This window comes from Pelmatolapia mariae, linkage group LG6, assembly GCF_036321145.2.
Source record: "Pelmatolapia mariae isolate MD_Pm_ZW linkage group LG6, Pm_UMD_F_2, whole genome shotgun sequence".
Taxonomy (NCBI): domain Eukaryota; kingdom Metazoa; phylum Chordata; class Actinopteri; order Cichliformes; family Cichlidae; genus Pelmatolapia; species Pelmatolapia mariae.
In genome coordinates, this window is record NC_086232.1 from 10,711,558 (window position 1) to 10,783,646 (window position 72,089).

General features: G+C 39.4%; 2 long non-coding RNA genes across 5 annotated transcripts; one reads left to right on the plus strand and one right to left on the minus strand.

The window, feature by feature from the left end:
- The first annotated feature begins 3,150 nt into the window (after positions 1–3,150).
- On the plus strand, positions 3,151–7,950 carry LOC134628454 (uncharacterized). 2 transcript variants are annotated; one of them, XR_010093984.1, is made up of 7 exons: positions 3,151–3,522; positions 5,371–5,564; positions 5,663–6,136; positions 6,844–7,005; positions 7,258–7,382; positions 7,487–7,588; positions 7,732–7,950. It is a non-coding gene; the product is annotated as an uncharacterized LOC134628454 (long non-coding RNA). The 2 variants fall into 2 exon arrangements; XR_010093985.1 differs by having other exon boundaries at positions 5,376–5,564.
- Positions 7,951–10,183: 2,233 nt separating this feature from the next.
- Positions 10,184–14,796, minus strand: LOC134628455 (uncharacterized). Of its 3 annotated transcripts, none has more exons than XR_010093988.1 (5): positions 14,486–14,796; positions 13,258–13,369; positions 12,347–12,501; positions 11,856–11,911; positions 10,184–10,895 (listed from the first exon to the last, which is right to left on the minus strand). It is a non-coding gene; the product is annotated as an uncharacterized LOC134628455 (long non-coding RNA). The 3 variants fall into 3 exon arrangements; XR_010093986.1 differs by having other exon boundaries at positions 11,856–11,914; positions 14,486–14,794; XR_010093987.1 differs by having other exon boundaries at positions 11,856–11,914; positions 13,265–13,369; positions 14,486–14,793.
- Positions 14,797–72,089: the final 57,293 nt, after the last annotated feature.

Consider the following 72,089-nt stretch of genomic DNA (forward strand, 5'->3'; position numbering starts at 1 on the left):
GTTTTAGCCCTGGGCAGTGGCGTGTCTAGAAAATTTTTGTTGGGGGGGCCAGGTAGGGGCACAGATTTGGAGAAGGGTGGCAGATGTAATTGGCAGATAATGTTAAAAAAAATTCTACCAACAGTTAACCATCATTCAATAACCCTGTAAACCTAATAACTGAATTTGCTTTTGACTCTTATTAGAAGGTTTTAACCACTACGGTGCAGCAATATTTGCATAGTATTTTTACTGACATATAGTGCACGTATGTTTTGGGCAAAAACATTTTTAAATATTAAAATACGAACATTTTTAACATACAATTGGCAAATTAGCCAATGCAAAACTTTATCTGCCTATTAAAAAAAGAAGATAATCTTCTCACAAACTGGTGTTTGATTTTGAAACAGGAAAAAAGTGGGGAAACAAATGAAAAGACTAACATTTGAATGAAACCTGAAAGCAAGTAAATACTTTCTATGCTGCCTTATGGTAAACTTTGGTAATATTGATGTATAAAGAACAACACTGGCTGATGATGAAATACAGTCAGCTGGCATGGTGACACTGCCAGTATTAACCTGCAGGGCTGGACTGGGACAAAAAATCGGCCCGGGCATTTTGACTAGAGACCAGCCCACCAGGTATTAAAGCCATAAAGCCTTTGAATGAAAACAAACGCTGTTGTGACAGTGATGTACACTGTCATGTTGGTATATGTATGATTTCTATCAATTTTACATCAGATAAAAACTTTGTTTGCAAGATTCAGATAATTATTTAATAAAAGCTAGATATTTTAAATGAGAATAAGAAAGAAAAGTATTTCTTTGTGCCCCCCTTTCCCTGTTAATGCTCTACCTGGCCCCCTGGCATAACTTTGCTAGATCTGCCCCTGCACAGTTACTGGCTGTCAGCTACATAGAAAAGGATCCTGATGTTATTTGTCTCTTAGAAACAGTTCATAACTTCCCTTCAACTCATCCATGTCACCTAAAAGGTAAACCTGTTTCTCCATCACCTGTTCAGCTCTGATGATTCAGTAAGGACATCTCCTGGTTTCATCTTCATGTTTCCCTCTCACCAGATAACCAAACCGATATCATGACCAGCAGCTTTTACAGCTGTGGCTCCAGCAAACATCAGCTGATACTAGAAATTAATATTAAATAAATTCTAACAACAGCTGATCAAGCTTAAACGTGCTGCTGTTGTTTAGCGCGACATCTGCTGGTTTCCTCTTTCTGGCGCAAAGTGGATGATAAACAAACAAGAGAAAAGCCGATCAGCTGATCATTGATTGATCAGTTTCATGATTGAAGTAGCAACAGGAGAGGGAGGAGAGACGATGAGAGAAGAAGAGGCAGCTGTGCAGCAAAGACACAGAATAACCCCAGCTTTGTGTCTTTTTTTCATTCTAGCTTAAGTCCGGGACAAACTGCGTCTCTTCTCAGCTCAATACAAAACCTGTAATATTTTCTCTGAATGAGGGACCATTCCATTTTTAAGGAGCGGTTGGCAACTCTACTAACTAAACTTATGAATAAAATAAAGTTCACTATCAGTAACATCATAGCACCCACCCAGCTGTATAGAAACTCTGTCATGCTAGCTAGCACCAGTACGAGTTATTGTAACTGACTGTAAAAAGTCAGCACAACGAAAATAAACTACACCTAAACTTAGTTTATATCTGACCCGGATAGACTGCAGGTCATAACTTCTTACCTGAAGTTCAGTTCACCTGACACTCGGACCGGCGGCCGCCTCGGGTCTCTCCTTCTCCTGCCTCCCCTTCCCTCATCCACCTGCTAGCCGCTGTAGAAGCTCCGCCATGCTCGATGGCCAGTCCAGCTATGTTAAACTGTTAATCTTTCGCCGAAAAACTGTTTTCTGCGGTGCCTCTTTCTTGCTTGGCTCTCCTACCTTTGCTAACATGATGCTCACAGCGCAGAAGCCGATGCTGCATTCACTTACACTCGGATATCTGAGCTTCACTGTGAAAACATAATCGTACATTTGATATTTCATTGGATTTTATTGTTTTGGCTTCGGGGTGGCACCTGGGGTGGCCAGTCTGGTTGGGGGGGTGGCCTGTGCCCCCCCAGGCCACCCCGCTGGACACGCCACAGGCCCTGGGTGCCACGGATCTCAGCAAAAAAGTGCCAATAAAAGTTGCAGGTTTATCCAGGTATCAGTTTGACACGGGTTGTCCTCTGTGACGTCACAGTTGGAACCCTAACGTCTCTGCGTAACCATGGTTACAGGGGGACGCTTTGGAGCTCTCATGCTCAGCAGCAAAAGATTTCAGCTTAATATATAAACACTCCAACTCTAAAACCAAGTAAAAGAAATATACTGTATATGTGTATCGTGTACTGCGTAAGCATTCATTTTCTGGAAGAGGCTGTAAAACAGACAGAGTTAAAAGATGACAGATAGCCGCCATACTAGGTAAGTTGTTGATGATATGTCGAGCTGTCAATGAGCACTGCTGTTGAGCTCTTATATACTGTTAGTCTCGTTTCGCTGGTGTTAGTGACACTGTTTTGAACTGGATGTAACATTGTTGAACTCTGATGCTTAATGAATAAACTCTCGATTTGACGATGTGAGAATGTAATTGTAACGCTGTGTTAATTTAGTCGTTTGATACTCTGTAATATCTAGTATATCTATTGGGTGTTTTGTTATAACATGCCCTGCAAAAATTTTAAGTTTTACGCTGTCACTGATTTACGACTGTTTCACGACAGTCACCTGGGGGGTAAACTCTGACGGGTGTCAGAGCAAGCTTATTATATGAGCCAGCTGTGATATCTGTACACGCAGTAGCCTTAAAATACTCATTATTCATTATTTGTCTTACTGGTGCCATTGAGGAATCAGCAGCTGCTACATGTTGTAACATGGTAGACTAATGTGCCTGTATTAATTCTGCTCCATATTATTGTGTGAAGTTGCACTGGGGAGTGGTTATGTGTGTGTCCAACACGTTCTCACTCCCAACTCGTCAAATGTGTGACGCATGGTCAGGCTCCCTCTGCTTCACTTGACGTGCAGGGTCCTCCTATTGAACACTATGCTGCTCCCTAATCGTTGTTTATTGACGACAAGAGATTTCCGCGGAAGAGCCTGTTGTTCGTATATTTATACATTTCCGAAATCACACTGTAGTGACGTGTACTGAACACAATATATTATATAATGTAAGCAACTACCTGAGAAACAGCAGATACAGCAGATAAATTAATTATAGGCTATTACTTTTGTATCGTTTATTGCATTTATGGAGGGAGAGGTGTATGCTGGGTAATGGCACAGCTAGCGACTGGGTGACTTTATTCACCCGCTTCGGCTGTTACCAGTCCATACAATGGGCGTTATTAGCAGAAATCAGTCCCATCGATATGGGCCATCCACCTGCTAGATTGTTCAGAAGGTTGTTATCATCCATCCAGATGGAGGATCACTAACAGGAGCGTGGAAGACTCCAGAATCCACTCTGGCTGGAATCCGGTGGATACAGCAGTGTTACAGGTAAGACCATTTAAACGGGCAGCATTTATAGAATGACTATTAAAAGTCAGCGAGTGTCAATATGTTAATGTGGTTATGTTAGTAATACACCGAGTGCTAATATAACAGCTTTAAGATGCATTTGTAGATATTATTACGTGTTTTACCGTCTTTATGGTGCTAGCTTAAAGTTACGGTGTAAACGTTAGCTTATATTGTAGTAAAGCTGTTACTGTTTAAACGATGTTAGGACAGAAATATTAGCTTCTGTCATTACTGATGAAGTTACTAGTTAATAAAGTTTCCAGTAAAGTGATTAATCGCAGCCACAGATTGACAGTAAATATCCAGATTAGCTTCAATGCATCTCTAATGAATATGTGCAAGTTTCAGTGCTTAGTTTAAACTGTATGATACTTATACTGACCCAGGGTCAGTGTAAAATGCAACCCTAGCTGTGTGAACAAAGCCTGGCTCTTTTAATCCTGCATGACAAACCTCAGGATGCAGGTTCTTATTACTCTTTCCTGCTGGCACACCTGTCACACCTGAGAGTCAGCTAGAAACTTACAGTGACGTGGAAAATCATGCAAAGACTGCCAGACTCTGTAATACTATAAATGATCAGTGACTCAGGTTAACACTAAACTTTAAACAGTACCTCTGTGTCTCTGTGTGTGCTGAACATCTAGGATTGAGTCAGGCTGCATCAGCTGAATCTGTTATTTGTAAATATCAATATTTTTTATTCAGGTGTGGGGATAATATGTAAGACTGCAGTGAAGCGATGTACCAGATTAATCCCTGGCCAAAGGTATCGTACTTAAATCAGACTACTGACCTAGCCACATCAGCCTTTTGTGAGGTCTGTTTAAAGTAGACTAAAAATGAACTGCAGGTTCCTGAGAGGTGGACTGTGAGCACAGAAACACATGTTCATACATACAGCTGCAGCAAACTTACATTAATTTTAAATAGATTTGTTACTCTGATGTCTGTCTCTCTGTTAGTCCTCTGACAGACTGGTACCTGTCCAGGTGTGCTCTACCTGTGACTACTGGGACAGGCTCTGGCTCCTGTAATAGAAATTTTCTATTATTCTCATTTAAAGTATTTAAGTGCTTATGCATATGCTTAGTTGTGATACTGTTATAGACTGTTCAGTGAAAGTTTCTAAAACTAGATGAACTTACTTCAGCATCAGCAGTTTGAGAAAACAACTACAGGTGCTGATAACGCCAAGGGCACAAAACAGCTTAACCATTGATCCGTTAGGTTTCATAGTGAGGCGCGTGAAGTGTGGTAGGATCAGTTTGTAACTTCCTCCCTCTTCCTTGGAATGCATAAAGGAGTAGGAGCACGACTTCTGTGGCAGAGCTGACATGACTGTGAACTGTGATGTTTGATGTGTGTTGGCTCTCCTGCGCGCAGTAATAAATAGCTTGATCACAGCTCTTTCTGTGTTGCAGACTTTATTTACAAACTTCCACGATACCCCCCACCCTCCCACTGTGAGCATGAATTGAATATTCAGAAGAAAATGAATGGATAGACTGACATTTGTTTAAATACTTCTAGAAATCTGAGCTGTTGGTGTGGTAATAATATTAGAGCTGGCAATCTTTCTTACTGAATCTCTACTGTGAGTCATGTTACCTGAGATTAACTCTATGTTTACCTGACAGCCTGGACAAATGCGCTGTGTGAAGGATGTAAATCAAATCAGATCTTAACTGCTTACATTTAAGGAGCCTGGTCATATTTAATTGTAATATGAACCAATGATTTTTTGATTGCTGATTCTAAGAGAGTGTTTGTGGAAATCCTGTTTGGCTTTTTGTCATTTTAATTCTCTTTTCCATTTTCCAGAACAGTTCTCCACAGTCGCTGTCCACATGGGTCAGTGGGACCAAGCAGCACTCTGCTAATGTGAGACTCTGACCAGCAACATCCAGCAAGACCCAGGCAGCGTTTTCTATCTCCCAGCTGGAGTTTTTTGTTTGTCTGTGACTGGAGAGTCAGATTTTTGTTGAAGCTGGAGGAACAGCCTCACACTCGCAGAGGTAAGTCAGTTTGCACAGATCCCTCCCACCCTGGCTTTTATGTGCTAGATTTCTTATCTGAAACAGTAATATTTCACTGACTGCTGCTTATACCACAGGTTAATACACGCTACTGATCCCTGATGGGAGAATCATCACCTCTGCCAACAAAGAAGCCTGGTGGATGTTTGTTTACAGACTGATGATGGGACATCATGCTCCACATCTTCAAAGTTTGTCTCTTGATTATTATTCATACACAGTAATGTGAAGTATGCTTATATCTAGTATAACTGGACCAACCTGGTGCTCTTCATTTATGGAGGCTGTTGAGTCTGAATGTTGGATGTTGTGTATCTCGTGTTCTCTGGGCTTTGTTGTCCTCAGTCTTTTTGCAGGATCAGAAAACAAAACCAGGATGACCGTAAATGTTTCTTCTCCAATTGGATGATGATAAGACTGTGACACTGAATGCCACCTTTAGTCTTGTGATGAAGCAAAGCTCAGGAAGAAGTATGATTAAATGGTACCCACATGTGTGCTGCTGAGAAGGATGTACAGGGGCACCTGCAGCCAAATCCAAGCCTCCTCAGGTTAGTTGTAGTTGCAGAATGCTATAGGACTGAGACAGCTGAGGCATCAAATGTTTGATTAAACGGATGAAAAAGAGAAGTTTCTTCCCTATAATTATCACTTTTTAAAATCTTTAGCAACTTCAAGTCTGTCAGCGTGCTGAGGTCACAGAAACAAGAAAAGAAGCTTCAGACTTCAGAGTGTTGTTTACAGTTTTCTGTCATCATGATCTCCCCTGAAGTTTATCACTATTACCCAAGCATTAAGTCCACAGTACTGTAATGACAATTCTGACTTTGGTCACGGTTGCATAATATTTTAATAATATACAATTATTTTTTGTAATTCATATTTTTTCTGTTAATCAAAAATTTACTTTGTGAAATTTGTATTTGAGAATGAAGAATGTGACAATATATTTTTGTTCAATATTTAATTTCTTTCAGTTGCAATTGTTAAATGAAAAAAAATATATATATATTCTAATTTAGCAAACTAATTTATCAAAAATATATATACATATATCTGTATTAGTTTTAATACATTAATTTGACATCTGTATTGAAAATGCCATATCGTATTCATACAGAATCAGTTTGGTATCATTGTTTGTCTGATTGCTGAAACTAAGAGCTACTTTGATCTGTTTAGATCTAAAGTATCCAAAGTTGAGCTCTAATGTTTCTTCACCCTTGTGTGTGATATGTGATTTACTACATGCTGGCAGAGCAGAGCGGCCGTTTGTGCTCACAGATGGTGACGGTGTGGAGAGAAGGTGGTGTTTCCTCAGAAGAACTAGCAGAGTCACAAAGAGCACCAGTCCATCTCACCACCTTGACTTGCTGACTGATGCTCGTCTGCACTGCACAGAGGAAATCAACTGACCGAGGTTTGTCCAGTGACGTGTTATGAAATGTATATTTGTTTTATGCTTACAGATATGTTTTTCTTGACAGAGGCTCTGCAGAGGTTAGACAAAGCAGAGAAAATATGTGCTTTACATTTTACTGTGATTTACTGGGATATTTGTTGCCTGATGTTCAGCAGGAATGGAGAAATGGAATCAAAGGGAGATGTTTTTGCTGTTTTTGTAATGTTGTGAGTAAATCTTCAGTATTATTTATTTACTTGGTTATTTTAGGAGTGTTTCTGGGTGAGGGAGAGAGGAGTCATCATCCAGGTAAAGTGACGTGGATCAGTGGATACACTTGTCTCCCCTTTAAAGGAGATACTCTTAGAGAGAGATGATCCGAGTCATCCTTAAATGTTAGTGCTTTCAAATACACAAACATTTTTAAAGGACAAAAACGAACATCCAACTTTGACTGTAATACAATTAAATCTTTGCATGTGTGTTTTCAAACTCTCAGATGGGCAGGATATCAGTCTTGGACTGTCCAACCTGCCGGAGCAGCACTGAATGATCACCAGACATGAGCATGTTCCTGCAACATTCAGCAGCTTTGCTTTTGGTAAGTAGAGTTACCTAACTACAGCAACTCTATACATATGCCATCCATTTCTAACGGCCTGGTTACTTCCTCTCAGTTTTTTTTAGAAACCATGTGGTCACCTGACCTAACACTGTTTCTTCTTCTTCCCCTTAATGTTGAAGTGTCAAATGTCAAACAGCTGGAGAAGAAACTAAACCAGTGTACTGGGATGTTTCAACAACACATGCCAGATGCTGTTCCTTCATGGTGACATCACCAGAGACGGCCCCGCCCACCTCAGGACCTCGCCATTGATCATGATGATTATAATGATGACAGCGAGCAGAACTAAGACTGTAAAAATCCACGACCAGAATGTTTAGATGCTTTGTAATTATTAATGAATACTGAGAGCCTCTTTCTGTGTTTTGTCTGTTTTGTTTTTTGTTTTTTTTACCTCATTTGTTACTAACAAAGTTCACCAAACTCACACAGTTTACATTCTGCATGTTTCCATCTTTGCAGCCACACTCTACCTACATTTAGAAAATAATCCTTAGAAATCGTCGTTTTTCTCTTTTGTAATTGATGATAATTCAGTGAATATACTGCGCTGCTTCCTGTTATTGCCTTTTATTGCGTTATTTTTTACTGCTGTTTGAATTCTCTGTGTGTTTGACCCTGTAGACGGTTTGATGGACTGCTTGTCTTCCTGTTTGTAACTGCCGCCTGTTTTTGACTAAAGATTTGGATTTCTGACTTTAACACAGCCTCTGCGTGTCCTCCCTTTGTGTCCTCTTCCTCTGTGAATGTGTTGCATGTGTCACAGATTCATTTTATTAACAGCTTTCCCACAGTGAATTGCATCAGCATTCATTCACAGCACATTTCAGAAGGATTCAGATTGATATAGTGATCTTATAGTCAGAATTATCCTGACACTGTGCCACTGTAAATTATCTTTCATCAGGTCAATTTTAAAGTTCAGTATTTCAAAGCAGGAGTTATGAAGAACCATACTGGCATTAGGACTGTAACAATATGTACTTACAAAGTCAAAGTTTTTTAATTATGCTAGAATATTGGAAGACAATCAACTTTTAGTGTTTTCTGCATATTAATTATACTGAAATAGAGATGGTGACCCTAACTGTACAGAAGTATACTAAACAACTGACAATCTAACAAACATTATTGGCCTGAGCCGTCATGCACAGTGAGTCTGATCCTGTGCTGTGAGAGTATGACAAGCATGTTTCTGGTCAGTTTGGAAGAGATAATATCACAATGTTGATCTTTTTTTCAATATTCCTTCTCTTTTACAACATAAACTGTGATCAAAGCTACTTATGTTCACAGCATGTAATAATAGTGACAGTCCAGGGCATTGTGGTCTGTTGAGCTAGGGTTAGGGTTAGCAATTCAGACATATGTAATCAATCTCTTGCTGGATATAACAAACACCTAGGAATTCATATTATAATTTGATTTTCATGAAATATTCATATTCAGTATCAGTCATTTTATATTATAACCACGTATCCACCCAGGCTCATGGTGGGGCAGGGCTCTGTCCTGGGATGCTTGAGTGAAAGGTAATGTACACCCTGACCAGGTATCCAGTCTGTCACAGTTGTTTTCAATATTTGGTTCAAAAATATGAGTGAAAACAAAAATCCAACCAGGATTCTTGCATATGATGGATGAAGTCTGTCTTTGACTGTATTGTCCAGCTGATCCATCAAACCCCCAGCAGGTGAACCTTATCATGACATAACACAGTAACAATGTAAAAAATTAAACAGCAACAGCCTAATGTAAAGTGCATTCTAAACTCCTCTTCAATAAATTATTTGGATGTGCAGTGAGTCATTCAGGACTGTAAAACGTGAACTACAGAACCCAGAGTCTTCATCATTAAATCTCTGGTTGCTTCATTTTTCTATCCTATATCAGATACTTTAAAGGTTTTAGTAAAGTTGCATTCTCATGGTGAGGCAAAGCGCTTTATGTGTGTGTGCGTGTGTGTCATGAACGGCTGTAAAAGCCCTTTAATTAAAAAACAAAACGGGGTTTGAGTTCGAGTTACGGCAGACTGGCGCTACTTCTAAATGGAACGCAGCCTTCCTACGGCGGACAGCTAATAACAGGAATCGGACGCGCGGTCCACCCTAGTCCACAGCAACCACCATAGCAACAGCCTAGCATGCCTTTAAAAACATATTCTTTCTTCATAACTATCAAAAACATGAAATGATTTGCAAAGCGTGAAAGTGTTACAGCTGCAGAGAGCTATGGCGGTATCTTTGGAAGCTGTTTGCATAGCTAATAATATACGATGTAACCATGGAGACAGTCAGTCACGTGAGCTAGCGTGTTTACTACAGTGAATAAGGTGATTGCGTGCACAGCGTCCACACGCTGCAGAGGGTAAACACATTATTTCAATATTGTTTTATATTTATATATATATTTGCCTTGTGTTGACCATCACCTCAGGTTCACCATTACAGTTTCAGCATACAAATGTACACTGTCTAAATGTGAACACATTCAAAAAAATCATGTCTCAGAAATAAGCACAGCTGTTCATGTTTGTCATTATAGTTTTATTTGTAAGAAAATTGTGAACTTCAAATTGTGTATCAAGTCAAAGAACATTTGACACGTCTGAGTCATTCCTTTGCCCTATGAGAGCTGGAATAAATATATATCCTGACAATTACAGTTGAAACAGTAGAGACAGGTAGAAATGGGATCAGATTAATCTTTGCTTAGTCAGACACGTCCTGTGTTGGCCTTAACCCAAATTTCCCTCGGGGTCAACCTTCAGGATCAATAAAGTTTTATTGAATTGAATTGAATCATATTAAAAAACAAACAATAGCACGATCCGTGTGATTTTGCATCCATTTCCAAATTGTAGTCAAGCAGCCCAGTCTCATAAATAGGTAACAGAAATGTCTCTAATGTAGACGTGTACAGTGTAGTGTAAGCATTAAAAGACCATAAAGGAAACACTACTATTTATGTGAAACTAATTGTAATAAAAAATGAGCAGGTGCTTTACAGATTTAAAAGAAAGAATCTGAAAACAACACTTTTTTTGGTCTAAGTGGTCAAAGTAGAAAACAGAACTGATGTTCAAGAACAAACCGTAGGTGCACTGATATTACACATCTCGATTGTTGTGGTGAACAGACATGTTGCTTTTAAAACCACATGCAGTGTGTGACCGTGGCTGTCCACTGAGACCATGAACGCCACTTCGCTGAAGTTTTCTTCTTCTTCTTCTTCTTCTTGCCATTAAAATGGAAGCAGAAAGAGCACGAGCTGCTTTGATCTACTGAAAGGAAAAAGCAGAACATATGAGCTGAAACCATTAAGATAGAAACAATCGTTCAATGCAGTGTCTCACGTAGCTTAGCCTGTTACAACTGTTGATACAAGCTCAGTACAGTTAACACAGTGTCAGGGAACTCCAGTGTGGGAACTAGTGGCTTTAGGTTTGTAGTCATTTAAATTTCATCCATTCATTCATTTAATTCAGGAGGAAGAAATGTCAGGTTGGTGCAGGCTGGTTACATGCATTTGGTCCCATGCTGTCTTTAACTAAATGACTTGGTTCATTTTATGGCTGGGCTGTATGTGGGGTTATATCATGTTATTTGGGCAGGAGTACCTGTCCTCTGTTAGGCTTAGAAAGTTTCTCCATAAGCAGAGCTTCTAACTCTTATAGCTTCTAGCACATCTGTATCTGTGCAGGCTGACAGGTTTTTGGTGGCTCTTTTTACCCCACACTGGTTGTGAGTGTGTAAATAGCCCCACTAGTTCTTTTGGGTTGCAGTTAACTTGGGAGGAAGGGGTGGGTCTGCCAGGAGTAGATGAATAAAAATGATCTGGGATACATAAATTTCATAATGCATGCATATATCTCTATCAATTAAACCTGGCCTGAGGGCTGCCATTTTTACATTCAGTTCTTTCTCTTAGAAATGTTGGATCTAAATAATGAATGTGTTACAGTTAAACTGACACTGGTCAGTGTAAATGGCTCATTGGGACATAGAAACCTTTAAATTAATTCCCATCACCTGATATCAAGTGTCAAACAATATCAAAGCTGTAAAAGCTGTTTACAGTCAGAATTTATAAAACTATGATTGTAAATAAATTCAAACAAGTGAGATTTTCTCTTTGCGCTGAATATCAACACTGTGACTTCTTAGACTGTAATCTTTACTTCAGCACAACCAGTTGTAGAAGTCGTCACTCCAAATGTCTTTTGATAACAAGAAAAAAATACCTTGTCAGTAGACGGCCTGAAGTTCTTCTCCAAACATCTTCTGCCATCGGCTTTGTCTGCTGGTTTGAAGACAATAAACCACAAAAAAGATGATTTAGTCACTTTGTCTGCATCATGCAGCTCGAATGTGTTGTGCAACGATGTTAAATAGCCGTCGTTATCCCTCTGCTGTCTCAGTAGGATTGTACTGTACAGCATCTCATTGATATGTGAGGAATGCTTATGTAACACGATAACAGACGTCTGGTCTTACATCATTAAAATATAACGGGCAGGAGATATTTAGATATTTTTAGATTTATATTACATTTTATAGCTGACAGATATTACTAAATAGATAAAATTTACTAAATGGTTGAAAACATGAAAAATATGTCCATAATCACAAATGACCATGAGAGCCAGTAGAATTAATTCAACTACACACTCAAAAGACGTCCTTAAATGCTCTTTAAGTGGCAGAACAAATGAACAAACAGTTAATAGCTTACTTGAGATGAAATCTGCTCAGCTACTTTGAAAACAGCTTCTAACTGGTTCCTCCTTTAACAGGATGACTGCTCAGGGGTAAGGCCATCATGCAGTCCAGCAACCTTTATGGTTCTGCTTTGATTCACCAGGAACTATTAGGTAAACCTTTCAGCTCCTAATGTGAAAGACACAGGGATAAACACAAACATTTATTAACATGTTCCACAGTCTTCCAGTTTGATTTTCTCATCCTGTGGACAACAACGTACAGAGATGCAGGTTTATTGTTAACTTTTGTAAGGTTTCTTTACTGAACATATCCAGCTGCAGCTCCACTGTGATCCTGAACTGGATAAGCACTTGAGAAAATGTGTCAATAAATGGACATACATCAGCTTACTATATTTATCCAAACAGACGGGACCAATAATGCTTCACTGAGTTAGAGACTTTAACAGTCTCTTCTATGTAAGAATGTCTCGTGCTGATGGACCTGCAAACTTGACAACAAAGGTTTTTCAGACTACATGTAGCTGTCCTCTATGTCAGCTAACACATTTACATTTATGTCACACTTATTTCTGCTTTCCCATTTTTACCATTAATGCTTACATTTTGATTGGATACCTTGAGTTTGTAAATGATCAGATTACATAATTGGAATACAATTCAATACAATTCATGTATCCAATTCAAGGTCGCGGGATGATGAAGCCTATCCCAGCTGATACAGGACAAAGACAGGCTGCCAGTTATTGCAGGGCAAAGACAATACGTGTAACAGAAAATCCACTTAAATGTTTGATATTTCTAATAATAATCATAATTATGACTATTATTTGAAATATTATTTAAAGGTTTCTCTATAAATACATTTCAATTTTTTTTATAACCCCAAAAATTATAAACCTGAGCTGTTTCAGATTCTGACCTCTGACCTCAATGACCAGGCTGTGTCCTCACTGCAGCTCCCTCTTGGAAGTACGTCTGCTTCTTGTCTTCCCCCAGTGATGACCGCCTGCCCTTAATATCACGTACTGTACCTGAGGAACAAAACAGGACAAACACTTGCCTTCATTTAAGAAGTACATTCATACAGAAGTCATCTATGGAAACACACTAGTTCATCCTTTGGGAGGAATCAGCTCCTGTGAAACATTTCTGTAAATGAACATCGTGGAGAATGAAATGAGTTCTTCAGGTGACTCAGCAGTCCCACACTGACAAATGAAACTTCTGGGGAAGAAGAATCTGGATTTTTTTGATTTCCAATCCAGTTAAACTATTAAGGATTAAGCAACAGTGCTCATCTTTGCTCTTCTGAAATCTGTGTTAAACAACAACAAACATAAATTAGTAACAAAAATACAGCTGAGTAGAGGCTTTACAAACCACCAGCAGCCATAATGCTAAATTTTAATCTTCAAATGTTTCTGAGCCTGCTTTTAACACAGAAAAGTCCCACAGTCAATGCAGCCTGACTCAATCCTAGATGTTCAGCACACACAGAGACACAGAGGGACTGTTTAAAGTTTAGTGTTAACCTGAGTCACTGATCATTTGCAGTATTACAGAGTCTGTCAGTCTTTGCATGATTTTCCACGTCACTGTAAGTTTCTAGCTGACTCTCAGGTGTGACAGGTTTGCCAGCAGGAAAGAGTAATAATAACCTGCATCCTGAGGTTTGTCATGCAGGATTAAAGGAGCCAGGCTTTGTTCACACAGCTAGGATTGTATTTTACACTGACCCTGGGTCAGTATAAGTATCATACAGTTTAAACGAAGCACTGAATCTTGCACATATTTATAACAGATGCATTGAAGCTAATCTGGATATTTACTGTCAATCTGTGGCTGCGATTAATCACTTTACTGGAAACTTTATTAACTAGTAACTTCATCAGTCATCACAGAAGCTAATATTTCTGTCCCAACATCGTTTAACCAGTAACAGCTTTACTACAATATAAGCTAACGTTTATACCGTAACTTTAAGCTAGCACCATAAAGACGGTAAAACACGTAATAATATCTACAAATGCATCTTAAAGCTGTTATATTAGCACTCGGTGTATTACTAACATAACCACATTAACATATTGACACTCGCTGACTTTTAATAGTCATTCTATAAATGCTGTCCGTTTAAATGGTCTTACCTGTAACACTGCTGTATCCACCGGATTCCAGCCAGAGTGGATTCTGGAGTCTTCCACGCTCCTGTTAGTGATCCTCCATCTGGATGGATGATAACAACCTTCTGAACAATCTAGCAGGTGGATGCCCACATCTATGGGACTGCTTTCTGCTAATAACGCCCATTGTATGGACTGGTAACAGGCGAAGCGGGTGAATAAAGTCACCCGGTCGCTAGCTGTGCCATTACCCAGCATACACCTCTCCCTCCATAAATGCAATAAACGATACAAAAGTAATAGCCTATAATTAATTTATCTGCTGTATCTGCTGTTTCTCAGGTAGTTGTTTACATTATATAATATATTGTGTTCAGTACACGTCACTACAATGTGATTTCGGAAATGTATAAATATACGAACAACAGGCTCTTCCGCGGAAATCTCTTGTCGTCAATAAACAACGATTAGGGATCAGTATAGGATTCAATAGGAGGACCCTGCACATCAATTCTCGACGCCAGGGGGGTACCCTGCGCGTCGAGAAGTGAAGCAGAGGGAGCCTGACCATGCGTCACACATTTGACGAGTTGGGAGTGAGAACGTGTTGACTTCTACTGTAAAAAATGTACAAATGTAAAACTAGCTTAACCCTGAGAACCCATGGGGTCAGAGCCAACCCCATTGGTTTTCTAGGGAAACCATGGGGTCAAATTTGACCCCATGGGTTCTCCAGGGTTAAAGTTATTAGTTTTTGCTCATTTACATTAGAGTCCTCAGGACGAATCTGTGGGAGGATAGAGTAAAGAAGTAGCTTGTGCACTGCAGATGAGGAACAACACATTTTCTCATCAATAGCTGACTGAGGTTTACTTCAAGACACAAGACTCATCAATCCATCATCAACCTAGTAAACTTTAATATACAAAATGTATCCACAAATACATTTGTTTAATTTCTTAAAGCTTAGTGCAGCCAGCTAAACTGTGATCAGAGAGTTTTAGATGAGAACTGGAGAATGTTATTTGACATTCTTGTGGGATTACAACCTTTAAATCTGTCGCCTGTCACTTTGGGAGCAGCTAAGGAGATAAAGCAGGACTGCCAAATCTTCTGTTAGATCACACATGAGCAAACAGTGACACAGAGACAGATGACAACTAATGAGATGTGCATTTACTTTTATTTTACTGAAAAAAATCAAGTTAAAGCGAGCTAAAATGTGATTATGATTAGTGTTGTCATTAGAAGAGAGTTTAACTAAGCTGACAAAATTGGATGGATGACTTTGAATACCTGCTGATTTCTGTAGATTCATGACACAGGCTCTGTGAGATATTTTTTCTACACTGAATATAACATGAAGAAATGGGAAGTGATAATTACAATGATCACACTTTAAGTATATTCATCATTAGTCTGGCTTAAGGTACACTAAACTACACCAGGAAGAAACTACTTTCAGCTGCTCCTTTGTCACAGCAGGTAGCTGTACATGTTTGATGTGTCAGAGTTTTACACTGGATAACCGTCCTGATGCAATCCACAAAGGGGATTTGTGTCTCTGGCACAAGTGAATATGTAAACCAGTACATTATGGAAAAACACCAGTACACTCAAGTATCGTGAGAATCAATAAACTAAGGGTATTTATTTTTAGCTAGAATTAGGTTGGGATTAAGGGGATTTATATAGCACCTGTGCATAAAACCATAAAACACATAAAACAGAAAATATGTAAATAAATTAAATTAAACAGAATCTAAAATTAATTACATTTTGTCTACTTGGGATCAAGAACAGGATCCAGCAGCACATTTCTCCAAAAACAAACAAACCAAAAACCTAACAGCAGCAGCTCTGGATCACTTCCTCAGCAGTGTGGGATTCATTCACAGTTTCTTCTAATGACTTTAATCACTGAAAACACTTTTATAGGCCAAACGTGTGTGAGGTCAAGGCAACAAAACACCACAGGACACTGCTTTCAACACCTTTAAGTTTCATGCAGTTGCATTTAAATTTAGTGATGCATTTTTAAAATCACTTTTGAAGAGAATGAAGAGAAGAAAATAAGAAAACACACAAATCTCCTCAAAATGAAACCTTTAACAGGATTCTTCTCCATATTCATTTAGTTCCTGTCCAACCAACGTTCCCTTCAGTAAAACCTCCTTTTAATTTAGCTTTTATGTTTGAGCTCATTGAGTTAAGTGTCTGCATCAGAAAAAAAAGGTAATTTTCTAATATATCTCTCATAGTCCACTATAACACATCCACAGTGGGATTCATTGTTCCTTCAAATAACATGTTTTATCCTCTTCCTCCTGTTTTCTACCATTACTAACTTTGCATATCTCCTGGATATCAGGCCTGTCTTCCTGCTTCTTTCATTTTAGCTCATCTCTTTCCTGGCATCATCTCTCCTCCAGCAGACTGATCAGAAACTGTCTGACTGAAACTTGAAGCTTTCTCTGGACAAACTCTTACTGTTTGTCCCTCTTTGCCACAGCCAGAGCATTTAATAACCTCTAATGTAGTAGAGATTGTCAGACCTATCAATTCTCAAACAAAAAGACATTTTCTCCTCAGTCCTCTTCATGAACCATGAATTACGAATCACAAAACCTCCATCCATGCTGTAGATTTAACAGCGCTGTCCGCACCTCCGCCACCGCTAAACTCACTCGTCCACCACACAAGAGAAACCTGGACAAATCTTAATGACGTGTTTTGCTGCCAAGCAGCAAAATGTGCTTAGATATAAAACACTAAAAAATAAAACAACATCAGCTACAAAACTTCAAATAAATTCAACATTTCCACACAACATGAAGACCAGAGAAGCCACTTACTCAAACGCTTCACACCAGCTTCATGCTCACGCATGCACACAAGACAGGGAACCGTGTGCGCTTCTCTGGGTAATCTATTACAGTGGCTCTCAAGGGGTCTAAGCCATAGATTGGGGATCCGCCAAAACATGTAATGGAACCTGGAACGTAGTGGCATACATACATACATACATACATACATGCATACATGGCATAAAAATATGTGCATTATCCGGGTTTGAGCTAATTAGCACAAAGGAAAAATATTTACGTATTTTATCAAGTAATGCAAAGGCCAAACCAGCTAAAATGAGAAAGTATGACAACAGTTACCTCGAGTTTGGCTTTACAGAGAATGATGGTGGAAGACCAAAATGTGTTGACTCATCAAAGTAGCCACCTTTGGCAGATATAACAGCTGAAGACACCGGTGGCAATAGTGGCAAATATTGTTCAGAAGGTTCTTCCCATATCTGTTGCAGAAGTTCCCATAAGTGTGTGGCACTTGTACGTTCTTTTGCTTTCACTCTTCTGTCCAGTTCATAGCAAACCAGCTCCATGGGGTTTAAGTCTGGAGACTGTGCTGGCCACGCCATGTTTTCAAGCTTAACATCTTGTTCTTTTTTCCTGAGGTAGTCCTAACATAGCTTGGACTTGTGTTTTGGGTCATTATCTAGCTGTAGATGACCCCCTGACCAATTATGCACATACCAGAAGATATTGCATGGCACTGTAGAATGCTGTGGTAGCTGCTTTGGTTCAGGGTGCCTCCATGAAACCATCATTTCACCTACTCGACAGCATACAAAGATCCTGCGTGATGAACCGAAGATTTCAAATTTTGATTCATCAGTCCATAATACCTTCTTCCAGTCTTCAGTAGTCCGTAGTATGGCAGTGTTTCATGGCCCATGAAAGCCTCTTTGTCTTATTCTGACGTCTTAGTGATGGCTTTCTTGCTGCAACTCGTCCTGTCAAACCTGCAGTTTGACAAGTCTTCTCTTCACAGCTGAAACTGAGACTTGCTTACTACAAACACTATTAAGCTGTGCTTGAAGCTGTCATCCTGTGAGCCACAGATCACGAAGCTGTTAACTCTCAGAAACTTGTCCTCTGATTCAGTTGTTGGCTTTGGGTCTGCCAGACCTCTTCCTGTCAGAGTTTGCCCCGGGGTGCCTTTTGATAGTGAAGAGAACTGTACTCACTGACACCTCTCTGCAATTTCTCTTTGGGAAAGACCTACATTTTTAAGTGTTATGATGGTCTGTCTCTCTTCCATTGTTAATTGGCTTTTTCTTACCATTTTTGTAGCAACACACTACCTTCTTCAGTACAATACAGTACAATACTCAACTGATGCCCATGAGCGTATGGTATCAACACTGCTTTTATGCAGACAGAGGAGGTTGTAAGTAATCTAAAAAAGTTAGAACAACTCTAGGAATTAGTAGCACCAGCTTTCAAGGATTGATCAACCTCCATTCCTGCAGAACAGCTTTAAATTGTTAAGTTCATTCTGTGTTCCCTGAAAAAGGCCTTTTTGTATCATTCTGAAATGTACTTTATTTTTCAGTTTTGGGTAACCTTACCTTTTCTTTAACCTCCGGCAGTTCACCACTTACCTTTGTACCATTTCAGAGTAGTCATTGAACTTGAATGAAAAACAACTTTCAGTCAAAAAAAAACAACTTGAATTGCAATAAATATGGGAAAATTGGAGCGTTATAAAACTTTTGAGCAGTAGTATGTATATATATATATACATATATATATATATGGGTTTTTATCTGTTAGCATGTGTAAATATTTTAGAACATTTGGGTGATGACTAAGCAAACTGTAATGTGAACAAACATTTGCTCAAGGCCAACTTCTTCTGTGAGAGTGACTCTTTTTTCTTTGTTCTTCCTTTTTTTTCATTTGAAATCTGTTTGTTCGATATACAAGACAGGACGAAGAGTCAAAACAGCACATTCTCTGTAAATCATCTTCACTAAAAGAAAACAAAGGTTATGATATTGAGATATTGTGTTCCTGAAACTTTCACCTGAAGCATATAAGAGTTTAGACCCTTTTTGGGGTTCTCACCTCTGTGGAGTGATATACAAGAACAACATTTATGATGTACACATAGCTCGTAATAAATTTGCCTCTTGTTGCCAGTTGTTTCTGTAAATGTCTGTTCTTACATTGTCTGGATAAGTAAATAAATTAGCAAATAATGAAAAAATAAATGTTTAGAATAAACAATCAGTTTACACAAAGAAGAAATATGTATGATGTGCGCTGTTCTAATAGTAATATGAAGACTTGTACACTAAAATGTTAATAATACATACATGTTTGCAGTGGTGGTCCTAGCCTGTTTGGCGCCCTGGGCGAACACCCCCTCTGGTCACGTGGGTGGTAGCGGTGACATTTAGAGGGCATTGTCAGTCTGTCTTTCACTGGTTTGATTTTGACAGAGAGGAGGGCTGGGTAGCCCTAGTTTTTGTTGACCGCAGCACAATGAGTTTCCCCTTGTTGCATTAGAGCTGTGATGTTTTAAGAGTTTGAATCGCGAGCCGATCACATTGCTCTGTAAACTTTTCAAGCACTTTAATAAACAAGCAAGCAATTCCACCTCTCGCATTATTACGTAAAGTTGACAGCGCGTCAGGCAAATAGGCAGGCTCAATCCCCGGCCTCTAGCGACTGTGGAAGTCGCTACAATCCTCCTCTTCTTTTCTCTTTTTTTAAACTTTAAAAACGGGTTGTGTGGGAGACTTTAAATCAACAAAATATAAAATATACATTTTAAATTGTTATTGATCCCTTTACCCCTGGTCCTAAAGTGTATATTTATATTTTTACTCTTAAATATTTATTGTTTGTTTACTTGCACTGCTGTAACTGGAGCCTCGTCGTCTCGTCTCTCTATATACTGGACTGTATGTAGCGGAGATGACAATAAAGTTTACTTTGACTTCAGCAGCGAGCAGGCGCACCGAGGGCTCTCGCGCTCACTTTTCGCGTATAGAATTTTGAAAAAACATCGGTGCAAATTATAAGTCTGTATCATGATGTCTGCTGTTTTCGTGTTTGTTGGTTTGTTTTTATTTTGTTTTATTTTGCGAGTTGGTAATTTTTGCTGCTCCAGCCAGCCAGAGAATCCCCCGCCGCCCCGCCCTCTCCTCCCTGTGCCGCAAGCAGCAGGCGCATCTCGCAAACGGAGGGCGCCCTTACTCCCGGCAAATGGGCGATAGAAAACCGATCGGTGCCTATGACATTCCCGATATGCGCTGGCATGATATCGGGGCAGCATGAGTACGAGAAATTTTTTTTTTTTTTGCCGATGCCCGTGATGCCGATGCCGCCCCGGGCAACCGCCCGTGTCGCCCGTATCTAAAACCGCTACTGCATGTTTGTATTTTGACTTATCGTGTTTATTATGTTGAAGACATTTTTATGGATATTGTGATGAAATTTGGGAGGTGCTTGAGCACTTCAAAAAAAGGTGTACACACGTAAAGTTACAGCCAGAGACTTATGTGCTGGGCCTTATTAGGTCAGGAATACAAACTTAACATCATACATAATAATACGCATGGACAATAGAATTGCTAATGCATTGTCCACAGTATAACTCGCAGCACTTTGATAAGCAGGACATACTCTACATATGTTAAGATACATTTTTAGACCTGAACAACATTTTGCTCCATTTTAAACTGCACGCAAAGATTCAGCAGTAAGTGCAACCTCCATTAGATCACTGGGCTCTGAGATGTGTGCCTGCTGGATCAGTGCTATTCCGTGTTTCTTAAAGTGATCTTGGAAGGTGAATTGTGGCAAATCAGTGGGATCTATCCTGCTCAGTTCTATTGTGTTTAGTTAAATTTGCATGCATGTTAGTAAAAGCGTGTTAGAGGTTTTCAGCAGTTGTATTTATTTCTCCTGTTTTATGACCAACCAGGCAACTTTGCAACCTAAGGCTTAGTGTGTCTTTTCTTTTTATTAACAGTAACAGTGGAACAAACGAGTTCTGTACGAGAGCTCTACTGCTGACAAACCCCATGTACACTAGCTCCAGGTTAGTTAGTTAGTTAGTCTTTTGGTGCCCATAACAACGTGTAACGTGGGTTGTACTCAGTAGTTGAGAGGAGGTGGTAGAAACGCTTAGCAGGACAGTCAGAAAAACTCACGACCACACTGTTACTGGGAATTCCACAGTGATTGTCCTTTAACTTCCTAGGACCTGGCGTCCACATAGGTGGACATCACATTTTGGGTTGTCTAGACCAAAATACTAAATTTTGCTCTACAAGGGCCTGATATCCACTTATGAGGACATTATACTGCCACTGTTCTATAGGAATTTAAAGCGAATGTCCTCATATGTGGATCTCATTTTTCTCAGAAACAAAAATCTGGCAAAAAAAAAAAAAAAAAAAATTGAAAATGCATGCCATGAAAGAGTTCGGGTCTTAGGAGGTTAATGCACACTCTCTTCATCAACCTTACAAGGCCCGGCTGAACGGCTGCTGCTTATCATACATAAAGCACAGTGTTCCTACAACTCGTAACGTTGCTGTTAGTTGAGAGGTAAAAGACATAAGGTCCATCCAAGTCCATACACTCACGTCCAAGCACGTTGCTCTCATACTCCACAGCAGGAACGGACGCATACTTATGACATCACTAACCCTTACCTTAAATTGTCTTAAAGAGACACCACACCACTGTGACTGTTACAAACAACTGTGGTTTTCTTGCTGCCCCTGCTAGCATATGTTGGAGCTTAAACTAATAGTGCTCAATCAATCGTTTCATTTTTTGTTGATACAGAGCTGAAAAATGTCGACACCTCACATTGGTGAATCATTGTCCTCTTAATGTTCTTATAGTTTGGTCTCATGGGAGTCTAAGTTTTGCTGTCTGTGCTTCTAAACTCTAAGTAATTTACCCCGCGTGTGTTTAAATACTTATTTACTTACTTCGAAAGCTGGATCATAAAACTTCAGTGCCTAAAAAGCTGCATGGATTGTGAGAGTTCTCATTCCTGCTTTTTATAACATAACTGCTTAGGTTTACAGGACGCCAAAATGCCCCTCAGGTCAGTGGGGAATGTCCCAGTGTTCCTGGTGGGCAGTCAGCCTCTGATTGTTGCTATTTGGTGTTAGTGAAAACATGAGGCTGAAGAGCAGCAAAAGATTGGGAAAACATTCCTACGGCCCACTGTCATTTTCACAAACTCCAGAGCATTTTTCCTGGTGTATTTATTCTCCCCTGGATATCTTCAGACATCAGCTCCTTTTTACTCTGTTCTGACATTCTTATAGTGGTGGACTAGACATCTGTCCATTTTTATGTAAATGACACCTGAATAACTACAGAATATTTCCTCTTTCTAAAAATGTCTCCTCTCAGGTGCTCAGTGAAATCCAGCGTGTTACTGTGATAGGATGCCAGCTGTGCAAAAAGTCCAGTCATGAAATTGACTCACTTCTAAATATCCCACACTCAACTGTTAGTGGCATTATAACAAAGTTGAAGTGACTGAGAATGAAAGCAACTCAGCCACGAAGTGATAGAACACATGAAATCACAGAGTGGGGTCAGAAGATGCTGCTGGTGTGCATAGTATGTAAAGGTCAACAACTTTCTGCAGAGTTAACCACTACAGACCTCCAAACTTCATGTGGCCTTCAGATTAGCTCAAGAACAGTGTGCAGAGAGCTTTATGGAGTGGGTTTGCATGGCTCAGCAGCTGCATCCACGCCTTACATCACCAAGTGCAACACAAAGTGTTGGATGCAGTGGTGTAAAGCACGCTGCCAATGGACTCTAGAGCAGTGCAGATGTGTTGTCTAGAGCAATTAATCACGCTTCTCTGTCTGATAATCTGTTGGATGAGTCTGGGTTCTGCGGTTGCCAGGGGAACGGTACTTGTCTAAGTGCATTGACCCAAGTGTAAAGTTTGGTGGAGGGGGGGATTATGTTTTGGGGTTGTTAGTGGTATTTAAAATAGTTTGTTTTGGTAGCTCTATAATCTGTGCTGGACACAATTAGCTTTTACTTTATTTTTCCATTTTCTTTGGCTCACTCCTTACACTCCTTATGTATATATATATATATATATATATATATATATATATATATATATATATATATATACATATATATGAGCTTCTTTGTGATAGGACAGTTGAGATTAAATCGAATAAATTAAATAAAAAAGAAAGGCCCTGTGACTAAACACAGCACATCTTGCATACCCCCAAAATTCACAAATTTCAGTTTTCTTTGTCAGTCTATGAAAAAAAATCCACCCTCAGCATGACCTGATTTGCCCTTTCACCTCTTGCATAGTTTTCTCTGGATTTTAATCTGGCTAGCACTGAAATGACACTTATCAGGTACAGCAGCCATTTCTGTTTAGATGTTACAGCATATTTTTTTCACCAGCTCACCTTTGCTGAAGATGCTTTTTCATAAAAATCTAAATATCTTTTGAGAAAGTCCACATCACTCTGATCAGTAATGAAAACAGAAAAACAAGGACAACATCAGCAGAGGCCTCCAAGATGAACCTGGCAACAAAAGTCTTTATTTCTTTGCTCTTGTGATGGCAGATTTCTTTTCTCATGTATTAATCACATATTTAATCATATCATATTAGTTATAGTAATATCACTTTTTCACTTTACTATAGTAAGAGCACTCCTGTCACCAGTTGCATGTGGAATGTTAACACAGTGAGGCCATTGTAATGGGAGACGTTGAACAGATAGTGAGACTCCTTCGGCTTATCAGGGATGTAAATCCTTAGGTGATGGGCACTCAGAAAACAAGGTCACAATTCTCTCTGTGAGGGAGGAGGTATAGCGATGGTCCTGGTGTTTCACTGGGATGCTCTCTCCACATTGCAATGTGTTTATTAAACCCACTTCAAATCAAGCTCACGGGGTGTGTTGCAGGTTATTGTTAAATTTTCCACAACACTCTCAAAACATTTAACAAAAATTAAACGGCTAACAGATATAATTATCCAGAAACAGGACATCCCAGTTAAATCCACTCTGAACTTTTACTGGGCAGATCAGCCCATCATCCATTTCCCCAAACAGAAAGCCTCCAGATACAACAGCCACAAAAGTGACAAAAATCCATCTTCAAAAGCAAAAATTCTCATTATGGAAAAACACAAAAAGACTGTCAATGCTATCAAACACTTTCTCTTAATCTAAAGAAATTATTCCAACATCAAACTGTACAATTTACAAATAACTACCAAGTCTCTCATGAGAAAACTCTTGTTCACATTAGAGCTGTGTGGTACACAGTACGACTGATCTGTGTGAGTGATTCATTTCACAAAGTGTTTCAGCCTGGTGGCTAGTACTTTTGAAAGAAGTTAGTAATCTGTGCATAACAGAGCCACGTCTCCATTTCTAAGCAGAGACAAATCTCTGTTTTTTTAGAGAGAAGAGAGAGCCCCACATAATGACTAGATGCCAGTAACAGTCTTTTACAGAAGTCTGCAGACAGTCCACCCTGTCCAGGAGCCAGCTGACCAGCAGCAGCACTAATCTCATCCAAAGAAAAGTTAGCATCCAGGACAGCTCTGTCCTCAGTTATTTTGCTTGTTTTTTTTACTGTCTGTGTGCTGTGAGTGCAGAAACAGACATACACAATTTTATTCTTTCTCAGACATGGATCCTATTGACATAACACACACCACTCTGGACAGAGATCTTGGATGTTGTTCCTGGGATCTGCTGTTGCCACTCATCTCACTTGGGGGTAGCTGCTCCGATTACCACCGGGACCATTATTGCCTTTACCCTCAACATCTTCTCCAGCTTCTCCCGATGTTGCTATCTTTTAGTAAAGTTACATCTATCACTACTGCCGTCTTCCTCTGCTTGTCCACAGTGTTACAGTAGTGCTACTACTTTGTCAAGTTGGCTAGCCATCACCAGTTTGTTTGTCTGTATCTGAAAGTTCCACAGGATCTTAGCTTGGTCATTCTCAAATACACTAGGGCTGCTAGCATACTGCACCCTGCTGTTATGTGCTGGATTGTCTCAGGGGCAACTTTGCATAGCTTGCACCTGGGGCCTTACCTGGTGTGGTAGACCCCAGCCTCTATGGAGCTTGTGCTTAGAGCTTGTTCCGGTGCTGCCATGATTAGTGCCTCTGTGCTGTCTTTCAGTGCAGCTTTGTCCAGCCACTGGCAGGATTTTTTGATGTCAGCCACTTCTTCTATCTGACAGCGGTACATACCATGCCTGTCCTTCCCTGATGGTTCTCCTCCTGCTCCTCTTCTTTCTCAGGTTTCTGCTGCCTGAGGTATTCACTAAGCATGCAGTCTGCCAGACACTCATGGAGTACGGTCAACTTCTTCAGCCAGTATGCATGAATCATATCAGGTTTGCAGGGAGGCCATTCTATCCTACCCTCTCCCAAATTCTGGAGATTTGGAGATCTGGAGATGTCTCTGATAAAGCGTTGTTTTCTCCCAGACTGTGGCGATTTGGGATTGCCACTGGTTGCAAAAGCTCATCTTGATATCTCTTTTCACTGAGATTGTCTCCACTGATGACAAGCCTTGATTATCCAGTGACCAACAGGACACTAGATAATTGACAGGATTCCGAGGGAGACTAGGGACATTGAGTCCGAATGGACTATGTTCGGTACCTCCATTGCTAAAGCTACTGCAGTGAGCTGCACTGACCGCAAGGTTGCCTGTTATGGTGGCAACCCCCAGACAAGATGGTGGTGGAGGCGGCGCAATTCTGGGGAGGGGGTAAGAGTCTTTTTTTGTCACTTTGTTGATAGGTCTGTAATCCACGCAGAAACGCATCCTTGGACTGTTTTTCTTGGGCACCATCACCACAGCGGAGGCCCATGGGCTGTCAGATGGCTCTATAATGTCTGTCTTCATCAACTCTTTTAGTACCTGCCATATACTCTCTTGCTGCTGTGGAGTCAGCCCCTCACAGTTCTTTGACCAGCTGCTCCTCACTGCTGAGAGCCTCTCCTCCTGGGGCCAGGTCACCGGTCACTGTCGCACATTACTTGGTTGCACAGCAGCTCCGGTTGGGACAATGTTGGGTCGGACCAGTGTTGCCTTGGACCCCATGTCCAGGAGTGCTGTACAGGACACCCCTGCACTCGTCACTGGAAAATGGCAAAAGTCTCCAACCTGGGTCCAGCCCACAGCAATGACTGCACTGGGTGGTAATGGAGGTGGTGTGAGGGTGCCGGTCTCCCTTGTCCGTGTACTCCCACCTACAGGGGCCCTTGGGCATTTCCCTGACTTGTCCACCAGTCCAGACCAGTCCGAGGGGACGGCGACTGCAGAGGAGCTGTCTGGACCATACTACACAGGCCTGTTGGCCTCTCCATCTGCTTCACAGGTGGTGACGTAGCTCTCACCACATGTGTGTCATCAGCTCCACCAGAGGATAGCAAACATCTCTCTCTCCAACGCTAACTCCAGGGCTGCTCTGAGTGTGGCTGGTCGAGCAAGCTGAGTTTGCGTACGTAGCTCTGTAGGGCTGAGGGCCTGCAGGAATTGGTCCTGAGCTAACTCCGCTGGAACTGAAGGTGGCATGTTGTCATAAGCCCTCCTGCACAGACACTCAACTTCATGGGCCAAAATACAAAGGGCGTCCCCCAGGCAGTCTGCGTCTATTGTGGAACTCTGACCTCAGGAGCACCGGCTGGTTATACTGCCCAAACCGTCTCTGAAGTGCCCCAGCAACAGCAGTATAATCTCTCCTTTCCTCCTGGCTCAGCAGCAGCAGGCATGCAGCTGCATGCTCCCACAGGCACAAAGCCAATTGGAGAACTTTATGCTTCTCAGACCAGCCAGCAACAGCTAACAGTTCAAACTGTGCAATAAACACTTCTCATGGCGTCTTACCATTGAACTTAGGTGTTTTTATGTTCACCGCAGCTTGCTGTCCGAGGGTGCCACCATGTTTATTTACATCATGTGACAGCACGCCATGCAACGTCAAACTCCGTTTCACTGAAACCACGGTCATGGTGCAAAAAGTTCTCAAGTCTAGTGAAACCTGGAGAAAATCCAGCTTCAGCAGACAGCCGCAGGGCTGTTTCACTCACTCTATGGGCAAGCGAGCGCAGACGAACATCCCTCTTCTGAATCTCTTTCTTAATTTTTTCCGGCAACATCCTCGGGTTTTGTATGGATCAGTGTCATTAGCAACAGCTCCAGGTGTTACTATCATCCATAGTGACACCTGGGCATGTGCAGTGGGTGGCCCCGGTCCTGGAGTCCCTGAGGCAGGCGGGGCTCATAGCCAACCTGAAGAAGTATGCAGTTGGATGAAGGGAGGTACAGAATCTATGGTACCCTTTGGGGGGCGGGCAGGTGCGCACACAGGTGGAGCCATCACATCCTGTCCACGTCCCAAGACCAAAAAGAAGGTGAGGCAGTTTTTGTGAATGGCTGTGTACTACCGCCGGTTTTTGCTTGAGTTTGCGGACCTGACCAGCCCCTTGACTGACCTCACCTGTGGCGGTGGGTGAGGTCAGTCGGGTGGTGGAGGTGTGTGGCGGGGGTGTGGTTTTTGGTTCAGCTTCAGGGGAGGGGTGGTGCAGCAGGCTTGATGGCCAGTACCAGGGAGGCTGGCATACCAGCTTGTCAAGTGTTCACGCTCTTGCTTTTCCTGCTTAAGTGACAACAGTTTCAGGGGGAGGATGTGTGGTGGGAGGTTGAGACAGCAAGAACGTTGTCTGGAATAGCACTGAACAACAATAAAAGCTATTAACAAGCACGCTGAGTGTTGCGAGTGGTGACTGGGGTTTATACTGTCGTTGACCCTTGCATCGATTTAATTTCCAATATTTCCTCTGTACCTCACAAACTCTCTCCACCCTCACTGCCTCCAGCAATTTCCCTGGTCAAACCAAGGTTTGGTGGACCAGGAGTCAACAATAGCCTGGCGTATATAAAGGTGTCGGAGCGCTGTTGACATGGAACACCTGTCCCAGCTCTATCAGCAGGCACCCCTTACGCCGGTCTCGCAGCCACTTGCACCTCCAGCACTCCTGCCTCAGCGTTTGCGCAGTTCCCTGTGAGTTGGGAGCAGCACCTTAAGCTGGTGGAACCTATGGAGACACAGCAGGGAGAATGTTAGAGGCTAGTGGTCATTATGGCTGCTCTGTGGCCAGCGAAGCTATGGTGGAGATCACCATGCCAACCCAGGTCCACTGCTAGCTGTGGCCGCTCCACTCGGTAGTCTGGTGGCGCTCCCAGGTGATTTTCAACCAGTGACACAACAACTACAAAGGGTTGGTGGCTGGTGGCAGCGAGCTGATCTTGATGCACCAACGCCTGCTCCCAGTGAAAGGCGGCTAGCTCCACCAACATCGTAACCAGCACCTCTACTGACTGTGGTCAAGGGTCTGTCATCCCACGCCTGGGTTTTCAACACTAGTGTGACCAAATGACCCGGCACATACACAATATTGCAGGGTTGGTGACATTTTATTTACCGTGCTTTCAGTTTTGGACTCCTAAGCAGACTGTCTGCTGTTTTGCTTCCACCGACCACTTCATATAGGGGGAGCTTTATTACCGAATCATCACCAGCTGCCCTGCCAGCCTCTCTGACACTGCCCCCTGAACCCACTTCACCACTTCTACCGCACCCCGTCACAGTCACTGATCCACCAATAATCCCTAAAACACATGGATGCGCATGTAGAGCATCACAGACTACAAAAGAAGATACATTGAATCCCCCAGGAACCTATCACGTACTGATGCTCTTAATTCCTTTTATGCTTGTTTTAAAGCTTTTAACACTTCTCATATTTAGTTCGCTTGTTTCAAGGTGCTTATATTTTAAGGTAAAGACCCTACAATAATATATTGGGTGAAAGCAGTTTTGTGACATTAGGAAGAAAAAACTCCCTTTAAACAGGAAGAAACCTCCAGTGGAATCAGGCTCAGGGACTAGAGACAGAACATTTGGACTCCTGATGCAGAGCAAACAACCTGTGTGTCAATGTGGAGAAAAGAAAGAAGATGATCATGGATTTTAGGAAAGCCACTGGAAAGACCTCCTACTCTTGTCTACATTGGAAGAAAGGCTGTCATGGTCATCACCAGCTTTAAGTAGCAGGGAATACACATCAAAACAACTTTATGTGGAACACCAATTCTGGCAGACAGAAGGCCCATCAATTGCTGTAGCTACTGAGGAGGTTAAAGTGGGCTGGCCTGGTATCACAGTCACATCATTTTATAAGTGTGCCATAGAGAGAATCCTTACATCATGTGTCACTGTTTGGTATACAAACTGCTCTGCTGCAGATAGGACAGATGATCATTGACAGCATCCTCCCATTTCTCACTGAAGAGATCTACATCAGAAGATGTAGGAATACGGCTGCTAGTTTTATGACTTTCCTATCCTGCTCATGGCTTTGTCGCCTCCCACGAGGAAGAAGGCTGCACAGCCAGAACAGCCAAGCTGAGAAACACCTTCTCCCCAGAAGCTGTCACACTCATGAAATCTGCTTCATGTTGGAGACTTTTTCACATGCAAATACACCATGAAGACTTTATGAGCAATAATGTTAATGTTCCTATTCTTCATGTCAAACAGCTGCCAAGCATACCTGAAAAACCTGCAGTTACAATAATGTCATCACTTTCTCCAGGACTTGGCTACATGCTATTTCTGAAATGAAATAGAAAATAAATCTACTCTTGGAAAAGTAAAAGGCATTTGGAACAACACTGCATTGGGGTCATAATTATGATCACAAAAGCTCTTTTTTTGCAAAAGCAACACACACACAAAAACTGCATTCACAGTGTTTATTTACTTTCCTCCAATATGATGGAATAACAACCTTAGGAGATATGAGGTTGTGTGATCAATCACTCAACATTTCCTTTGAAAAATATGTCTATAATTAGGTTTAGGCAATAAATAAGTAAATAAATGACACACTTGATATTTATTAAAAGATCATGGTTTGTAAAATGGATAGATCAACACTTTCATAAAAATCTTTATTGGTTACCTGGACGTGATGTCCTCTGAAAAAAGAGTCTATCAAGAAATATGCTTCCAGTTAAAATATATGAGATTTAGATTTGTGCTGAAAACTGTATCAACTGCACTTTTGTGCCTATTTTCCAGTTTGTATGTAAGTATGCTACTTTTGACTAATTGTTTTAAACACTATATTTCCATCAGTGCCTATTCATTACTTAAACTAAAGGCATTAGAGTACGTGTAAAAAAGCACAACTTTTCCCAGTGAGAAAACACTAATGATTTTTTTTTATCCATAGTTCTTAAAACAGTGTCATTCATGATGATACATGGTGTACAGGGGAGGGGAAAATGGAACATTGTATGAGTCATCAAAAGTTTGCAAATAAGTTCAGTTTTTTTGGCCAATAGGTTTGTGTTGATAAAGCTCCATGAGGGTATTGGTGGATTGTGGGCCAATAGGAGAACATGTACCAATTTAAAAGGCCCCACTGTCACACCGGTTTAACCACTGTAGACACTGAAGTAGAAGGTAGTAGTAAGGTCAGTGACAGTGATGGCTCATTTAACTTCTCTTCTTCTCTTGCTGTGGGTCGGTGAGTGTTCAGCTGTTGTTTTACTTAAAATGTGTTACATATTTATATTAAAAAACAAATTTGGGGCATGAGTCAATTTGATTTTTGTAATTATTCATCAAAAAGAATATTCTGTTTTTGAACTTCTTCCTCAGTGTGCTACAAATACTAAAATTGTCTTTTCAAATAAGTGTGTATTCAGACAGGCTGCATGAAAAAGAATAATAATGCTGAACCTCCAGCTGCTTTATTTCACTAACAAGTAACAGTTTCTCACTTACCTGTTTTCATCTCTTAAGAGCAAATGTGTTGTTAAGCAACTGTTGTAACACAGACACAGACACCTGATGAAGGACCTTCAGTTTCAGGTGTGACAGTGAGCACAGTGGTGAATGTGCAGAAGAGAATTTTTGGGGGAACAGACTGTAACGACAACGAGCGACGGTACCATGTCAGCCTGTCAAAAAGAAATGACGGAAAACCTGGTGACTGTGGCGGCTCTTTGATCAGTAATCAGTGGATTCTCACTGCAGCTCACTGCAGAACTAATCCAATGTAAGTAAAGATTTTTTTTTAGTTTTAGCTAAACATTTTCACCATTAATTTTTACCCATAATTCTACAAACCTTGAATTTTATTGCCTCAGTATAAAAACTACCTTGTTGTTGCCACAATGTATATATATATATATATATATATATATATATATATATATATATATGTATATATATATATATATATATATATATATATATATATATATATATATATATATATATATATATATATGAATTAGTTTTATCTGTTGCTTAAAGTCTATAATTGCATGGCAGTAAATCCACACTGTTACCTATACAGGAAATAAACTACCTTAAATGTGGAGGTGAATGTTCTTTCTTGTAGGTTTGCAGTTGTAGGTGTGCATCCAGGCCCAGGAAAAGCAGAAGAAATTGAAACCATAACACCCCATCCAACCACTGACCTCATGCTTCTGAAGTTAAAAAAAGCCATTACTGGCATTACACCTGGCATTACACCTGTTGCTCTTCCTGTGTGTAAGAAGGATGCAAACAACAATATTATTGATGAGCCCAAAATGTGAGTTGGAGCCCCTTTAGTGGACTGATTTTATGGCTTACAGTCATGATATACAGAAAATGACAGAAAAAAAACAGAGCATTGTATAAAATTTGAGACAGTTAAAAAATACTATGGAATGTTTGAACCCTCAAAAGTGAATTAGTTGAGTAAAACTGGAATGGAGAAGTACACAACCTTACATGATTTATTGTTTTTTATTCTGGCAGTACATGAGCATAAGTGGAATTACTTATTAATTTTTGTCTTTTTCTAGCAACGATGAAGTTCAGGTTGCAGGCCATGGTGATTATAAAAAAGATCCTAAGACTGGAGCTTGAAGTAAGACCATTTTTGCTTGATTATTTCACAGTTAGACAATTTCTGTTTGATTTGGGTTTGTGTGCTTAATTAATAAATTACATTTATTTGAAAAATGTTTTGACAAATAGTATTTCTTCTGTTCTTTTTTTTAACTTTAGTTTCTCTTGAAGAACACATTTGTTTTAAAATTAGTTGGTAATATCCTAAAATAAGATAAAATATCTGTCTTGTTAAAATAGCATTTAATTTAATATGTATATGATGAAACACTATAAACTGCTTTGTTCTTTTTACTTCTTTGTAGTCACGAGTTATCCAAGTAAACTCCAGTGTACAAAGCTGGATGTTGATACCTGTGAGGCTATCAGACACTGTTCATGTTATTCAAATGTGCCGTATGATAACAGGATGTGTTACAAAAAATCTAACATCCATACATGTCCGGTGAGTTGGCATTGCTGTAATCATTATTGTATATTTACTGTGTAGACAGCAATTATCCTGAAACAAATTCACAACAAATTGTCTCTCTCAGGGTGATTCTGGTGGTGGAGTGATATACGATAACAAGATCTATGGTGTACATAAAGGTGGTAGTTGTGGTTGTGCTGGACCAGATGTTTCTGTAAAAGTCTGTTCTTACATTGACTGGATAAATACTGAAATCAAGAAGTGAAAACCAAAAAGCATTCCTAATAAACAGTCAATGCAAGGAACATGTGTGATGGGTGTGATTTGTTATCTAGAACAGGGATGTCAAACCCATTTTACATTGTGGGCCACGTACAGCCCACTTTGATGGCTGGACCAGAGAAACTCTTCCTGTCAGTGTAAAGAAGTTACATGTTTGACTGTTTTTCTATATGATAAAGTACAATCTACTGTGGCAAAGAAAGAAATCTGTCAGCATGACTCATTGGACTTAAACTGTAAGAAATAAGTGTGTAAAATTACAGAAAATTACAGAATTATGGAATAGCAGAAATTACCTTTTCTTCTCAGAGGTCATTTTTGTGAAAAAAACAAAACAAAACAAAAAAACAGCAGCTGACAACACCGTATACAACAATAGACTGGTGCATTATAAGTAAGCGAATAAGGTAGAAAATAGAGATTTTTGATGGGAAACTGGTATCATGACACACTGAGAGTCATAACTGTGCAGGAAGTGCCATTTTTATCATGATGTGATCAAGACAGCCAGAGTAAGTGGGAATTCATTACAATGTTTTTCAAGGAATTTTTTTGCTGCTGGATAAATGAATTTTGGTTGGAGAGTGACTAAACCTGCAGTTTCAGAACCTGTGAGATGTTGGCTTTCAGCACCTGATGGCACGTACACTGACATACCGGTAACGCACCGTGCTTAAGTGAGCCATCATTTGTGAGGCGTGGTGAAGCCAACTGCATCTTTTCCACAGCATAACTTTCTTGTGCTTGTAAACTAAGCTTTACAGTAGTGCTTATTCTCTTTTCTTTCTGATGGCAAACATACAAATACACACACACACTTTTTTTTCTGAAGCTCCAGGACCATTGTTTTAATCAGTCAAGTGTTCATTTATTGTTCTTTTAAATTTTGGTGGTAATGTGATATGTGAATGTTTCTGAGTAGTTAAAAGAAAAATTTGCTCAAATTCAGCACAGTCAATGTAATTTGATAACATCACATTCAAAAATACATTAAAAATTATCCTTGATAGTTGATGTGAAACTCTCAACACATTCTTCCTCTGGTCCACCTACTGTGCCAAGTTTCATCTCTACCGGCTGCAATATTCCACAGAACAATTATGTTCAAATTCAATATAATCAATGCAATAGGATTACATTAAATTAAAAAATTCACTTAAAATCATCCTTAATAGTTATGTCAGAGTTTATTTTTATCTTTTAGGGTATATAGTTGAGTTGCATCACACATTTGTTTTATCCTTTACTGCACACAAATATATATTGTAGAGCCATTGCACACCATTGCATGTGCACTTAATATCAACAACAATAATGTACTTTTGATCTGGTCTCTCTCTAATCACAACACTGTACATGCACTTAAAAACAAAATAATGTACTTCAATAATTTACCTCAATAACTGTTTGACTGTTCACTGATGGTCTGCACACTGTTGATTGTGTATGTGACAAATTGAATTTGAATTTGAATTTGAAATTTGATTTGAATAATGTTGAAAAGAGAACACCACACATTCCACAACTGGAAAGTATCACAGTGGTGCATAAAGTAGGCTGGAACGTTAGCTCCATTAGACCAAAACAGCTCTATAAATCAGGTGTTAGGGAATGCTCTCTTTCCCCCTTCTGTAACTCTACAGGCCAGACCAGAGCACACGGAGTGGTTTTCATTGTGATGGGAGTTTTGCCTCCAAAATTGTCATCTCTATATAAAGAGATATCCAGAAGGAGAAAAGCAAAAGAAATGTGAGCCGGACCTGGGGTATAGAGGGTTTTCTCCACCTGTTGACCAATCATGTTAACGTTCTGTCTTTACTACACGCGATAAAGGTGTTTACTATTTGGGTGCAGCAGCCTTTGTCTCTGAGCCACAGAGAGGCAGGTCCATGGCCCCATGTAAAAACTATTTTGAAATTCTATATATTTAATAAGTTGTGAGCCCAAAAGTTTGAGCATATTTGTCTTTTTATCTCATGACAAACCCCAACAAATTAGTGCACCAACATGGGGCTTGATTTAATAAAGGAGAACAAGATAATTGGCCTAATATGGTGTTTGGGCAAAGTGGTTCCATAAATAAAAAGGTGTAATGGTGTAAATGTCATTTGTCTGTCATTGTTTTTTGTCTTTGTGTCTTTGTTTTGTTTATAAGTTGCACAACCTCTTGAAAAAAATGGAAGAGAAACTGAGCAAAGAAGTAACACATAAACAACAAAATATAGAAATTATATTTAGACTGAATTTCACATCAAGATAAAACCAAATAAGATTAAAAGCTGAGAATTTAAAACAGAAGAGTAGGACATAAAAGAGAAATTACAATGGCAACTAACATTTCTACAACACTCAAAGAAGGAAAAACAGCACCAAGCTGCCAATGTGACACAGCTCAAGGACTTTGTAAAAAAAACAAACAACTAATGTTGGCAGGAAAAACATAGAAAGAGTATGGGCTCAAATTGTGGTCTCAAATATATTTTGTACTTGTAAATAGTGTATTACCCTTCCAGGACCTGAAGGTCTGTAAAGCACCCTCCAACAGCCAAACCCATCTGTTCTCTGATTGGATTATTAAATTTGTGATTGACATGTCATTGACCAATCAGCTGAAAGGAAGAAAAAATGGGTCAAAATTTGTACTTGTAAGTTGAAATCCACAGACAGCCAGGGAACCTGAGTGCAGAGTTTTACACGTGGTTTTTTGCTTTGTATCTGTAACCAGACCTTAACAAAAAAATTGTAACTCGTGTAAAGATGTTTTACAAACACAAATCTTTTTTACACACACACAGATTTTCATCTGTAGATGCACTAACATAAAATTTTCACATATTTTGGTTTACAAGGTTACAAAATTCTGTACACAAATATGCATTTGATTTACAAGTACAAAATATTTATGACCACAATTTGAGCCCATAAAAGAGGGGAAGAGGCAGAATCACCTAACACAAAGCCAGAATCTCAAGGCAACTGAGGTCACAGCTGGATCTACCAGGGTGGCATGCAAAACCCAAAAGTAATCTCCTGCCACCCTTGGTGCCATGTGAACTTTTAATTGTTAAAATATAAATATGTCATGTGTGTTTTCAATGTAGTTTCAGGCGTCAAGTTGATCATTCAGTTGTTCAGAAACTGTGATGTTTGCATGAAAGTTGTTGGGTCATTTTTGCCCGATGATATTAAGTATAATTACTACAGTAAAGTATTTAAGTACAAATGTGAGGAATTTTTACAACAACAACAAACTTTATTTATATAGCACATTTAAAAAAAACAGTGGTGTACCAAAGTGCTTAACATACAAGAGGGTAAGATGAAGTAACGGAAGGATGAAAGCTATGGCAATGTACCAACATGCTAGCATGTTAAATGGCATTAAAAACACAGAAGCAAAAGAAATGCATATAAAAGTGCAAAAGAACAATATATGTAAAGGATAAAACAGACAAAAATTTTAAAAATGATTAAAAGTAGTTAAGAATGGACCAAAGATAGAAATAAGCATTAAACTAACTAACAAACAATCATTAACTGGTAGAAAAGGCGATGCTAAATAAGTGGGTTTTTAACTGCGATTTGAAGGATTGAATGGAATCAGACTCGCGGATGGCGATGGGGAGGTTATTCCATAGATCGGGTGCAGCCAAGGCAAACGCTCGGTCACCTCTAGTCTTCAGCCGGGATCTTGGCTGTACCAAAAGTGACTGGGAAGATGATCTTAGTGCTCTAGTAGGGGTGTATAATCTAAGTAGCTCAATGAGGTAGCTTGGAGCTATATTGTTAATAATTCGGAAGGTGAGCAGCAGGATTTTGAATTGAATGTGATACTTAACAGGAAGCCAATGCAGGTCGACAAGGACAGGGGTGATAGAGACATTACATTGGTCTTTCCATCACATTTGTGGCTTCTTCTCCGCTGCTTCTAAGTGGAAATTGGTACATTTAACTTCACTACAATTATCTGACATCTTTAGTTACTTGTTATTTTACAGATGAAGATTTGTGCTCATGAAATACATGAAATACAATTTTGTTTCTGTAGTTGATCAATCAGTTATTTGACTTGCATGAATTTAGCAACTATTATTATATGTTAAATCTTTAAAAGTACTTACTATTGATACTATTTACTGTAAATTTTTCAAAATCATAAATGTGTGAGAAGCACTCAATCAGGGGCGACTCCAGGATCAAACCTTTAGGAGGGCTCAGCTCAGTCTTAATGTCATGCTTTTAGTGTTACCTTCAAAAGAAATCAAATTTTTGAATGACCTACAGCAGTGTCTAAGAGTAACAGATTTTAATATAATACATCAGCTTTACGGTGGTCACTTTAGTTTAGTCATGTTGACCAGTAAATTTCAAAACCAGTTTGTGAAAAAGCAGATCCGAGGAGAAACCTGCACAGCATTGTTTCAGTCTCTTAACCACATAGAGGCCAGTCCACCAAATCATCAAGTATTTAAAGTACCATTATACAATAAAGACAATAAAAATCACCCTGCCACTCCACATACCTGGACAAGAAGCAAACTGGTAATAGAGCTGATTTTAAATGACAGCTTTTGAATTCATACAAACACAAACACTTTGTTGTGCAGACTCAGCACAGAGAATCGTGTACACCAATTCAGAGAGTGGAGAATAGATTTGTAGTCTGTCACATCAGTATAGTGGCATTCATCCTGTTCAAGGTTACAGTGATGTGAATGTTGCTAAATGATATTATTCACATTAATAGCAGAGTGCTACTGAAAATCACACAACGCATCCATTTAATGCATGTAGATTTTGTGAAAAATCCACCTGATCTCTGTTAGTTCCAGTCTCTCTGTCCTCACTTCCTCTTTGTAATGACAATCACACACAAACATTTTATATTCAACTAAAAAAAATAACAAAAGATATATTCTTGTAATAATTATTTTAAGAGCAGTTTCGGATCATCGTTTGATAAGAGCATAGCACCCTGCTTAGTTATGAGCGATCATCATAGATGAATGTGGTGACAGAAGTGACATATATGTAGCCAGGTGGAAGGTCTTTATTATCGGACATGTCCCTGACTTTGACTTCATGTCCACTCTTACCTGTTTCTTATATGTGCTGTGTTCCTCCATCTTTCTCCCTTTCTCTCCCTCTCTGTCGTCCCCTCTCAGTCTTTGTGCAGTCACCCAAAGGTTAATTATAAGAGTATATCAGAGTTTACAACCGAATAAAAGGCATAAACTGGTCCATATCAATTTGCTGCTGCTGGCGAGGGCGTTGCTTGGATCTTGAAGCATACAGGGCTTACCCCAGCCCTGAAATCTTTTGAATTTTCACTCAATAACAGCACCTTTTAAAGTTATTTACTTTTATTTATTTAAACGTATAGTAAAATTAATACAAAGTGGTAAATGTTATGCACTACCTAAAGTTTGAAGTCACAGATTGATACTATTTAGTGCAGTTTTTAATCATTACCAGTCTTCATCTTAGAGCTTGTGCTCTTATTGTGCCATGATGTCTCCGTTTAAACTGTGTGGATGTTCACCTCTTTTTCATTCTTCCTGTTCCTTTCACCAAACTGCTCACTCTTGTTCTCCTCTGATCTCACTTCCTGTTCTGGTTATAAGAAGAATGCAGTCAGCATGTGTCAAAGACACTCCCTCCAAATATATGATTTTTGATATGATGATTAGATATTTAACATTTTATTTATCAACTTATTTTATGCACTAAATCAATCAATTATTAAACAAATATCATACTGTAGAAAAGCAAATAATAATGCACTAAGCAATTTTATGCCATAAGAGCTAAATGGTCACTTCACTGTATTTGTTTCCCACAAACTGCTATACCAAGGATCTTCAAGTTTCCACTATATTTCATTAATCTGCAGCGACTGTAGAACATAAAGTATATTAACCTCTATCGTTTCTTTATGACTTTTATGACACATACACATCTTTGAATAGCACAACAAATGAGGTATTTTCCCATGTGTTTTAATTAGGTTTTAGTGATTTATGTGTTTTATGTATGTGTGTGTATTTTGGTCTTCAGCGTGAATTTATACAAACTGTAATTATTTCAGATGGAAGATCCATTATTTTAATGTTGCTTTATTTTGACACTATGGAGAATAAAGCCTTACATGAGTGTTGCTATTTTTAATTGTGGAGTGGAAGACCTACTGTACTTGTTGTTTAGACTGTGATCTGAATGCCAAATTTAACCTAATTGAAAGCAAAGGTTATAGCTGGGATATTCCACACATTTGAAAGACTCATTGTGTAACTCTGTGTAACCCATGTAATTCCAAGAAGACTTAATGAAACTGAAACAATGCACCCTAACACAGGCATTTGAACTGTACACTAATGAGTACATGAAGTGTACCTCTACCTCTATAGCTGAAAAGAGTTTGCCTCTATAATTTCTGGATCTACTGATGTGTTTCTGATGTATCTCTTCTTTTATTTAGCCTGTATTATGAACAGAAAGATGATGAAATCCTCTTTATTTGAGAAAGTGACCTTAAACTATTTTTGTTCCTTCTTACTGAGTTTCCAAGCTACCTCTTTGTTAAGTGAATAAACTATTTGAACAAGAAAGATATCATGGCATTTATTATGATACAGTGTGTGTGTGTGTGTGTGTGTGTGTGTGTGTGTGTGTGCACGCTCGGCAGAGGGGAGGTCAAGACAGGAGCTCGCTGAGTTGACCTGGTACATCAAGTTTGGATTTCCCCAGTCTAAATTCTCTTTATCACAATCATTTGTATAAAAACATGGCTGTGTTACTGATCTATGGTTATTATTAAAGAGGAAGGAAAGAAGAAGAGGAAGCCTGAGCCCAGGTTCTGTCCGTTTTCATAACAAGTCACAGACATCTGAGCTTTTTCGTCATAAAGATTGTGATGTGAAGCATCAGCAGGTAAAGTGTCGTTAAAGTGTCACTTCAATAATGCTGCTGGGAGAAAGAAGTGTTGACACATACTAGTTTTGAATAAAAGGCTTAAAACACAAACACTCTAATATTGGGTGTTGCTTTTAAGCTTAAAGAATTTAATAAGTTCTTTTTTTTTTTTTTTAATTTGTTCATTTCAGGCACAACAAATACATATATTGAACATAAAGTGCACAAAAACAAACAAACAAACAAACAAAATGTACCTGAAAAGGAGTGGGATGAAGAAAACTTATTAAATCCCACCCCTATGTTCATTCATCAACAAAAAACAATAAGCTTCCCGCAGCTACGCCCATCGTTGCAAACCAAACAAACAAAACCAAGCAAAACAAATAGAACCTTCATAACTGAATACAGAATATATTAATTATAAATTGCGTTACCACAGGTAACAGGCAATAATAATTACAAGTAACAAACACACATACATATGTATCTACACACACATGTATATATATATACATACATACACACACTTTTTTCTTTTTTTTCCCTTGGAATCCATACCAGCAATGGTAAGAGAACAGACATTACAGAGCACACTAAAACCATCATTGATTATACTGTGACCAGACCAACTGTTTGTAGAGGAATTTAAATCTATGAATATTTTTGCATTGTTTCAGTTGTAAACTCAGACTGTTCCAGATTTTCACACCACATACAGACACACAAAAACCTTTACGGGTTGTTCGAGTTCTGGGTAATTTGAATTCTCCAAAGCCTCTCACATTATAAGCCCTTTCTCGAATTTCAAATATAGATTGTAAATTTGCAGGTAGAAGTTTATTAAAGGCTTTGTATAAGATTATGGATGTATTGTAATTAACCAGATCCTGGAATTTAAGTAACTTTGCCTGAAGAAAGAGTTTGTGAGTATGATCTAGATAACCAGCCTTGTGAATAATACGCAGTGCTCGTTTCTGTACTGTGACTAATGGATTAGTTGTGTTTTTATATGTGTTTCCCCACACTTCCACACAATATGTAAAATATGGAAGAACCAGGGTACAGTACAGAGTACGAAGTGCATCTTTATCAAGGTATGGTTTCACTTTGTTCAAAACTGCGAGGCTTCTGGAAATTTTGGTTTTTATGTGTCTGACGTGGGGTTTCCATGAAATTTTGTTATCAATTACGACTCCCAAAAATTTGTTTTCACTCACATTATCAATGGGTACACCTTCTATAATAATTGGTAATTCTATATTATATTTTAAATTATCAAAAAACATTGCTTTAGTTTTATTTATATTTAATGATAATTTATTTATATCCATCCATTTTTTTTATTAATTTTAGCTCCCTGTTTACGGTCATTACAAGATCAGTATAATCATCGCTACTGAAAAATATGTTGGTATCATCTGCGAACAGTATGAGTTTAAGTACTTGAGAAACATCAAAAATATCATTTATGTAAACATTGAAAAGTTTTGGTCCCAACACTGACCCTTGGGGAACACCACATGTAATACCAAGTGACATACAGCAAAGCTGAACAACCAGACGGGGCGCTGCTCTTGTGGCGACCTGCAGCAGGTGTTTATTTGTTTATTGGCGTTTTCTTTCTCTTTTTTTTTTTAACTTGATTTTTAACTCTGTTCTTAACCGTGGTTTTAACTTTTTGCCGAGATGGAGATCTTTTACACCTCAGTTTTATTGTTGTTGGCGATATTCACCTGGAGTCATTCACTCTCACTGACAATCACTTATACACGCGAGGAACTACTTGGATTACGGTGGTCCTATTTGTCTATGTACGACTCTTCTAATGCTCGGACAGATGTGATTCTTGGTGAGGATTTATTTGCCCGGTCAAAGACTAATTTTGGAAAGCCCCACCGCTTGAGAAAACGCGGAAAGAAAGGCGGCGTGCGTCAGCGTGTAAGAAAACTTCGGAGGAAGAATCGTGTTCCTCTCCCTTCTATGATTCTGGCCAATGTCCAATCTCTTAGGAACAAAATGGATGAATTACAAGGAAATGTGCTTCATCTAAGGGAATACAGGGAGGCTTGTCTGATGGCGCTTACCGAGACGTGGCTGACCGATATGGACAGTGACACTTCACTGCGAATCAGCGGCTTTGGGACCCCTGTGAGATTAGACCGGAACTGTGGAGTAACACGCAAATCTCACGGAGGAGGGGTATGTTTGTATATCAACCAGGGCTGGTGTAATAACTTTACTGTGCGGGAGCGGTTGTGTCTTCCTGACATCGAGCTCCTTTCAGTATCTGTCGGGCCTTTTTACTTACCGAGGGAGTTCCCTCAAATTTTTGTCACTGTGGTTTACATTCATCCTAAAGCTGATGTCAAAGCTGCTGCTGACGCCATTTTTAAAGTGGTACACAATCTGCAGACTCTTTCTCCGGATGCTCCTAATTTTATTCTTGGTGATTTTAACAATTGTAATCTTAAGAAATCATTGAACAATTTCTTTCAATATGTCACTTGTCCTACAAGGCATAACAAAATGCTGGATTTGTGTTATGGACCAATTAAGGGGGCACATAAGTCTGTAGCTGGACCGGCGCTAGGTTCTTCAGATCACAATGTTATTCACCTCCTCCCTGCTTACAGATCTGTGATTAGGAGGGAGAAGGCCTGTGTGAAGCGGACTAATGTCTGGACAAAAGACAGTTGTGCTGCTCTTCAGGGGTGTTTTGATTGCACTGACTGGTCCCTGTTTCAAGAGAGCACTTTTGATTTGGATGAACTCACCGATGTGGTGTGTAGCTACATCTCTTTTTGCAAAGACTCTGTGATTCCAGTCAGAGAATTTAAGACTTTCCCTAATAACAAGCCTTGGCTCTCTAAAGATATTAAGGACCTGATTCTTAAAAGGAAAATTGCCTTTAACGAGGGAGACGTTCCCACTGTGAAAATATTGAGGAAGGAGGTGAGGGCTGCAATAAAGATTGCCAAGATGAGGTACAGAAATAAGATTGAGGCAGAACTCAGCAGTAACAACCTCAAAAGAGCTTGGCTTGGTATGAAAACAATGGCAGGGCTACAGACGAAAGGGAAAAGTAATATTACCTTAGAGGGGTTTACCTCTGACAAACATCTGGCAGACAGTCTTAACAGTTTTTACCTTCGTTTTGAGAACTATGACTGTTCTAGGCAGACCAGCACACTGAGGGAAAAGACTGTCACTCCCCCATCAATTTGTATCGATGAGAGGGGGGTAGCTAATCTTTTTAGACACACTAAAAGCAAGAGTCCTGGACCTGACAACATCTGTGGACAGGTACTGAGAACTTGTGCTGATCAGCTGAGTGGGATTTTTCACCATATCTTCTCAATTTCTTTAGAGCTACAGACAGTACCTAAGATTTGGAAACATGCTATTATTGTTCCAGTTGCTAAGGGCAGTTCTCCTAAGGTACTGAATGATTTTAGGCCTGTGGCTCTGACTTCTTTAGTGATGAAGTCATTTGAGAAGATAATTAAGAAGGAGATTTCAATGCATGTCGAACACCATCTTGACCCCTTCCAGTTTGCCTATAGAGCAGGGAGAGGTGTGGAGGATGCTGTTGTCACACTTCTGCATCTCTTGTATAAGCATCTTGATACCCCTCACACCAATGCAAGATTATTATTTGCTGACTTTTCATCTGCATTCAATACAATTCAACCCTTCTTACTTGCTGACAGGCTTTGCAATCATTTCAAGCTTGACACTAGTCTGGTTGGCTGGGTGACAGACTTTCTGACTAATAGGTCACAATGTGTGAGGGTGAATCATGTATTTTCTGATGTGCTCTCCTCCTCTACTGGATCACCCCAGGGTTGTTGCCTCTCTCCCCTTCTGTTCATTCTGTACACTAATGAGTGTCGCAGTAATTTCACGAACAGACATATCCTGAAGTTTGCTGACGACACAGTAATCGTCAGTCTTCTAGTGGGGGACGAGTCAGGCCATGGACAGGTTGTTGATGATTTTGTGAATTGGTGTGATGAGTCCTTCCTTTCACTTAATGTGTCGAAAACTAAAGACATGATTATTGATTTTAGGAAGTCCTCTTATAGCTCATCACCTACTATCATTAAAACTGCTGATATTGGGATAGTTGAGAGCTATAAATATCTGGGTGTGGTACTTGACCATAAACTGTGTTTTGAATCTCATGCTGATGCCACTACTAAAAAAGTTCAACAAAGACTGTTCTTTTTAAGGAAAATGAGATCTTTTAATGTCTCATCTGAGATGTTGTCTTTGTTTTATAGAAGTTTTATCGAATCTGTGATATCATTTTGTATCGCTGCCTGGTTTGGTAATCTGACGGTGAAGAATAAGAATCGGATGGGACTTCTGGTAAAAACTGCTAGCAAAATTTCAGGGCGCTGGCAAGATGGACTTTTGGCCATCTACAATAGAAATGTGCTTAGGAAGGCTCATTCTATTATTAACTGTTTAAACCATCCACTTCACAGTGAGTTTGAGTTGTTGCCCTCCGGCCGCCATTTTAGAGTACCTGTGAGGAAGACTAAAAGACTTCAGGTCTCTTTTATCCCAACTGCATCTTGTCTCCTTAATGGCAAATAACTGACCTTGGACTTTCTATCATTATTATTGTCATTATTATTTTAAAGTATTGTTCTGATTATTTTTATCCTGCTGCTGAACTAATTTCCCCTTGTGGGACAATAAAGAAATTGAATTGAATTGAATTGAATGGAATTGAAAGTTTTTCTGAATGGTAATGCCCTATGCTAACATATTGTTCCCGACCCGTTAGGAAACTTTTTAACCAGTTACCAGCTTTCCCTCGAACACCATATCTTTCCAATTTATCCAATAAAATTGAGTGATTGATTGTGTCGAAGGCCTTTTTGAGATCAACAAAAATACCAACTGCATATTTATTTTTATCCAGTGCATTAGTAATTTCTTCTACTGCCTCAATTATTGCCATTGAAGTGGTTCTTTGCGTTCTGAAACCATACTGACCAACATTTATTATTTGATGTTTTTCAAGGAATTTTTCTAATCTTGAATTAAAAAGTTTTTCTAAAATTTTTGAGAATTGAGGCAGTAGAGAAATAGACAATTAATTTGACTTCTCACTGTCCATGTTGTGTTGTGGTATTTACTTTATCATGAATGTATGCTACTTTGTTCTAGCGACTGTAAACTTTTTTTGTATTCATGAAATAAACTAGACTTTCACAGTCTGCATCTTCCACAGTTTTCATGCTTTTGTTCACTCCAAATTTGAAACAAACCCACAGACAACCAGAGTTAACTAACTATGTGGAGCAATCACAGACACTGTAAAAGCTGATTTTTCTAATAAACACAATCAGGTTAACATTAAGGTTTAACATTGAAGGAGATTTGTTCCATAGTCACAGTTATACTTGTATTTCCTTTACTTACATCCAACACTACTATGTTCTATTTCAATCCAGGTGCTGGCAGTTTATCCTTTGTTGTTTTGGACAAATAAGCTTAAAACTGAACCTTCATGTTTTTGATAGGAAATTTTGTTAAACCATTGCTCAACTTATGTCTGCATGAGAGCAGATAATTATGATGTACTTGTAAAAAGATTTGATAAGCAGGTCACAGCTGAATCAAGGGGTAATAAAAATAAGACCACGCGGTCTCAGCGTGACTACACATGCAGTGGGTTATTGCACACATTTGAAAGACTCATTGTGTAACTCAGGATGTGACCCGTTATAAAGGAGACAGAGAAGTTCTGTTGTTCAGTCAAGTAAAACCTGGTGAAAGCGTAATTGTAAGACTCTGGTCGTTGCTTAAGTGTATAGATAAAAAATCTTTTTTTCATAGATTCTTTTCTTACTAAATTAGTATAATCGCCAAATCGATCATTTCATATTTATCCCCTGAAACGATCTACATTAACTTTTTTATCCCTAGAAATGTGTTTCCAGAGTCCCAGGTTTAGTGACTTCCTGTCCACCATCACATTAGCTGAGTAGCTGTCAAATTTGAGGGGAGCAGAGAAGATCGGACACCAGTCAGCAGGTCAGAGGCCATCTCTCATTTCACAAATCAATCACTTGATTTATAAATGGAACAAACACACCATCAGACCAGGTAATGACCCATGATGAGACAACAGCCATCTGAGAGGAGATGTTCTGTATCACAAAACATGGGAAACAAACAAACTCTAGGCATTCTGAAATATATAAAGCTCAACAAAAACACAACCATATCAGATCCTGATGTAATTCATTTTGTTGTTGTCTTTATTAGTCATTTAAAAAGAGGTCTAGAAAAAGTGTCCAGTAAGAGATTCTACTATTTATGCAGCAGTGCCCCCGTGTGGCCACAGAGACACTCAACAGCTTCATTTCTCAGCCTGTTGCCTTCTTTTTCCTTCATGATTTAAACAGTGAATGAACCGAAAGAAGTCAATCCATAAACTGTCAAACTGTTAAAACAGTCATGATGATTATGTAACAAGTTGTTGTCGACTTTCTACTGGTCGTTTTGGTATACAATTTAAAAGCCATTTTCTTTTATACACCATACACTTTGTTCTTGACCATTTCTTTTCCTCATATCCTTAATGGACAGTGGAGGAACACTACATCTCGCTTCTGTTTAACATTTATCCAGGCGCCCCCATAGTGTACCTCTAAAGAAACCAAGGGAGAGAGACAGACACTCAAAGAGAGGGAGATGGAGAGAATTTAACACAAACTTTTATTTCCACTTGAATCTTGATCTCAAAATAGAAAAAGTTTTATCACAAAATTAATTAATTAATTACAAGAGCACAAATAAAAACTCAAAACCAAAGACAAATGAAATAAAAAGGCAAGGCCCTGCGACCAATGTTCCCTCTAAGCTGCGCACGTGCGCAATTGCGCACTGCTGGCACGGTCTCTGCGCACAGAAAATCTGCTTTGCGCACAAAAAAAATCTAACCTGAATTTAAATTAAAATTAAAACTTTAACAATTCTGTTTTGCAGTGTTAGTCAGTGAGTGACTGGCTGCTCCCATATGGGATTAGAACGATGCCACCTTATTCCATAGTCCAGCCAATAATGCCTATACGCAGCCAATCAACGTCGTTGGCAGGCTATGACAGCGTCCTTATGCGCCGACACCGGTGTTTTAGCTAGCAAAGCGGCGTGGCTGATGTGGAGTGAAGCCACGTCAATTACAACGTGTACAACCATTGGAGATGTGAGCAGGACAGACGGAACAGTTGACGGAAAAAGTGTGGACTTTATAACAGTTTTTAAATTGTGTTGATAGGCCACGTAAAACCAGAGTTGTGATAAAAAAAAATCTGCAATGTTTGGTTTTCTTCCTGAATACTATCGTTGTTTATATTTACTGCGGGAAGAAACCGTAAAAACGGCGTTTTATAAGAAAAAAAGGCTCGAAAGCACTCTCCGCCTGTGAGCAAAAACAACCCCCCACTCCCGTCTCCCTTTCCTATTCGTCCAAAAATGTACCATGTCGACCAATCAAAACATGATATGGCAACGTGGCATCTAGTTGTTTTAGGAGTGACGGCGGTGCTTTGAGATGTGAGAGATTTGCGACGTTTAGCGCAAATCTTGTGTAGTTAGTGTGTAGTGTAGTCAATGGTTTTGTTGTATGTGTCAGAACAATGAGGCGACTGCTGAATGTTACAGGTGTTACAGGAGTGATACATCTCCTGTTGTCAGGCCTGCAGGTATCAGGCTGTTGTTCTCCTTTATCTCATAGTGGACAGAAATGATTTTTTGGAGTGGCACAAATAATTTGTGTGGCATCAGATTTGATGCAGAACAGCTGATTGTTCTGTAAATAGTTTGAAATGTTTATTTAAAAACGCCTTGGCTGCATTTAAAAAAATAGCTGCAAAAAAACTTTGTTGTTTGCCAAACTGAGTAACTTTGTTGAAGAAGTAACTATATAATTAATTGCCCAGCATTGGTCATTATTTACTGTATTTTGCAGACAGAGAGTTAAAGGACTCTCTTCCAGACCACAGACTCATAATACAAGTCAGAGCTTTATAAAAAAAAAGAAAAAAAAAAGAAAGAAAGTTGTGTTTTTGAAATTGGAGTTCAAGTTATTTTTACTTCCAATAGTGTTAACATGCTACACAAGTCAATGACTTGATTTTTTTTTAATTTTCATTGTAAGTGGGCCAAAGCAGTTAATTAAAAGTAGTCTAACATAAATGTAAATGCTGTAATTTGATTATTTTAATAAACCATGTAACTTGGATGGATTAGATGCCGGCGTGACCACAGTGCACACGTCTGATGTCGCTCACAGTGGTCCAAGGGATCGCTCAGGGAGTTTGTGTGTTCGCTCAGACACATGAAAAATTAGAGGGAACATTGCCTGCGACTGAACACAGCACATCTTGCATACCTTTAGAATTCACAAATTTCAGTTTTCTTTGTCAGTCTGTGGTATTAAAAAAATCCACCCTCAACATGATGACCAATGTTTGACCTTTCACCTCTAGCATAGTTTTCTCTGGATTTCAATCTATCTGAATCAAACTGAAATGACATTTATCAGTGGATGTACAGCATCCATTTTTGGTTTAGACAGTCTGACACAGACCGTCTCCATGGCAACCTCCGAGACTCTTCTTTTCCTAAAAAAAAAAAGTCTCTATATGACCACCAACAAACCTGTTACACCATATTTTTTTCACCAGCTCACCTTTGCTGAAGATGCTTTCTCATACAAATCTAAACATCTTTTGAGAAAGTCCACATCACTCTGATCTGTAATGAAAACAGAAAAACAAGGACAACACAAGCAGAGGCCTCCGACATAAACCTGGCAACATAAATCTAGATAACTTTGCTTATTTATCTCTTAAAACGTTTAACAAAGATTAAATTTCTAACAAATATACCAATATAAATATATATTCCAGAAACAGGACATTGAGAGAGCCCCACATGATGACTCGATGCCAGTAACAGTCCTTTACAGACGTCTGCAGGCAGTCCACCCTGTGCAGGAGCCAGCAGACCAGCAGCAGCAAATCAAATCAAATCAAATCACTTTTATTGTCACATCACATGTGCAGGTACACTGGTACAGTACATGTGAGTGAAATTCTTGTGTGCGAGCTTCACAAGCAACAGAGTTGTGCAAAATACAATAATGTAAAACAAGCAAAATATAAAAATGGCTAATCTAAAAAGTAATAAATATATGTACAATATGTAAAGGTATATACATTACTGAATGTGTATACTAAATATGTTTTTCTACGTGTGTGTGTTTGAGTGTGTATATAGTATGTATATACATGTTTTACAAATGAAATAAAGTAAACAATAAAATAAGATATATAAAATATACAGAGGTTGGTATGTGCAAAACAGTGGTATTTATATACAGTATGGAGTGCATAATGTTGAAGTTCCAGTAGTGAAGGTGAGGTGTCTATGAAGTGTTCAGCAGTCTGATGGCCTGATGGAAAAAGCTGTCTCTCAGTCTGCTGGTACGGGACCGGATGCTGCAGAACCTCCTTCCTGATGGAAGTAGTCTGAACAGTTTATGGCTGGGGTGACTGGAGTCCTTGATGATCCTCCCCGCTTTCCTCAGGCACCGCTTCCTGTAGATGTCTTGGAGGGAGGGAAGCTCACCTCACCTCCAGCACTAATCTCCTCCAAAGAAAAGTTAGCATCCAGGACAGCTCTGTCCTCAGAGCTCAGCTGAGGAAGCCCCTGCAGCAGCTTCTCCACGCAAGCTTTATTACTTTACTCCATCCCTAACATGGTGGTGTAAAAGTCCACGGCATACTGACCTGCTCTGCATCCAGGAAAAACCACTAACACCACATAAAGTACACTAACAACACCATACACAATTACACTAAATCATCAGCCTCACAACACACCACACATAAAAAAACACAACTTTCAGCCAGACAAACCACACAGTCCACCAAACTTCCATCATTCACCAGAGAGAGGGAGAGATATAAAAAGAGAGAATTTAGTGGATGTGTGTTTGTGTGTGTGATACACACAATTTATGAATGTACTCTCCAATAAAGGTTATGTAGTTGATGAAAAGTGGGTTAGATTAAATGTTTACATTTCTTGTGCATGAAGTAAACTATAATATTTATATGTAAAATTCCAGACCTACACCTGTGCGCCCTCACACTGCAGCACATTTTACTCCCCGGTTGCAGAAACCGTTCTATATTTTGTCACAGCTGCAAACGAAGCTTCGCTCAAAGATGATGGAGAGGAAGAGATTTCAGAACATGAGGCCTTTTGCCAGACAGCAGACAGGAAGGTGGGGAGAGAGTGAAGCGGTATGGCACACAGGAAATGGTCGAGGGCAGACTCAAACCCAAGCTCCTGCAGTGGGAACTCTAACGTTTGGTACACGTGTCCCCACTCAGCCAGGTGAGATATAGCAGAACCATCAATTCAGAGTCTGACAGTAAGGGTGAAGACGAGCCTGACTGTTGGTCTGCTCCAAAACAAGCCCATAAGCAAGCTTTGAAATATTATGTTACAAAATTGTGAAACTGGGACATGAAATTTGATTTGAAAATGAAATTCATTCTGATCAGGAGCTGTTATGATCTAAATGGTGTTCTAGATCCAGTAAGCAAACAGGAAGAGCTGCAATATGTGTGCTTTTTCATTAATGAATAAATAATAAAAATCTATAGTGCAGACTACAGCGCCATCCAGTTGGTGTTTGCTCTCTCTGCGGTAGAGTATCACTTCCTGTTCCAACACATAGTGGTGCTTTTGTGTAGCTTATCTGCGTAGCAGTTTGACTAAAAACTTAGAGATAACTTCTTATTTCATAGTGTAATCTTCCTACTAGAACATCACATGCCCAAAGGGAACTGACTATTTTGCTTTAGACGCTTTGTGTTTACATCTTTTTGTAGAATCTGTTTACACATTCAAAATAAAGAGAGAGAACTTTGTTCGTTTGTTTTTTGTTTCTTTTAACTTTCTTCGTAGTCTGAGTATACGTAAACTTGGGCCACATGCTTCAGGTGTCCTTCCACAAGCTTTCTGCAATAGTTTGCTGGAATCTCGGCCCACTCCTCTTGACAGAACTGCTGTAACTGCCACAGGTTTGTAGGTCTTCTTGCTCACACTCGCTTTTTCCGTCCCACGCACAATTTTTCTACGGGACTGAGATCAGGACTTTGTGGTTGCCACTCCAAAACTTTGATTTATTATCCTTAAGCTACTTTGTAACTAATTTGGAGGTATGCTTGGGGTCATTGTCCATTTGGAAGACCCATTTGCGCCCAAGCTTCAGCTTCCTGGTTGATGTCTTCAGATACTTCACATAAATTTCTTTTCTCATTCTGTGAGGTGCACCAGTCCCTTCTGCAACAAAACGGCCCCACAACATGAAGCTGCCACCCCCATACTTCACAGTTGGGATGGTGTTCTGAGGCTTCAAAGCTTCCTCCTTTCTCTCCAAATATATTGTTTATCATTATAGCTGAACAGTTACATTTTTGTTTCATCAGACCACAGGACATGTCTCCAGAGATTAAGAGGAACCTTTTAGCTCATGATAGTACAGGACTCATTTTACTGTAGATAGTGACACTGTGTTACCAGTTTCAGCGATCATCTTTACAAGGTCTCCTCCCTGAGCGGTATGATGGTTGTACATTCCCATACTTTTTATACTTCCCACATAGCAGACAGACCTGGCCCGGATCTGGTGTCAAGCTGGCACTGCTGGCTGACTTCTGGCATGGTGAGTGACATGTCATCCAGATGTGGGCCAGGCCTGGTGTAGATGGCACTGTTTATGTGATGGCATGCCACATCTGGCCCAATTATGGTTTGGTTTATGTGGCCCAGGCTCAAAGAAAACAGGTCTGGCCCGGATTTGGCATCAAGCTGGCACTTCTGACTGACTGGTGTCGTGGCAGGGTGTATGTCAAACAGATGTGGGCCAGGTCTGGCAATGATGGCACTATTTGTTTTTCTATTTTCTTATTTCAGTTAGAAAACTCAAATGCTATGTTGCAATACTATACTGCTATGGTAGCCAACTTTTCAAATGCAGGTTTGACAAGTTTGAGAGTGTACACTTTATCCAAAACCTAGTGAGGGTTTACTCACGTTTACCACCGGGTGGCTGTAGCTCAGGAGGTAGAGCAGCTCACCGATTGATCGAAGGGTTAGTGGTTCGATCTGTGGCTCCTCCAGTCTGCATGGTAAGAGGTCAAGGTGTATGAATGTAGTTAGGATGCACTCAGTTAGGTAAAAGTGGGTGATTGGGTGAATGTGGCGTGTATAATGCACTTTAGGTAATTGGGAGAGTAGAAAAGCGCTATATAAGAATCAGTCTGTTTTGTCATGTTACTTCTGCAATATTATGTTCCGGCACATGTTGTTATTACAAGGCTCGATTAAGGTACACATTAGGCTGACATCTGAGGCCAGAGCTGAAACTGTTCTGGGCCAGCAGTGTGTCTGCAACTGGCCCACGGCTGCACACAATGTGCTTATACATCGCCCACATACCGCAAAGAATGACGGCCCTTTGGTCACCCAGATCTGGTTTGCCAGAGGTAATCCACACATAGGCCGGCACAGGACCACCAGTGTGTCTGGTGCTGGCCCATGTTATGAGAAGCTTAAACTTAGTTTCAGAATAATTAAATCTGAAATTTGTTTTATTGTAAGGTTTTTAAAGTTTCAAATTGTATGACAAATAAATATAAACTTTAATTCTGAAAATATTTAAATATTATTAAATAACACCAGCTACAATATTGGATAATATGTGTTTGCTCAGCAGAACAGTGTCCAGTATGTTGGCTGATATACTTTATTTACATGATATACTTTATATCCAACTCATGTCAGCTGTGGTTTGTGAGCCAAGATGGCGCCGGTGTGCATGGCTCGCCGTCCACGGCTGTCAGATCCACTTTATCTCTTTTTTTTACTGGAAAGCACTTTCGTCAACCATGTTGCTTTTAAAGTGCTCTGTAAATAAAGTTGGATTGGATTTTAAAATAAAAGTTGAGCTGATTTTAATGTATTACAAGGAGTGTTTTTCATTATTATTTTTTAAATAAACATACAGTGTTTATATCAAATGCTGTACTAGAAATAAGCTCAAGGACAATAAAAGGTCATGTGATTTAGTTACATTCAACTTGTATGCAGCAAAATTAAAAATAAGTTACCACAAGTTGTTTTTTAATTTGGTAAGTAATTGATAAAATGTTAAAAGTACTGGTTGTGTTTGACCTCATCACCAGGATGAGTTGGAAATACTTCAGTTTCCCTCAGGTGGCCTTTTGCTGGTTGGATTGCCACTACAGTCTGTAAACTGTAGAGGTAATTTTGTGAGCTCATTGGATGAACAGTTTCTGAAATACTCAGACCAGCCCATCTGGCACCAACAACCACGCAGTCTCTTTCCCCCATTCTGATACTTGGTTTGACCTTCAGCAGGTCATCATGAACATGTCTGTATGCTTAAATACTTTAATTTGCTGAGGTCTGATTGGTTCACTAGATATTTGTGTTTAACAAGCAGGTGAACAGGTGTACCTGGCAAAGTGTGTGTAACCCTCAGTGTTACTGACATGTTCCACACTGACGCACAACAATACTCTGTGCCCCACACTGTTTTATAAAGTATGTCTAATCACTGTAGACATTACATGTACCTTCTTGAAGGAGAGGTCAAAGGTCAGTTACCTTTGTAGGTTCCTCCTATATGTTAGGACATATACACAGCACAGTTGTAGGAATCAAAGTTTGTAGGTTCTAAGACTTTTTGTCAATTTTCCACCCATAAATCATAAAGTTGACCTTGAAGACCACAAGTTTTAATGGATTGTTAACATGACCCCACTCTACAGCCCTACAACATTTTAACATGAGTTATTTAAGACTTTCAAACTATCCTGTTTACAGAAAAAGATTAACGAGCCCAAAAAAAAAGAAACAAACTTTAATTATTTCTGATTAGAAGCTGTACAGTCCGGACTGACTTTAACAAATGTGCTATAGGCTCACCTGGAAAATAGTGAGCTTTACAAGACTGATTTTGTTCCAAAGGCTTGCACAGACCACAAAAAATCCTAAGGCTAATTAGCACGGCTAGAATTTTAAAAACATTTGTTAAATGTTGTCATTGCTAACATCTACCTGTTTTACAGCATGGTGAGTAGCGAGAATGCAAAGTTATTGTTACCTCTAAAAAGAAAAATGTGAAGATGTGATATTAGCATGAGCTATATACTATCTCCAAAAGTTGATTCTGTTCATCTGGACTTAACGTTTTGTGGGAAAAACGTTTCGTCACTCATCCAATTGACTTCTTCAGTCTCAGCTGACAGCAAGTTTCCCCAATCTTATAAACAGTGCATGTATATGGTTACCTGCCCCCTTGCAAACCTTTGCTAGACCCGTCCCTGCACAGTTACCAGCTGGATCCTGATGTTATTTGTCTCTTAGAAACAGTTCATAACTTCTCTTCAACTCACCCATGTTACCTAAAAGGTAAACCTGTTTCTCCATCACCTGTTCAGCTCTGATGATTCAGTAAGGACATCTCCTGGTTTCATCTTCACGTTTCCCTCTCACCACATATCCAAACCGATATCATGACCAGCAGCTGTTACAACTGTGGCTCCAGCAAACATCAGCTGATACTAGAAAGTCATATTAAATAAATTCTAACAACAGCTGATCAAGCTTTAACGTGCTGCTGTTGTTTAGCGCGACATCCGCTGGTTTCCTCTTTCTGGCTCGAAATGCGCGATAAACAAACAAGAGAGATAAGCTGATCAGCTGATCATTGATCAGTAGTTTCATCATTTAAGTAGCAACAGGAGAGAGAGGGAGAGAGAATGGGAGAAGAAGAGGCAGCTGACAGCATAAAGACACAGAATAACTCCAGCTTCGTGTATTTTGTTTTTTCATTCTAGCTGAAGTATGGGACAAATGTTCCTTTTCAGCTCAATACGAAACGCGGCCGGTCCGGCGGCCACCACGGGTCTCTCCTCCTCCTTCCTCCCCTTTCCCTCATCCACCTGCTGGCCTCTGTGGAAGCTCCGCCACAGCCACCACGAAACATCAGAGTTATTTTTACACAAATGCCAGCACCTGTCCACCACCTTTCATTTTTTATACCGTTACAAAATAACAACAACAAAAAAAAACCATCGGCCCATAAAAACGAAAAATCACCATCGGCCCCTGATGGCCAGTCCAGCTATGACTGTAAATGACCATAAATTAACGGTAAATTACACTGCGGTGAGCTCCATTCATATAGTTCTATCACGTGTACGTGTACACGCACGTTGACAACCGTAACCATGGCCGCCGAGGGTATATAAATGCTGCACAAGGTTCCAATCGTCCCTTTACACTTGCTCGTGGACTTGTTTCGACCTGCTCCAACCTCAGCCTGTGGAAAGCTAAGTTTTGCAAAACATTTTACTCAAAGCGGATTTTACTTGAAAGCGACAACAAGTACTTCATCTTTGGATTGTTTGTACTTGTTTTTGTTTTTCAAGTTTGAAGATGGCTCGCCGTGGACCCCACCTGGACTTCGCTGCAGGTACGTTTGAAAATTTCTTTAAATTTAAATGACTGTAATAATTTAACAAGTTCCAGTGTGAATATCAAGTTTTAACGTGATCAAATATGTGTATTCCAAGATTTTTCCCCGTAAATTGTTTGTATGCTTTAAATTTTCCGGGAGAGGTGTAGAAATTATTAACGGCTGGTGTATGAATTTGAAAAAAAAGGTGTTACTTTGACTTGAAGGCTTCAAATTTGACACTTTTCTTTAAAATGAAATGGTTAAAAAATAGCTTAATGGACTAAAATTTGTAAAATGCCCAAAAATCAGTTTCTGTGGTAACGGCATCTTCAGGATGTCATGGCGTCAGAACACGCAGGTGTAAACACACAGATCCAGGTCCCCTCCTAACATCCTTTTCTTCTCTGAATCAAAGGCTTTATTGAAATAAACTATAATTTTTTTTCTCTGCTGCAAAACACAAAGATAAAAAAAAATAATACAAATAAAATAATACAAAAAAAGATGAAAACAGTAGTAATAATGGCATTAAGACCTATCTTCTGTTACGGTAATGCTTTTAATCTTATTAGATAGCAGAGAGATATATTGTACACAGGGATATTTACACAGGGATAGCATGTTTACCACAGATTAGATGTATCTGTCCTTATGGCAGATACAGTCCTTGTGCACATTTCTAAAAATGTGGATTCTGAGTTAAGAGTTTCTGTTTGTTTGTTTGTTTGTTTATTTTTCACTTGACCATCATTTTCAGACATACCTGCAGAGCTTTGTGTGTGTGCAATTTTTACTCTTGCCAAGGAGGTTGTGTTTTTATTAAAATATATACATATATATATTACATTTAGGACATGAGATTGGTACATGTGGTCTAAATGTTACATTATGGTTTGCATCCACATATTTAACCTCTGAGCTTTTTTCAAAATGTGTGACATCATGAATTGTAAATAAAACAGGAGAATGAGCTGCATGGTTAGTTATAAATTTACTGTAGTATATTTCTATAATAAGTTACTCCGGCTATTTACAAATCATTACCTATTATCCATTACCTATTCCAACATAGTGTTTGCATAAAGGCTTACAGAGAACAAATAAAACAAATTGAATGTACACAAAATACAATAGTGTCACCTTAAAAGTACACAGACTGAGCTGCCTTGGTGGAGGTTTGGTGGTCTTCTATTAAAAATCTTCACTTAAAGATTTGAACTTAGTTGACTTGTTTTTTTTTCTTGCATGAACAAGTAGAAGTGTCATTCAGTCTGACATAAATGTAGCCTAAAATGCTTTTCTCTCATCCTCTGCTCAAACTAACAGATGTAGGACTGTTGCTTTAACACTGGGTGTGTATTACATTCCTAATGTGATTTTAAAAATTGTTTCCTCACAGGGCGTCTTGACTATGTGGTTGAACGCCCTGCAGAAGAAGGCCTCCCTGAAGTCATCAGGATCCTGGATGACACTGATACCCAGCGTATCAGTGAAGGTGAGTATGGTGAGTATTGTTTCCCTCTCTCATCCTCCCCCTCTTCTGGTGAAGCTCAGGACACTGATACCCAGCGTATCAGTGAAGGTGAGTGTGGTGAGTATATCCCTCTCTCACCCTCATCCTCTTCTCATGAAGCACCATATGCTGATGACGGTGAACAGGAAGGTGAGTACCCCCCCTTCCTACCTGTAGACGATGAAGAGGTGAGTGAACAGACTGACAATTCATCTGACTGGAACGACTCAGAAGGGTGGGGGGATTGGCTTAGCGATGACTCGGGGTATGACACCATGGATGAGAGAGATGATTCCCCTCTCATCCGGGAGCACCCTCCAGAGCCGTTTTGGCACGATTGGCAACATCCTATTGCTCCAGGTGCTGCCCCTATCGCTATACCGCCTTTTGGCCAGGCCAACGCCCCACTCTTCCCTGTTGCCCCAGTTGGTGATCCGCCAGCTGCTCCTCCCTCAGCTGCTCCCTCTGCTGCTCCTTCCTCAGCTGCTCTCTCATCTGCTTCCTCAGATGCTCTCTCTGCTGCTCCTTCCTCAGCTGCTCCCTCTGCTGCTTCTTCCTCAGCTGCTCTCTCATCTGCTTCCTCAGCTGATCTCTCTGCTGCTCCTTCCTCAGCTGCTCCCTCTGCTGCTTCTTCCTCAGCTGCTCCCTCTGCTGCTCCTTCCTCAGCTGCTCTCTCATCTGCTTCCTCAGCTGCTCTCTCTGCTGCTCCTTCCTCAGCTGATCTCTCTGCTGCTCCTTCCTCAGCTGCTCTCTCTGCTGCTCCTTCCTCAGAAAAGAGAAGCAGAGAAGACATCTGCACCGAAGAGGTAAGTGCAAAGAGGTGCAAGGTAAGTGACCAGTTCGATGCACCTTCAACATCCTCAGGTTGTTTTGGAGTCAGACGTTTCTGGGAGAGGCCTTTTAACCTTGCATTAGATGACAGTGACTCTGATTAGTTTATGTTAGAACGTGTTTTTAAACTTTGTAACAGTGTTTGTAAATATCTTTTACTTTTTAATTAACTTTGTAATGTTTAAGTTAAGCCTTCGTGTCTTGTGATGTTTGTAACACAGATATAAGAACATCTGACTCGCACATGTGAAATGTATTGTTTTTTTCTTGATATGTGACATTAATATTAATATTACATTGTGACTGAAAGGTAGTTTTTTAGTTGTTATTACTTCCATTTTTCTTAATATCACAGGTAACTTTTTAAATGAATAATATATGTTTTTCCCAAGCCCCAGTTCACCATGCAGGACAAAGGTAAGTCTGTACTTAATGTCAACACAAATAAGTAGAAAAGGTTTAAAAATGATGCAGTGAACTGACTGTAGTCTCTTGTTTTTACATAAGGTATAGCCTGTGGCTAAGGGATCAGAGGTGAGGTAAAAACACATAACAGAAGAAAAGTAAATGTAACAAATCAGTGATCTGTGAATTCATACTTTTCTTTTTGTCTTTAAACTCAGGTGGTTTACACGTTTCCTCTCCCAGAATTCAGCACTTCAGACACTCAACGTCCAAGATGGAGCTAACACCCCACCCAGAAGACAGCCTTACCCCGACCAACCCAATGAGAAGGATGGATGGCCAAGTGAAAAACTGGAGAGTGGTGCTGTGTTCCAACTATGTAAGTTATCACCTCACATTGACAACAAACTGTCTTGAAGACTAAATTCTTCCAATAGTTGGTATAAATCATCGTCCTATGTCAGCAGCACTGTAGGTTTAGGTTTATTTATATTTTTCATGTGTATATGTTGGGTTTAAAATTGCTTTTTAACAACATACTGCAGCTCCCAACAATGAAAATGCTGTTTTGTGTTAAAATGACGTCTTTCTTGTGTTATTGCTTTGCAGGGAAGCTGAGAGTGGACAGAGCTGCACAGAGGACCAAAGATCCACCCTCAGCACTTCATACCTGACTGGCCACAGCACCACCCCTCCTCACCCAGGGTGGGGAGGGTCCTGACCCCGCCTGCACAGAGGGAGTTGTGAACATGCACTTCTGTGTCAGTGGGTTTAGGAGCCTCCTCACACACACACTGATGAAGACTGTCACTGGAAGATGTCTCCAGTTTGTGATGTTTAATACACGTTTTTATTGCTTCATTTAAAACTATGAGATATAAAATAAACCAATTTTCATAATATTTTCTGTGTATTTAGTTGTTTTCTTAATAAGTTATTTGGAACATCATTGCAACCTGTCAGCTTTTTATTGAGGATTTAGAAACTTGCTGGTGGCCTGAGTGTGTACAGTGGGGTGTTGTTTTTGTTTCATGGTGAAAGTGACCTCATGGGGAGCAAAAAGAACAACTGAACAATTTGGGGATTCACAAACTTTGGTAATCGTTAAAAATGAAGAAAAATTTTTCTGTTCAAACTGCTTTAACCTGCAATTTACTGTATGTTGTTAGGCTGCATGGTACAACCAAGTCTGCTAACCACCCGTGGTGATCGAAGGTTTTGAGGTCTTGCTTGAGCTGCTGATGAAGCTTTATCAAAGCTTGTTAAGTTTCCAAACCACATTTTATCCTGATGGTCCAAGGCTTACATCTTTATGCTCACAAACGTACTTGTGTAATTAATCAGTAATCAATTTATTACTTGAAGTTAGAGTGTGAGGGGCATTAATGAACATAAATCAGATTTAACTGGATTATGTGTTTAGGTCAAGAGACACAGACCTTCATCTTTAAGATGCTCTTCTTAAATGTCTAATCACGATGTTTGTGTTTGTCTGCAGCATCACTGCAGCAGAGAGGGTATAACACAAGGCCACAGTCATGTGGTATTCTCTCCTGCCATTAAGTGAACAAAATACTGAAAAAAACACTAAATAAAGTCACTGGTCACTTCATTAGTTACACCTTGCCAGTACTGTTTTGGACCTTCTTTCACCTTCAGAACTGCCTTAATTCTTTGTGGCACAGATTCAACAAAGACCTGGAAACATTCCTCACAGATTTAGTTTCATATTGATATGATAGCATCACACAGTTGCTTCAGATTTGTCGGCTGTGCATCCATGTTGAAAATCTCCTAAACCACCACATGCCAAAGATAATCTGCTGGATTGACATCCGTTATAAGATGAGTATACTGTGGTCATAAAACGATGGACATGGCCAGCAGCACAGCTCAGAGAGCTTGTACCTCTAGAAAGGCCACCTGAAGTTTTCACCAGCGAGTTAGAAAAGAGCAGAGGGTTCCTCAAACAGTGTTTCCTAGTGTTTCATCAACAAAGTAGAACTTATTCTTCAGACTGTGCAAAATTTGCTTTCATGGTAATCCTGCTGCGAGGGTGAGCTCTGAGATGGGCCGAAGCCATGCTGAAACCAAACCCAAATTTCATTGCAAAGTGTTTTTGACAAAGGATTTAGCTGATGCTGCGGGCAATAGGCTGTTTACCCTTAACCAAAGTGAGAGGAGGTTTAGCTCTTTATCTCACACCTCATCGTCCTTATAACTGCTCCACTGATTTCCTTACTGGTCCTCCATCACCTTCCAGTAATCAGTATAATTTTTAAACCCAAATGGGTCGTTTCAGTTATTTGAAAATAGCATTTTCAGCAAACGCACCAAGAGTCTTTCAGGCCCTAGTCAATGATATCCTTTGTGACTTCATCATCCACATTTTCTTTATTTCAATGATATTCTTAACTTCTCCCAGTTGCTTTATACCCGTCAAGTCCTTCTCAAATGTCTCCTGGAAAAAACGTCTCAATTTAAAAGGTGAGAAATGTGAATTTCATGTTGATTCAGGGTCATTCCTGGGCTTTATTGTTGAAAAAGGTCATTTAAAAGCACACTCAGTCAAAGTGGTTGAATGGCCAGTTCCCTCAAACAGGAAGCAGCTTCAACAATTCCAAGGTTTTGCTGACTTTTACTACCTTTTATGATTTCAGCAAAATAGCTCTATTGTTCTGTAGTGTAGGTCCTGTAGTGTCAGTACACTGATAAGGGCTTATACAGAGTCAGACTGATACACAAGGTAGCTTGTTTACATTTCGACTTATTCTCTTTATTAACATAACACAGAAGTTACACACACACGCATAACTGGGCATGGTGCCCACTACTGGCGATAGCTTGTATAGCACACCATATATTTTGGTTCATACATAACATCTACCACTGACCAGTCTCACCTGTCCTAAGGTCTTTTTTCTCACTTCCTGTTCCAACACGGTGGTGTTTTTGTGTAGCTTATCTGGATAGCCAAAATAATTAAAAACTTATAGATAAATTCTTATTTCATAGTTTAATTTTCACTTGCTTCATCCGAAGCACACTCTCTTTGTAGTCACTCACTGTATTTGTAGGAATTTTCTAGCCTAGCCTAGCTAAGCCAGATAACACACACCAATGAGTTAAGCTACATGAATGTCTTAAAGCCATAAAGACCTGGATGACCTCTAATTTTTGCTTTTAAAACTGAGGTAATTGGAATCGGCCCTCAAAATCTTAGAAAGAGAGCATATTTCTACTATATTCGCTTCTCTTCATTGGCTGAGAATCAAATTCAAAATCCTGCTCCTCACGTACAAGGTCTTAAATAATCAGGCACCATCTGAGCTTAATGACCTTGTAGTACCATATCACCCCATTAGAGCACTTTGCTCTCGCTCTGCAGGCTTACTTGTTGTTCCTAGAGTATTTAAAAGTAGAATGGGAGGGAGAGCTTTCAATTTTTAGGCCCCTCGTCCATTGAACCAGCTTCCTGTTTTGATTCAGGAGACAGACACTATCTCTACTTAAAAGTAGAGAACCTGAGATTGGTCCAACTACCAAATCTAATTTATGTTCATCAATGCCCATCACACTGTAACTTAAAGTAATAAATTGATTACTGATTAATTACAGAAGTACATTTGTGAGCATAAAGATGTAAGCCTTGGACCATCAGGATAAAATGTGGTTTGGAAACTTAACAAGCTTTGATAAAGCTTCATCAGCAGCTCAAGCAAGACCTCAAAACCTTCGATCACCACGGGTGGTTAGCAGACTGTGGTTGTACCATGCAGCCTAATAACATGCAGTAAATTGCAGGTTAAAGCAGCTTACACATTGTTAAACGTGTACAGTACTTAAAACGGATCAGTAGGACCTGAAACTGCAAACATTCAAACATTCAGGCCGAGTAAGAATCAGCTGGTCAACGTATTAATCTTCTACAATAAGCAAATGAATAAATAAACAGAAGAAAGTTACAGTGATAACAGAGTCATGCAAGTTTTTAACCAGGAGGTTAAACTCATACAAATTAGCTTCACCCAGGCTCATGAAAACACTGTCCTGCTTATAGATTGCAGATCATTTGTGTCAGTGTGTCAGGATGGTTTATATTTGTTGACACAGAACAAATTTTCTTCATTTTTTAAAGGATTACAAAAGTCTGTGAATCCCCAAATTGTTCAGTTGTTCTTTTTGCTCCCCATGAGGTCACTTTCACCATGAAACAAAAACAACACCCCACTGTACACACTCAGGCCACCAGCAACTTTCTAAATCCTCAATAAAAAGCTGACAGGTTGCAATGATGTTCCAAATAACTTATTGAGAAAACAACTAAATACACAGAAAATATTATGAAAAACGGTTTATTTTATATCTCCTAGTTTGAAATGAAGTGATAAAAACATGTATAAAACCTCACTGTCACGGTTTGGCATGGCAGACCGTGGGGATGTAGGGAATGAGGACCCAGGCGCGGAGCTCTGAATAACAACAGTGCGTTTATTTACAATGTGGTAAATAACGATGCACAATTAATCCCCGTGCTTCCCAAGACTCCCGTGCGTGTCCTCCAGTGGTGTCCGTGTTCGTGTTCCCCGCTGTCGTGACTGTGCACACCCTGTGCGTGCTGCCCTTCCTCTCCACGTTCCTCCTGTAGGAAAACAATAGAGGCAGACGTTGCAATGATGTTCCAAATAACTTATTAAGAAAACAACTAAATACACAGAAAATATTATGAAAACTGGTTTATTGTATATCTCATAGTTTTAAATGACGCAATAAAAACATGTATAAAACATCACAAACTGCAATATTTTACAAATGGTTACGTCCTGCTGATGCAATGGAGACATCTTCCAGTGACAGTCTTCATCCGTGTGTGTGTGAGGAGGCTCCTAAACCCACCGACACAGAAGTGCATGTTCACAACTCCCTCTGTGCAGGCGGGGTCAGGACCCTCCTCACCCAGGGTGAAGAGGTTTGGTGCTGTGGCTGGTAAGGGAATGAAGCTGTTTATTAACCTGTATTAACCTTCAGGATTTCATTGGTGATGACAGATTATATTGACTGATTGTTCTGGAAGGACAGAAAAATAAAACCTGGAGGACGCTGAGTAGAGAGGGTGGATGTGAATGAATGAATGAATGTAGATGAACAATAGAAACTAATAATAAAATAATCAAGAATTAATACATTTGATTAGTTTCATTATTTTTAATTTAGCTTTTTGTTTTTGGTGAAGGGATTATTCAAATTGCACTTTCAGCAGCAACTAGTGAGGTAAAGCAAATGAGAAGCTGTTGTGTTTCAGTGTGAGCACACGGGGGCAGTGCTGCATAAATGTTGTGTTATCTTACCAGGCATGGTCTCTTTATAAATGCCCAACAGAGCCAACAAAAGGACTTTAATTATATGCTCTGTGGTCAGAGTATCTTTTTGTATCTCAGTATGTCCAGATAAACCTTGTTTCTCATGGTTTACTTGATACAAACTGTCTCCTCTCAGATCTCAGAGGACTGATGTCTCATAATGGGTCCCTGCATTAGTGTGATGGAGTGTCTGTGGCATGTTGAAATCAACTGATTGATTTTCTTTCTCGTCAAAAAGAAAAACTTCTGACTGACTGGTGGCTGAACTTCTCTGTTCCTCACAGATTTGCCATTTGTGGATGTGGTCCACTGATCCACATCCAGTCACACATACAGAAGAGGAGGACATTCAATTAAAAACATTAAATACAGATCAAAAACATAAATGTACTTTACATGAAACAAGTACTGAGTGAGCAGAAATGGAATTTGCTGTAAGCTGAAGTCAGCGAGCAGCAACATCCTGAGAAAATCATGACTTAGCACTAATGTCCTTAGCTATAGTCAACACAGTCACAGACTATGAGGCAGTCCTGTTTGAAATTTCCACCAAATCTGCTTCTGTGTTTGTAGTGCTGTGTTTCCTCAGTGGATGTAGATGGTCAAAGTCTGTGTTTTCATATATGTAGAGTGTCTCTGCTCTCTGTCACTTCTTGGTGCCCTGGACAAAAATTCACAGGGGGCGCCTCCCACCAGCATTCATCACATTTATGTTCTAAGTGATCTGACAGCAAAAAAAAGGTTGTCCACTGGTTTTGGTCATGTGAAGGCCGGCAGTGCTGGGCACATTACGTTGCTCAACTAGTTAATTCATGTTTAACAAGTTAAATAACTTATTTTACATTGATTGGCTTTAGTTGTTGTGGCAAAGCAAGAGCAACAGACACACACACACACACACACACACACAGACACACACACACACACACACACACACACACACACACACACACACACACACACACACACACACACACACACTAAGGTGGTGGTGTGGTGATTTGAGCTTGAAAGTTTTTTAATTAGAAGAAAGTAAAAAAAAACATGACAACTCCACCCTGGGAATATAATTCAATTCAATTCAATTTTATTTATATAGCGCCAAATCACAACAAAAGTCGCCTCAAGGCGCTTTATATTGTACAGTAGATCGCACAATATATAGTGCAAATTTACCAAGAAGGCACTCAGCTCTGTTATACATCATAGATTTTGTAAATGGTGTAAAATACAGAATTTATTGACAGTTATTTAAATCGGTCTGTGATAAATACCCAACACACACACAGGATTTCATGCACATCAGTTTTATTTTGTTTTAGCAACTGTTGTGACGGTTCTCGGCACCAGTCACTCAGGGACAGCTTCTCCATTCCACACACGTCTCTGCCGTCACTATATACACACAGAGAAGAAGAAGAAGATCATTAAGTTGAGCGCTCACACCTGCCCTCAGCGCCGCTCTGTGAGCTCACTGTACCGCCCTCCACTGCAGCAGGTCAGAGACCACACCCCTGCAACACAGTCATCAAATAGAAGAATCGTTAATTCAGTTGCACATATACTGTTAATTAGTTCAGAGCTGTGGTGTAGCAGTAGGCGAGTGGGATGCCAGATGAAGACCAGTCCAGAGAATCACCAATTCACACACTCACACTAAGAAGCAGCTCACACCAGGGGTGCATAAATAACCACACCACATGGAAGTAGATCCATCACCAAGGCAGCCACACACCTCCACTTTAGGCCTTCAGCTTCTGAATCAAGAAAACACAAGTTGTTAATACAGAAAACAGAAATAAGAATTTACAAATCAAACAATTATTCAGAAACAAAATGTACAAAACCCAAAATAAACTAATCTTCAGTTTGAGCAAAGGAATCATACATTAATGTTGTGGAGTTGTTAGACACACACAAACTGCTCTAAGATGAGTAACTCGGCAAACAGCAATAACGGCAAAACATGTAATGAACGTGCTGGTGCACTAGACAACATCATGTGGATGTAATGCTTTGGGTCTCTTATGCAAAGTAAAGAGACTGATATAAGGTGAAAGAAGGATTTCTGCGTATGTCCATGAGTATCAGTTTTCAGCATTCAGTATTAAGAGACAAAGACTGTACGGGTCGGACCAGTTGTCAAGTCCTGGAGCAAAGTGAGCCTGCAAATCAATAAGATGCAAATCAGTTTATAACTTTCATATCATGTGTGAGTTTGTTTATTCTGATTTTTATTGTTCAGTTAGTTTCCACGGTTCATATATCATGTGTAATTTTTCATTAGTTTCAGTGTTTGTTTGTATTTTATTCTATTCATGATGGTTGTGTTGGCAGATTTGTCCAAATTTAAAGCTACAGATGTGAACTTTTGGTTCCTTTATTATTACCTGTATAATTAGTTTCAGTGTTTGTGAAGTGGGGAAGGAGGACCCAAAAGCAGGACTCATGCGATGACCAGTGCTCTTTATTTACAGTGGAGTAAATAAGACAACACAATAATCCCTTGAGCTCCCTCGACTCCTGTGTCATGTCTTCACCCAAAACTCCGTGCTCCGTGCTCTCTGCTCCCGTGCCTGCTGTCCACCTGTGCTCTACTCTCCTCCTCCTGGGAAAAAAAAACAACAGAGGCAGCCGTCAGGACACCATGCCACCTAATCAACAAAAAACAGTCCCAGTCTAAATAATCCAAAAGACCAACCACGGCTCCAGTGATGGCAACACACAGTTCTGGTGGCCGACCCGGTGGGCAGCACTCGAGGCAAAGCAGTTCAGGTGGCCTGCCATGGATCCAGTGACAGTGTTGCAGCTCCGGCGGCCTGCCAACTGAAGCAGGGAGAACGAGGGACAGAAAAACCAAAAATACATCTGTCCATCAACTATTCGAGAACCCTGGATCCCCAGACCCAGGTCCTTGACAGTTTGTTTGTTTTTTATTCTATTAATGATGGTTGTGTTGACAGATTTGTCCAAATTTAAAGCTATAGATGTGAACTTTTGGTTCCTTTATTATTACCTGTATAAACACTAAGCTGTTTATAAGTGATCCATAGTTGTGGATTTGTACAGTCCTGAAAGATGCCCATACATTCAGCTACACTCAACATCAGTCCAGCTGAAGATTCTAGTTTCATGTAGCAACTTCTTTTCCCTGATCCCGCCTCCACAGACAGATGTGCACAGAGGTTTAACAAGGCAGAGGCCTCGATCACTGAAGACAGACTGCATCAAGAGTGTGACCTCCAAAGTGCTTTATTCATTCACTTCAGCCAAACTCTTTTATGTCCCCATTTATTTAAAATCTGTTCTAAGAAATATTTCCTGTGATCTCAAATTTGGCACATTTGTATTTGTGTCTGATAACAACAGCAGCTAATCTGCAGTACAGCTGATTCTTTTGAGGGTTTTTTTTTTTTAAATTAAATAATTAACTTTTTTAATGTTTTGTATTGGAGTCCCCTTTAGTCAGTGTTGCTGTGAAACATTAATGCATGAATGAATGTGTATTTTTACATAAAATACAGAGATTTAGTATCAGGCTTTACAAAAAAGTATCAACTATGTTAGGATCCATGTTCATCGTGTGTGATGTGTGTTTACATTTGAAGGTGTTTGTGGATTTGTCACCTCTCTTCAAGGTGTGGTTTGTGTTTGATGCTGAAACAGATAAAGACTGCTGATTGGCTGAAGTAGGGTTCAATAAAAATTGTTTGGTTGTTGGTTTGGGCAGTGCTCAGGTCCACATTAAATAAACTGCTGCTCATGTGTGTTTGTAGGTTCTCAGTCATCCAGGTCATGGTTGTCTTAGGAGCCTGGAAAGAAAGTGACTTTACTTCTTTAAGGTTCTGGATGATGATTAACTTCTGATCCAAGAAGCTTCTTCAATTGATGAGCTTCCTTTGCTCATGTTCCACCTCTGCACAGTTGCATTTGATGACAATGCAGTGCAGCTCTCTCAAACATACAACAGAGGGCGCTATGCACATTCACTGAAGTGCAGAAAAATACAAGTGGAGGAGGAAACAAACAGCAGCATCAAGAGAGAAAACTGAAGTGTTCAAAGCAAGTTACTTTAGTCTCTTATTGTAATAATAAACAACATCTAAACATCACATTGATGCTTCATGTTTGAGTTCGGTGTCCTTTTACTGCTCAGTTGGAAAATATTGATGCAATTTAAAAGAAGAGGAGAAGAGTAATTTCTCTGTACTACTTCAAAAGGAATTTGAAAGCACTGCCTCATATGGAAAATTAATCATCATGAAATCCTGAAACAAATAGTGTTTATGAGCTTTGTGAATATGAAGAGTTTAGTTTTCACTTTGGTCTTAGAAGTATAAAAATGCAGGACTGAAGACAAGATGGAAATGACGTGTTATGAGATATGAAATACATATGTCACCATGTACTATAATTTTATTTTGTTTATTTTTTGTTTTTGTAGGTTTTTTGTTTTGGGGTATTTTTGAAAATACTGCTTTTAGTTTGAAAATTGGATTCAGTGTTTAGAGTTGGGACAAAACAATGGACGGTTTCAAGAAATGTATTTTATCAACAAAACTTATTTTGATGGTTAGTGTATTTATTTTAATGCCCTCAGTGCAATGATTAAAAAAAAAGTTCATCTGCCAGCAATGAGCCAACAGCCTCCACGTAAACGTTTCCACCCCCAACAATCAACTCAGATTTATAAAGTTTATCATGTTCAGGCCCTGCAGCTGATTGGTGGAAAAAGCAGAAAAGGTCATGAAAAAAGAATCACGTCAAGTATAAATTCATCATATTTGTACTTAAATACCAAACTACAGTAACTGTGCTGAGTAATCATCTGAGACAACATTTTCAGCCTCAACAATCAGCTCTGATTTATGAAGTTTATCATGTTCAGTTCCTGCAGCTGATTGGTGGCATGTCTGATCAGAAAGCCTTTCTGCATCTTCACAGTGTGAGTCTGAGAGTTTCTGAACAACAGGATGAGCTGCTACACACCTGACACCACATTCAAACACACACAAGCTGCAAGTCTAACACAATAATTTAGACCAAAGAAAAAGGTTCACAATTTGCAGTTAACATGTTCTAGAGTAGAAACAACACACAGCACACAAGTTTCATGTAGAGATGATTCTTTATTCTGAATGTTATTTTCATTCAGTTATTTTCCATTACTTTTTGGATAAAGTTTCTGGTTTATCCAGGTCATGTAAGAACAAACATTCACAGTAACAGCTGGTCCAGTACAGACACGTTCAAAACCAGAACTGATTACACCATAAATCATGTTGTTGTAAATCACTCCACCACCAGAATCACCCTGAGAGAAAAGAGAAATGTAGTTTGTGCTTATTTTGTTCCAAAATATCTAAAACATACACAGATGATATACAGTAATATTAGCAGTCAACTTACCCCACGTGCATCTACTTGATGTTCTTCCAGACACAGCCTGTTGTTATATGGCACATATGCAGTATGCATTGAGAGTATCTGGTAGGATCACAGTCAGCAACACGCATGTCTGCACACTGCAGATGAGGTGGTTCATCAGGGACTAGAGAAAAAGGAAAAGAACTAAAGTTATTCATAACCTTTCAAAAACTAAAATTTTGAGTAGAATGATGTTTTGTCTTTTTTTTTATGTTTCCAAATGATTTTTAAACAAGGATCTTGGCACACAGTACATCTACTCCAAAATTTACAAAAAGAAAAAAACTTGTTTTTCATACCGTATCAAACAAAAAACATAAATGTAAAAAACAGTCACAGAAACCGAAATCAGATTCTAGCATTAACTGTGAAATAATCAAACAAAATATGGTCTTACGTGTTTGGCTGGTGGCATTTACCCTATAACCACCAAGTCCTGCAACCTGAACGACATCTCCTCTAGAAACAGACAAAAAACAAAACAATCATTAATTAATTTCACATCCATCCATGTGATATGAACACAAAATAAATCAATAAATCATATGATGTACTCTGCAGGCTGGGTATTTCCAGGTGGTTGAAGTGTTTCCATGCTTCTTAGACAACATGACCTGGATGACTGAGAACCTACAAACACACACGAGCAGTAGAGGTGAGCACTGCCCAAACCAAAAACCAAAAATATATATTGTACCCTACTTCAGCCAATCAGCAGTCTTCATCTGTTTCAGCATCAAACACACAACCACAATTTGGAGAGAGGTGAGAGATCCACACACCTTCATGAGAGGACCCACTAATGTAAACTAACACCACACATGATGATCATGGATCCTAACATAGTTGATACTTTTTATGTGAAGTCTGTGTCCTGTCATACTGCATGTACTATATATACATATAGCATATACAAAGCACAATAATTAAGCTGTTAATAATTAACAATGTCTTCTGTAAGTATTTCATTTTAAAATACACGTCCATTCATGCATTAATGTTTAATGTGTGAAACATTTAAAAAGTTAGTTAAATAAATAATAATAATAATAATAATGATAAAAACCCTCTGTAAAGGACTTTTGGATTTGATGCTTTATGTCTGGATCTTGCATTTTTGCACCATCTGGTGATGAACAGTGGAGGGTAGAGTTGGTTGCATTTTTGGGTCTCCACCCAACAGTTTTTTTGCTAGCACACATGGTTAGCTCCACACATGGAAAAAGTAATGTTCAAAATTAAATAAGTGCAAGAAATAAGTTAGAAGAAGATAGTAAGGCCATAAAGGATTATTTAGCCCATCCTGGAGGTCAGCTCACTTGGTTTGAGTTCTTTAAATGTTTTATTTTCTGTGATTAATTACTTTGTGATTGATTTACACAAAGTACAAGAATGCATTTTGATGTGATGTGTTTATACAGGTAATAATAAAGGAACCAAAAGTTCACATCTATAGCTTTAAATTTGGACAAATCTGTCAACACAACCATCATGAATAGAATAAAATACAAACAAACACTGAAACTAATGAAAAATTACACATGATATATGAACTGTGGAAACTAACTGAAAAATAAAATTCAGAAGAAACAAACTCACACATGATATGAAAGTTATAAACTGATTTGCAGGCTCACTATGCTGCACTGCCCCCGTGTGGTCACATTGAAATACAACAGCTTCTCATTTTCTTCGCCTCACTAAGCGCTGCTGAAAGTGTCATTTTAATCATCGCTTCACCAAAGACAAAAAACTAAAATAAAAATAATGAAACTAATCAAATTTAATAATTCTTAATGATCTCATTATCAGTTTCTATTATCCATCTACATTCTTACTGACTCATCTCACATCCACCCTCTCTACTCAGCATCATCCAGTTTTTATTTTTCTTTCCTTCCAGAAGAATCAGTCAATATAATCTGTCATCACCAATAAAATCCTGAAAGTTTATATAAGAAGAACTTAGAAAATATCTTGTGTAGTATTTTGCAAGACAATCCAGGCATCAGACACAAGATTTTATAAATATAAAAAGAAAAAATTGGTTAAATACAATTATGTAGCCAAATATTTGTGGTCAAAGTAAATTATTGTGTTTGTGTGCAAAATTCCAATCATAAGAAGAGCAGCTTATAATAATATGTTTAATACTATAATAATGCAAATTTAACCAAACGCACATTGAGGGAGTATAAGTTAATACAATGCTCACTTGCTTCTGTTTGATAAGCCAACAGCAGGAGAAGACATTTTACTAACAGAGATAAACGTAAGCAGGTGCTAACCATCTGCAGACAGACTGGAAGTAAAACTCCTGAAAACCCAAAACTTTCCACTGTTTTACCTTTTTATATAAGTGGCACAAACATTTAAAGAGACTAAATTTAATTTTACTTGTAAACTGTTGTTTTTGTCAGTCTGTGAGCTTTAAGTGCAGAAACAGTGAGTACCCTCAACCCCCAAAACACATACTGTGCACACTTTTTTCTTTCTGCTGCATTAATGAACGTGCTTAACATGAATTCTCCTGTTATCATGTCTTGATCACAGCTTTGACTTACATCTGGAATTGGGAGGCAACTTTGCAGTAGCTCCAGTAGTTATTGTGAAATGCATGGTTGTGTCTTCTGTTTCAATATATCGTATATAGTCAGCAGAGCAAAGAATAGACAGCACACAAAGGGTATTATGAGAGGAAGTGTATGAATACACATTGATGTCTCTGATTTGCTTCCTGTCTTACTGCTGTGGTTTACACTGAGTACAAATGACCACGTTTGCATTGATAAAATAATGACAGGAGCAAATTTTTTACTGTGGAACTGATACTGATGGCTCCAAGAGCACATCAGCAATATAACATCCTGAAGACCAAAATGCTCCTTTGTCCTCTTTCCAGCCTATAAGGTCAATTTGACTTGCAAATGGCATTAAGGAGTTCTGTCTAAGTAGCAGCTGCTTCAGTACTTACTTATCCTTCACTATTATCACGAACTGCGGGCACAGCAACATTACCTGCTAAAGAAAAGAAGACTGTCTGTCTTTTCTCCTC